Source organism: Raphanus sativus, chromosome 6 (genome assembly GCF_000801105.2).
Source record: "Raphanus sativus cultivar WK10039 chromosome 6, ASM80110v3, whole genome shotgun sequence".
Taxonomy (NCBI): domain Eukaryota; kingdom Viridiplantae; phylum Streptophyta; class Magnoliopsida; order Brassicales; family Brassicaceae; genus Raphanus; species Raphanus sativus.
The window spans coordinates 22,572,358-22,644,446 of NC_079516.1; the positions used below are offsets into that span (position 1 = coordinate 22,572,358).

At 35.2% G+C, this 72,089-nt stretch overlaps 3 protein-coding genes and 1 long non-coding RNA gene across 5 annotated transcripts; 1 reads left to right on the plus strand and 3 right to left on the minus strand.

Annotated features, from left to right (window-relative positions):
• Nucleotides 1-37,355: 37,355 nt before the first annotated feature.
• Nucleotides 37,356-39,114, minus strand: LOC108820947 (pentatricopeptide repeat-containing protein At5g42450, mitochondrial). The gene has a single exon (XM_018593982.2). The coding sequence runs from the start codon at nt 38,966-38,968 to the stop codon at nt 37,472-37,474; it is 1,497 nt and encodes a 498-aa protein (XP_018449484.1). The 5' UTR covers nt 38,969-39,114; the 3' UTR covers nt 37,356-37,471.
• A 564-nt stretch (nt 39,115-39,678) lies between these two features.
• On the minus strand, nt 39,679-41,604 carry LOC108823056 (probable polygalacturonase). Its single transcript, XM_018596284.2, is given in 4 exon segments — nt 39,679-39,780; nt 39,782-40,260; nt 40,328-40,659; nt 40,939-41,604. Coding segments are annotated over 4 exon segments (1,446 nt in total). The 5' UTR covers nt 41,550-41,604; the 3' UTR covers nt 39,679-39,756.
• A 546-nt stretch (nt 41,605-42,150) lies between these two features.
• Nucleotides 42,151-52,070, minus strand: LOC130496627 (uncharacterized). Of its 2 annotated transcripts, none has more exons than XR_008935781.1 (3): nt 51,904-52,070; nt 46,922-51,621; nt 42,151-42,330 (listed from the first exon to the last, which is right to left on the minus strand). It is a non-coding gene; the product is annotated as an uncharacterized LOC130496627 (long non-coding RNA). The 2 variants fall into 2 exon arrangements; XR_008935782.1 differs by lacking the exon at nt 42,151-42,330 and adding an exon at nt 42,585-43,187.
• A 5,424-nt stretch (nt 52,071-57,494) lies between these two features.
• On the plus strand, nt 57,495-59,282 carry LOC108819600 (uncharacterized). The gene is given in 7 exon segments (XM_018592657.2): nt 57,495-57,936; nt 58,024-58,074; nt 58,077-58,157; nt 58,237-58,315; nt 58,423-58,517; nt 58,713-58,880; nt 58,958-59,282. Coding segments are annotated over 7 exon segments (939 nt in total). The 5' UTR covers nt 57,495-57,632; the 3' UTR covers nt 59,119-59,282.
• The last annotated feature ends 12,807 nt before the right edge of the window (nt 59,283-72,089 follow it).

The following is a 72,089-nucleotide window of genomic DNA, read 5'->3' on the forward strand; positions in this document are numbered from 1 at the left end:
TTATTAAATTATAAAACCTCAAGCTCCATTTAAAACAACAAGCAACCACAACCTCAAACAAAAAATAGAGTTTTATAAATCTCAAAAGAATTCAAATTAGTATATTGAATATCGTAACTTCTCCTATTTTTCTACGTCCCTTTTCTACACAACCTCAAGCAAAAATAGAGTTTATAAATTTCATAAGAACTCAAAGTAATACATGTCCGGCTAACACTTTATTGGTCTCATATAGTTATTTTTTATTGTTTTACTTACTAAATGAATTCAGAGCAAATTTGATATTGTAACCCAAGTTTCATTGATAACTAAACCTTATATATAACTACTTTTTCATTAGTTTGCTTTCTTTTTTTGTCAAATTGGTGTGCACACTATAACCCACGTTACTATTATGTTATATTTACTAAACCTATCGTATTAAAAAAGAAGTAGAGTAAAATCTCTATAAACTAATATTCGGTAAGTTAATAATCTCTATAGATTAATAAACTTATTCGCTACAAATCGATAAAATAATAAGATAATTCTTTTTAAAAAAAATCTATGTATATATATGATCCTCTTAAAATTATAAATTAATAATATATTTGTATATCATTTCATATACGTACAAGCTAAACATTATATTTTCGTTTTATATTAACAATGAAAATACCTCTATTTTTCTTAACATTTTAATATATTTTGATAATATTTAGTAAAATTATATCGAAAACCACATATAAGTTATATGAAACATAAAAATATAAACCAAATAATATAATAAAACAATATGAAAGTCAAATTTCTAAAATTTTATTAATGTGTATCGGTAAATAAAAATATTCAAAAATAGAAAAAGTCTAAAAAAAGAAAGCCTTTTGTAAATTAATATCTATAAATTAATAAATTTTTAAAATCCCAACATTATTAATTTATAGAGGTTCCACTATATACTAATAAATTCACTTTAAAAACTATCACATATTTATAACTCAATGCCACTGAAATATTTAATAAACTTATTTGAAATCATTGTCTTTTCCTAATTAGATAAATTATTTCCTAATTTGATCAAAACTTAAAATCCGCAATTAATACATAAACTTTTTTTTACTAAATACTGTACACCCAATTAATTACATAGAATGTTCTTGCATATCAAATTATCAATACTATACATATATTTGGTTTTGCAACCTATACGATGTAAACTATATCAAAGACAAAAATGAGAGTTTGTATATTGATATGTTCATTGTCTTACTTAATAACACCGCAGTCGGTCGTCACTACATTCAGAGATAGAGATACTCATTTGGGTAATGGAATATATGAGAAATTTATAATAATTTGGTCTACAATTACGATTAAAAATGTCCGATCCAAAGTATAAATAATTATATAAAGAAAACATAATTGTATCTATATAAAAAAACCAAACACATATACATATTTTATTTGTCATATAATATATTTTCAATTTTAGTTATATAAACTCACCCTGCGCAAGGCGCATGTCTTATGCTAGTAATAATTAAACTCTCATGCTTAAACACATTAGTGAACTAACACAAATATTAATAAATTTGTTAACAAAAATATACCCGCCTTTTTCAAGGGCGGGTCAAAATCTAGTCTATATTATTAAAGTTGAAGTACACAATTGGATTGTTTGGAAACAAGGATAGTAGAATAAATGAGATTTGTTTGGAATCATGGATAGTAGAGATGTGTACTTTCTTTTATTTACACATTTAGCCATTATATTTTCAATAAATTAATAACAAATGAGAATTGTTTAAAAACATGAATAATATATTTAATATTTCTTTTTATTTACAATTCTTTATGGTGAAAACAAAAACACAAACTGAAATATAAATAGTATATTATATAAACCATTTTTATAAAAATTATTATTACCTTATTTAATTTAGTCAAATATAAAAATTTCAAGAGTTCAATTTTCAAAAAACAAATATCATAAAATTAATAATAATTCATAAAAAACTTAATGCAAAAAATTAAAATTTAAAAAACATAGATAAAATTATATCAGTTTTAAAATATACAAAATGGACTAATCTAATTACCCAAAAACATTGTTTTGTCTAAACTAATCATAAAATAAAATTTAAATTTTATATACATATTTCAAATCAAAATAATAATTTAAAGTTGATTTATATCAAAAATTGATTTAAAATATGCATATATTCAAAAATATATTTTTACTAAAATATTTTCCAATAACCATTATTAAAAAATATTTTCAATATATATAAGAAAAATACAACAAAAAGATTAATTTTATATGCCAACTTAAATTATGGTTTTTATATTTCACATTAAACTTTAAGAATATAATATATGTGATTATTTATAATATGGTACATATAAAATACTATTAATTATATGATTATTTATATGATGGACCAATATAATTAATTATATGATGACATATATATGATACATAATAGTGACTGGGGCTGGGCGTTCAGGTATCAATTCCGGTTTGTTTCGGATCTATTTGGGTTTCGGTTTTTTCTGGGTCAAAGGTTTCAGCCTCATTCATATATTTCTAAATTTCAGTTCGAATTATGACTAGGACTGGACATTCAGGTATCCATTCGGGTTCGTTTCGGATCTGTTTGGGTTTTGGGTTTCCGGGGGCAAAGATTTCAGCCCTATTCAGATATTTCTAAATTTCAGTTCGAATTATATTCGGATTTTTGCGGGTTCAGTTCAGGTTCGGATAACCCATTGAAATTATTATTTTAAATTCATTATTTATTTTTAATTTCTTAAAATCTATAAATAAAATAATATATTGTATATAAATCTGAATAACATATGTTAGAATACATAAACTTAATATATAAATTGGTTTGGTTTAAATTTTGGATCAAAAAATAATTATTTTAAATATTTTTGGTGTTTTGAGTGTAATTCCACTACGTTAGATATTTATATTTGACTATTTTTATATATTTTCAAGTATTTAAACCAAACCTAAAAGTATCATATTTATTATGGATGTTTATAAATACAATAAAACTAAAAAATAATTAATATGTAAATAAGTATATAAATCTTTTTGGGATACATTTTGATATCCAAAATACTTCAGTTCGAATTGTTTATGGTTTTGGTTGTCTAAATATCAAAATTTTGAATAATTGGATATTTAATCAATTTTGGTTTGGGTTTGGTATTACTCTTTCGGATCATTATATGTTCGGTTCTTCAGAATTGAGTTTTTTATCCAACTTTGATATTGACATGAAAAATAAATAGTAATATATTTTTAAAATATACACCCGCACGGGCGTGCGGTCAAAATCTAGTTTTAACTTAAAACAATACAATGTCAAAAAAAGATATCAGTTAAACAAAATGAGATCCGTGACTTTCTACGAAAACCGTAAATAAAATTTAAAACATATATTTATGCCATAAATCTCAATATATAGATAATTATATTTACAATCTTTTAGTACTATTGGTAACTATCAAAATCTTTGACAAAGAATAGGAAGCTGTTGTTGCAAAACATTCAGGCTGACTTAGGTTTCAATAAATTGTTTACCGTTGAGCGTCTTGGCCAATCGGGTGGTTTAGCTTTGTTTTTTATGGATGAATTTTAAGTTGATATTTTATTTTCGAATAATCGTATGATTGATGTTTCTGCAATCATTAATGGAATAAAGGTCTATATGACTTTCGTTTATGGAGACCCTGTGTTAGAGAGACGAGATCAAGTATGGGAACGTCTTACGCGTTTCTCAATGAATAAAAATGGTCTGTGGTTTATGATCGGTGATTTTAATGAAATCACAGGTCACCATAAAAAGAAGGTGGACGCACACGATCTGATACTTCATTTCTTTCATTTAATCAAATGATATTAGATTGTGGGATGCTAGAATTTCCATATACTGGAAACCATTTCTCCTGGGCTGGAAAAAGAGTGACTGGAAAAGTCAAATGTTGACTGGACCGGGCTTTAGGTAATGAGGACTGGCACGAGAAATTCCCACACTCAAATGTACAATACTTAAGGATGTGGGGATCAGATCATCGACCAGTACTAGCTGAAATTTTGTCCAAGCCAACCAGGAAAAAGAAATCGTTCAAATTTGATAAATGATGGCTGGAGAGTGAAGATATACAACAAGTGATATTGGATGGATGGAACTCTCTTGACCTTCCTCCAAATGCAGACATAATGGATCAAATCTCCAGCTGTAGGAGAGCTTTAGGAAACTGGAAAAGGGAGAGAGACCTAAACTCTGCAAAAATGATCGAGGATCTTAAGTCTAAGGTCGATAATCTTAATTCAGATGACACTGCCACAATAGAAGAAATATGAGAAGCTATTAAAGAACTGACTGCAGCTCTTAAAGCAGAAGAACAATTCTGGAAGCAAAAAAGCAGAGTCCTCTGGCTCCTGGAAGGCGATTTAAACACAAAATTCTTCATGCTGTTACAAAACAGAGGAGAGCCAGGAATAAGATTATAAGGCTGAAAGACCCTGCAGGAAATATTGTGGAGGAGGAAGAGAAACTTGTAGCCGTTGCAACAAGTTATTTCAGAGAGTTGTTTACATCTTCTAACCCTGAGCTAATCGAAGAGGTTTTGGCGAATGTGCGTACGACCATTACTGATCAGATAAACACAGATCTTACGTCACCCGTTACAGAATTCGAGGTAAAATTGGCACTCTTTGTGATGCACTCAGAAAAGGCCCCAGGACCAGATGGTTTCACTGCTCTGTTCTATCAAAAAATTTAGGACGTTGTTAAGACTTACTTAACCCGTATGGTTAATGAGTTTCTATTTGAAGGAAAATGGCCAATGGACTTAATGATGCAAATATATGTCTGATTCCTAAGAAAGAAAACCCCGATGAGATGTCCCATTTCAGACCGATTAGTCTATGTAATGTTAGTTACAAGATAATATCAAAGGTCCTATGCCAACGAATGAAGAAAATACTACCGTATAGGATATCTGAAACCCAGTCAGCCTTTGTTGCTGGAAGACATATAACCAATAATGTACTGATTGCACAAGAAATGTTTCATGCCCTGCGTACAAATCCTGGTAGTAGGGAGAAGAGAATGGCTATAAAAACGGACATGAGCAAGGCTTATGATAGGTTAGAATGGGATTTCATAAACGCGGTGATGAAGAAGATGGGCTTCGCTGACATCTTGATTGAGTGGATAATGAGATGCGTATCATCGGTGAAATACCATGTCCTATTCAATGGTCAACCAAGAGGTAACACAACCCCACAGAGGGGATTGAGACAAGGAGATCCTATGTCTCCTTTCATCTTCATTCTATGCACGGAAGCGCTCGTTAGCCTTCTTTATCATGCAGAGAGTCAAGGAAAGTTAACGGGGATGCCTGTTTCTCGCGCTAGCCCCTCGGTTTCCCACCTTCTCTTTGCAGATGATAGACTGTTCTTCTGTAAGGCGGAGCCCCGTGAATGTGATGAAGTAATGAAAGCACTAATAACATATGGAAAAGCCTCTGGACAGTGTATTAACTTTGAGAAATCATCCTTACTCTTTGGTAAGAGGGTACCTGGCCATGTGAAGGACGAGATAAAAGGAAGAACAGGGATCATAAACGAGGGTGGAATGGGAACATATCTTGGCATTCCTGAGGACATCAGTGGATCAAAAGTAAGGTTCTTTGCCTATTTGAGGGAACGCCTCCAGATTCGAGTCAATAGCTGGACAGGAAGAATGCTTTCTAGAGGTGGGAAAGAGGTGCTCATAAAATCGATATTGCTGGCACTGCCCACGTATGTGATGTCTACATTGCTACTACCATTAGAAACTTGCGAACACTGAGCTAGTGCCATTGCACAGTTCTGGTGGAGTTCAAACCCGCCTAAAAGGGGGATACACTGGGGGATACACTGGGTATGTAAACCTAGAGAAGAAGGAGGTATAGGATTCAGACTCATCCACGAATTCAACCTAGCATTACTTGGAAAGCAGCTATGGCGTCTAGTACAATTCTCGAATTCATTATTGGCCAAGATTTTGAGAAGAAGATACTTTAGATGTAGTATGCCTTTGCGTCTAAACAAAACGTCAAATCCCTCATACGGATGGACGAGTATAATGGCTGCTAAAGAGTTGACGCTGACGGGAATCAGACAGAAAGTCTACTCTGGAAATGAGATCAGAGCATGGGAGGATCCTTGGATTCCAACGATCCCCTCGAGGCCGGCCAGAACCTGTGCTCCAGTTGTACATCCATTGATGGCAGTAAGTGAGCTCATGACGGGTAATCCGAGGTGTTGGGATGCAGAGAAACTGGAACAATATGTTCAAAGGGAGGATATTGAGCTGATAACATGACTGGCCATAAGCCAAGAATTTTCTCGAGATGAATATTGCTGGAGTTATACGAAAAACAGAATGTACACGGTCAAATCAGGTTATTGGGTTGCAACTAACTTGCTTAGAGAAGATATCTCGGAGCCTGAGCCAAGTATTTTAAAACTCCAAGCCTTTGCTTGGAAGATAAAGGCTCCTCAGAAGATCAGACACTTCATATGGCAAGCTATATCTGGACAATTAGCAGTTACTAGTAACCTAACCCATCGTCATATGCGATGTGATAACCATTGTCCTAGATGTGGAGCTAAGTATAAAACCATAAATCATGCATTATTTGAATGCCCCCCAGCTATTCAAACTTGGGCACATGCTGCTACACCTACTTGATAGTGCTCAAATTACCCTATAGAGCTTACTCTCTCAAATAAGAGGTTCAGCTGTAGTACTTAGGGATCAAATCACGAGGAGCTAGGGAACCAATTAAATCTAATCAATTAATCAATCCTAGGTGAAGTTGGTTTTAATGATGAAATGTAAATGACAATCCTAAAATGAGCAAGGTAGTTGCTCTTACTAACAATATGGTGGTTGTTTAAATGATAATGAAGAGTGGTAGACTTAGGGCTTTTTTTCAGGAATGGAGATTATAATATCTATAAATTCCTAACAAGTTGCTTGCATGATACTATAGAACTCAGCCGCTTAACTCTCAGTGATGTCTCACTGGTTAAATGATCTAGATCTTTGGCCTCAACTGTCGTATGTTGACACAGAAAAAGAGTCGATCGATATCCTTTAGAGATATCGAGCGATACACCTTTCACAGCGCCGATCGATTCACCTGTCGGGATATCGATCGACGACTTCTAGATATGCCTAGGAGCGAGCCGATAATGAACACTAGATCTCAAGGAGGGCGGTTATCTCTTCTCCAAGGAGACACTAGTTCAAACAGATAATTCAAGATATTAAAGATCATAGTGATCTATGCTCTAGTTAGCTACTCTAGAACAAGCTTAGGGTGCAATCTATTTGATGAATATCACAACTTAGCAATTATAGTTTGGGGCTGATCCCACAAACCTATTTAAACCCTAGATCTAACAAGTAGACTACTCAGACATAGCTACGCAATTCATAATAATAGATAGATAAAAGAATTGCATAGATAGAGAATAGAAAACAAATGGAGTTCACGAATCTCTCAATGATTTCTCCAATCTCTGAAAACATATAAAACTCTAGTCTTTCTCTCACACTCTCTGCTTTGCCTCTCAAGATTTGTGCTTCTTAGACTTGTCAAAGCTTGCCGTCAAAAACACTTAGCAGGAATATTTAAGCATTTCCATTAGGTTAAAAACTCATCAGGGGCAATCTCGTAATTTGGTGAATTCTTGGTGAAGTTGTCGGCTAAACATTTCGTCATCGATATCGATCGACAACACAAGATGTGTATCGATAGATTATAATCTTCTAGTACGCGGATCTTCTCAGCTACATCGATCGACAACTCTGGATGAGTATCGATCGATTCTTATCACAATATTGACTTCCGACTTGGTCTTGAATTGTCAACTCGGGTGTATTATCTCTTGTACTCCAAAATGCTCCAAAAACATCACTTTATCATGAAACGCTCCTGAACCTGAAAACATACCTAACAGGCTAGAAAACACATCAGTTATATAATAAAATACTAGTATACCATGGTAGAAAATGGGTGAAATCCATGGTATATCAACTCCCCCAGACTTACTCATTTGCTTGTCCTTAAGCAAAAACCAGTAGTCTTTGGAAAAGGTTTGAAAACAGTAGGGACACAAAATTCAAAATATTGAATTCATCACTTTATGGGTTTGCAATTCATATCTAAACACCCTAATCACAGAAGTTCATTATGCATTATCCTATCTTAGCAACCAAATTCATCTAGTCCACAACTTAGCAAATCTTATCTGACATTCCCCTCTACTAACCTCATTTCTTAACATAAAATAAAAGTGCAGGCTTTACCTTGGGAGTATCGATCAAAAGACACATGGATTCAACTCAAACAAGTATCTAAACACACAGGTAGTCTTCTCTGATCCCTTTCTCTCCTCATCTCTCTTCTCTGAATCTCTTATTAGTTTCAATTTCAACAGGTTTCGATGCTACAAAGGTCATCTAGTCTATCTCATTGACATTTGCATTTGTAACTCATACATTTTGACAAAGTGTAGCGAATACTGGGGTCTCAGGTAATTTACCTATCCCTCGTTTCCACAATGTGTGATCATCCCTGAGATTTAGAATATTGGGGTCACAGGAGAAACTCATACCCCTCTGCCTCTCAAGAAATCATTTCAATCTTTTATAACATAAAACTTAGATCTTTGAGATGCCGAAGAGAGAGAAGGAAGGGAACCAGAAACACACATACTTTTTACCTTCCAGACTTGTAAGAGGATTCTGATCCAGTGATTTCCAAGCCCCAAGACAAGCAAATAAAGTCAGTATTAGTGTTGGAGGTCAGCTTTGGTTCCTTCAAATAATCTCAGCTAGTGTATATAGGTGATAGGTTGATCCACTTTAGGATCTTTAGTACTATCTGTAATCAGTAAATCAAGAATGGTGCTAAAGAGTGGTTAGATAATCAAATATAAATCTATATCAATGTCCCCATTTGGTACTTATGTGAAATTTTTTTTTGAAAACAAAAAAACCAAAATAAAAACACATATTAGTAAACTCCCCCAGACTTAAATTACACTGTCCCAGTGTAACACAGCCGGAGTGAAGTGAATAAATAAATCATAAAAACTGAATGTAACAAGATAGAACGACTAAACCTGACCGATATGGTGTCGATCGATACGTAAGGATGTACGTCGATCGTTAGTAATGGTCGTGTGGTGTCGAGCAATGTGAATGGAATGTGTCGGTCGACAGAATCATCATTCTACTTGGATCTTTTAAAAACTGAAAAAATCAAATGCGAAAAATAAAAGTAAAAATGTAAAAATAAATTAAAAGAAAATAAAAGAAAACCTAATAGTGGGTTGCCTCCCACTCAGCGCTTTGTTATAGTCATTTAGCTTGACTTTGGTGGGTGTGTGACTCAAATGGTGCAGAAACTGCTGCTTATCAGACAACAAGCATCAATTTCGTGTCTCCTCCTATCAAACCATGTGGCAATGAAGCTTCTTGTGGCATCATCACTTCTTAGCTGTTTCTTATCTATCTTGAGGACTGTATCCGTGAGTTTCCTCAGGGTATTTTCAATAGATTTGATGCTGCAAACATTCCTGTGGATGGTGTTGTAGGAGTATTCTGACAATTCCCTCAGTTCATTCTGCATTGCATCGATCTTGTCATGAATCAACTGATCTCGGTCTGCCAAGGACTCATTGTCGATCGATGCTACAACATGTGTGTCCGTCGTTTCGTCGGGGATAATGTCGGTCGATCCAGTATTAACTGTATCGATCGATTCTGAAAGCTGTCCTTGGTACTGTATAGCACGTATCTCGTTCTTCAGCTGACGAGTAGTTCTGCATAGGCTGTTCACTCGTTTGTTGACAGTGTCGTCAATTTCATCACTTCTTCCGTTGAGTCTCTCCTCCATAGCATCCATAGCTTTGTATAGCTCATGTTTGATCTGATCAACTTCTGCTGATGTGCATGCTCTCTTCGCTGGTGGTTGCTCGATGTCGATCGATATGGATCTAGGCCTGTCGATCGATGTCGCGTTTCTGTCATGAAGACCAATATGATCTTGAACTATGCCAATGTCTTGTTGCAACTCGTTCAACAGTTGTGACAGTGTATCCAGGTATCGCATGATAGGTGAACTGAAGTGATCGTGACTTTCCTCGTATGATTTCATCATATCCTCCATTGCTGCGAACCTTGTGTCGATCGATGGTGAAGAGTTTGTGTCGATCGACAGAACAGTAGCATTCTGAGCCTGACCTTTCTCGCGAATTGTTGCCAACTCTTTCTGTAGAAGATCAATCCTCTTGCTTAACCATTCGACATTGTTGTTGAGAGGGCTATAAACGTCTCCAATCGTGTATTGATGTAAGCAATCTCCCATTCATCTCGTTTAGGTGATGAACATTCTGGTTGGTCTGTCGATGTAGTCTTGCCGATGTCGATCGATGGTATAGGTTCTGTCGATCGATACTTGTGGCGTAGCTTCCTTCTCAAGCATGGTTCTAATGCTCTCAATCTCCATTCTTAGTACCGCCATGTCACTTTGGAGAGCTTCATAGCTGCTATCCAAAGGCTGGAAAGTATCTTCCACCAATGTGTGAAAATATGCCTCAAAGTGTGCCTGAGCTCTCCATACATCAGTCACCATATCATTTATCTCCTCTCTACTATAGGGTACTGGTGGTGCTCTGTATGCATGGTAAGGGCGTGTGTGTTCTGGAAGGCGTAAGCAATCTTTGTGAAAAAGAGATGCTCTCTCCAGTATTCTCCTTATGTGCTCCTTCGTGACAGGGATGATTTCACCATCAACTCCTCTAGCATGTCCAAACTCATCTCTGTGGACACCAAATTTGTCCTTCGCTTCCCATTTGAATCTTCTAGATCCGTTGGAAACAAAGGCACGTCGCCCAAACTCCAAACGCCTGTCGGGCGATCTGACTCTTGCTCTGTCGATCGATCTGGGTAACTCGCCGTCGATCGATGGTGATGAAACGATATCGATCGATGGTGAACTCCTAGGTTTACCGAAACTTTGAGGAGCTTTATCCTCTCTCGTGGTGACGTGGTGGTCGTCTTGGACGTGAGCTAGGATGTCTGGATGGCCACGTTGCTGTGTGAACAGGTTTTCTGGTTCTTTGGCAACTTGAACGATGTCTGCTATGTCTTCTCTGGTTATGTGCAGAACTCTTTCATCCATTTCTCTTGCAAAGCCATATGTGTCCTTGAAAATACCAAATTCATCAGGTGTTAGTGAAACATTCCTGATATCATATGGATCATGAAATTGAGATTGAACTCTGGTAAGGGCATCAATCGATGGTGCAGTGGTGGTGGCGATCGATGGTGATCGTCTAGCTGCAGGGTTGGATCGATTGTTCTTGATGTTGCAGTCCTCCATGGTTATGTTGCTAGTTGCTGGAAGATGCTGGGTATAAGTTGTTGAGGTTTGAATTTTCGTGGCTGGTGTTGACAACCTTATATACCCATCTGTTGTCCTAATCGGTGAAATTCTGATTTTGTCCTTTAAGTCGTCTAGGTCAATATCGATCGATGTGATGCTGACGATATCGATCGATGGACGATGTCGTTTTGTTGGGTGAAGTAGATAATCAATCGATGGTGGACGGTGGATGTCGATCGATTTGGGGAAACGATTTGCAAATCTATCATTCTCCATGTAGTTTTTCCAAGCTCTTTCTTCCCAATAATCTTCGTCAAATTCCTCAATGTAGTTTCCACTGTGAGAAGATCTTGCTATATCTACTGCAAAACTCTCATGAAATCCGCTATATGCCCAACTTCTTACTGAGTAATCATCTTCTTTGCTGTTGGATTGGATGGCGAAATTTAGGTAGCAATGATCTGGTAGATCGAGTTCATCATCTGGTGTGCCTCTGTCGATCGATAATCCATGGTTGGTGTCGATCTCTTATGACTCGCTGGTGTCGATCAATGATGTAGAGAGGTTGTCGATCGATCCCGAGTATTCTGTCTCATACTCTACCTCACAATGACAAACTGCAATGATACCAAGATCATCTTCTTTTTCCACGGTTTTGGCTGGTGGTTTGCCAAGTTTGACAGGGTCGTAGTGGATATCTGGATCTATCATAGTCAAGCACATCCTATTGGTGTTCATGTCACATATAGCTCCTACTGTAGCCATAAATGCTCTTCCAAGTAAAAGGGAAGAGTTCCAATTTAACTTGATGTCTAAGACATGAAAATCCACAGGGACAATTGCATTACCAATCTGCACTTCCAGGTCTCTGATCAAGCCTCCAGAATTTTTTGAGTGTAGTCCACAAATGTGAAGATCTCTGGTGAAGGCTCTACTTTCAGACCCAGATGGCTGCCATAACCTTTGGTAAGATGCTGACTGAAGAACCAGTGTCACATAGTGCATGAGGAAACTCAATCCCTTGTACTACACATGGTATTGCAAACTTCCGAGGACACTCTTCTTCTTCAATGTGATCATTTTCCTCATATATTCTCTGACATTGTCAAACATTCTCCTAATGTCATTTTCAGTTTTCCTTGTTTCTCTGAAGAATATCCACAATTTACTTGTGAAGTAAACCTCCTCAAAGGGTTTCTCTAGTGGGATTCTGATAACTCTCTTAGTGAAACCATCAATCTCCTTCTCATTAGCTTCCCTCTTAAGGTTCTTAGGAGTTTTCTCCTTCCTACTCCTTAACATTCTTCCTTCAGTTCCCTCTGATGTTGGTGTAGTGTCTGAAGGTTTACTAGTAGTCTTTGCAGGGTTAGCTTGTGGTTTCAGTGTGGGTCGGAGTGCATTGATTCGGTTGCTGTCAATCGATGGTAGTTGCACTCGGTATGTGAGAGGTGCGTGTCGATCGATAGGTGGAGAAAAGGGTCGATCGATGCGTGTCTCATCTTTGTGTCGATCGATGAGTGGCTCGTCTCGTCGGTCGATATCTTCGTAGGTGGGGGTGGGTGGATGAGGATGCGAAGCCGTGAATTCAGCATGTGTCAAGATCCTAACCGCGTTGCAATCTGCAGTCGTATCTGGAAATGACATCGTTGGTGTCGATCGATGTGGACTAGTTGGTGTCGATCGACACCATTGTGATCCTCCGAAACTTAGTGAACTTTTCACTTCAAAGTCTCCTTCTTGTAGCTTCTCATGCTTCACCACTTGCCAGAAATCATCATCTATAATGACATTCACGTGGTCTTTCATGCTTCCTTCTCCTACTTTCTTAGAAGTTCCAATTCTCCTGATAGAGTCTTCAGTTTGGACAATTTGTGTCTCAAGCTTCCTAACTTGAGTACAAATGGTGTATATCCTTGTGTTCAGATTGTTGAAGACATAGTCAATCTTTCCATTGAAATCCACTGTAAGCTTCTGCTGTCCTTCAAGAACTCTATCAATCATGGCATCAAACTTACTCTCCTGGGTGGGTGGTGGTGGGTTTTGGTAAGCTGGGTTGCCGTAGTTCCTGGTGTTGGTGAAGGGTTTCTGATACTGTGAACTCTGGTTGTAGTTACTCTTCTGACCAATGTTTTGAAAACCGACCTGGACACTGAACCGGACTACTTACCGGGTCACTGGGTCATTGGGTCGACCGCGGGTGAACCGCAGGTCAACCACGGGTTAAGAAATAAATTAACTTTATTATATAATAATATATTAGTTATGAAAATAAAATATAGAAACTAAAGTTAATATTTTCTAAATGTTTTTTTAAAACATAAAATAGTAATTTCGATATGTATATATTTTATGTTTAAAAATATTTAGAAAATACTTAACTTTACCTTTTTATATTTTTATTTTCATTTGATATAAAAACTATCAAAAAATAGCTTAGACTATTTAAGTTAGAAACATGTAAAACAAAAAAAAAATTGTTAATCGACAAAGAATAGAGTTGTAACTTAGAACTTAGAATAGATTTTACTACAGATTTATAATAAACAAAATAATCAAAAAGAAAAAAAGGAAGAAGAAACAGAAGATACAGAGTCGGTAGAGGCTAGCAAACGGAAAAGAACGATGGAAAAAAACCCGAAAGAAACCTAATTTTTAAAGAGAAATTTAGAATATAAAAGAGAATCTAAAAAATAATTAAAAGTTTTAGAAAATCTGAAAATGTAAATGTTATCTATTGGTTCAACCAGTGGTTCAACTGGTACCGGATTTCGGGGTTTAGTGGGTTTTTACGGGTTTTTGCGGGTTTTTAAATTTTGAGTTTTTCACAAAATCCGAACCGGATTTATCTCAGATCACCGGGTTTACCGGTTCAACCGCGGGTCCGGGTCGGGTTTCAAAACACTGCTTCTGACCATTGCCAAAAAAGTTTTTGTTTCCACTCTGGTTTCCATATTTCTGAAATCCAGTACCTCCAATGTAGTTCACATCTTCCTCTGTATCATCTTCTCTAGCCTCTCCTTCTTCAGCTGAGCAGACTGGCTGCTCCCAGAAATGCATGTAAAGCATCTATCTTAGCTCTGACTTCATTCATCTGGTTCTCCAGGATGGCTGATATCACTCAAATTACCCTAAGGAGTGAATTACTCTCATCAAAAGAGGTCAAGTTGTAATACTTAGGGTTCGAATCCACAAGGAGCTAAGGCACACACTAGATCTAATAGTTATGATTAAGGTAGGCTAACAGTAAATAAATTATAAAGCAGTAAATGAATATGGTAAAGCAGTAAATGAAATAATAAATATATTAAATAGCAAGGGCGAACAAGATAGTTGTTCTTATAAAACTAAGGTAGTTGATGGAAGGATGGTTGCTAGATCTAGGGCTTCCATTCAGGTATTGGGGATTATAATATCTATAAATGCCTAACAAGTTGCTTGCATGATACTATAGATCTCAGCCGCTTAACATATGTGATAAATCACTGGTTAAATTATCTAGATCTCTGGCCACACCTTTCGCATGATGACACAGAAAAAGAGTCGATCGATATCCTTTTGAGATATCGAGCGATACACCTTTCGCAGCGCCGATCGATTCACCTGTCGGGATATCGATCGACGGCTTCTAGATCTGCCTAGGCGCGAGCCGAATATGACCACAAGGTCTCAAGAAGGAACTGTCGTTCTTCTCAACGGGAGACAGGCAAGCTCAAATGGATAATTCAAGATAATCAAAGATCCTAGTGATCTATGTTCTAGTTAGCTAATCTAGAACAAGCATTGAGTTCAATCCATTTGATGAATATCACAACTTAGCAAGTATAGTTTGGGGCTAATCCCACAAACCTATCTGAACCATAGATCTAACAGGTGGATCTATTCAGACATGAAGTTTGTCACAGAAATCATAGATGAATAGATGAAAATGCAATAGATAAAATAAACCAAAAGCAAAGGAGTTCCAGGAGGACTCTCTAGGAGTTCCTCCCTTCTCTCCTAAGAGAAACAATGAAAGCGTAAAATAAAATCTGAAGCGTCTAAAGCGTAGCCGTCAACAATGGCTTAGAAATAACATAAATAGGGTTTCTGGTCGTCAGGGGTATTTTGGTAACTTTGTGATGACTCCTGGGCTCCAGTCGGTCATGAAATATACTCAGCCCACATTCTGATATCCCTGTCGATCGACATGCAGTGTGTTGCATCGATCGACATACAATCCTCTTCTCGACAGCCTTCTCTCGCGAGGCAGACTGACCACTCTTCAGTAAATCGGGCGTAACTTCCGCTACAGGATGTGGATTGACCTCAAACCGGTGGAATTGGAAAGCTAACTCAACGCTCTATCTTGTGTCAAAATATGGGCTAAATCAAACGGTGGGAAGATCTCCATCGAGAGCTAAACCTCTGAAGCGTCTGTGCAGTCTTGCACTGTGAAAGACTCCAAAAAACACCAAAATCACCATATATCTCCAAATCGTCCCTGAACATGTAAATACTCTAAATATACTCCAATACATAATAAATAGTATATAAAATACTTATATAACATGGATAAAAATGGGTAAAATCCATGGTATATCAATGGCTGCAACCGATTTCTTCTTGTCAGAGTCAGTGTTCTTAGTGCTGCTGCTGTTGGGTAGGTTCTCAATAAGTCTCACAGCCTCTATTGTATTCCTGGTGTTGAAGTTCTCCTTGCTATCAGTATCAAGAGCCATCTGATACATCAAGGCGATACCTCTGTAGAAAGTGCTTAGCAGCTGCACTTCATTGAATCCATGGTGTGGACAGTCTCGCTGGAAGAACTTAAATCTGATCCACGCGTCTTTAAAAGTCTCACCAGGCTTTTGCGTGAAAGTGGCGATTTTGCTCCTTAAGTCTTCAGCACGTGCCTCATCAAAGAAATTACGCAGGAAGGCGTTTTTGATGTCGGTCCAGGATGTCAGTGATCCTGTAGGTAGCTGCTTGAGCCAGTGTGAAGCTTCTCCAATCAGTGAGTATTTGAAGAGCTTGCAGAGTAGGTAGTCCTCAGGGACTCCATCCATACAAATAGCAGCTATAAGATCCTCAAACCTCTCCAGATGGTCCATAGGATGCTCGTGTGATAACCTAGAGTAAGGTATCTGTGACACGAGAGAGTAGTACTGAGGCTTGAGCTCGAAGTTCGGCTTCTGGATCTCTGGAAGTCGAATAGCTGATCTGTTGGTGTAGTACTCATCAGGACGATTGTAGTCTTCCCACGATCGTGTTTGAGCTTCTCCTGTAACCTCAGCTTCTGGCTCAGGGATTATGTTTTCTTGTGCATCTAGCTTCTGACCTGTTGCATTACGCAGATGACCATCTTGGTCATACAGGTTTCCATTATCGCCCTGCGTGAGAATAACAATTGCAACCATGCCTCGGGGTTAGTATCGATCGATGTATGGTGGGTAGTTTCGAATGATGTAGATCGGCGAACGGTATCGGTCGACGGTGCTGTCTGAGTGTCGGTCGACGGTTGAACGTGAATATCAGTCGACGGTACTGCGGTTCTGATGCGGCCATCAAACCAGTGGTTGAACCAGAGGTCAACCAAGCAGTCCAAACCGGCCACTTTGGAGATACCAGCGACATAGGTCCAGTCCACGGCGTATATCTCGACAACCAAAAGGAGTTTTGGAGTGAAACAAATTTTAATGGACTCTACACTCAAGAAGGAGTCCAGTCCAATTGGAAATTCCAGAAAATCGTACCGGACCAAGGAGTTATGGATTTTACAAACTGGAGGTTCTTCAGCCCATCCATCTGCGAGTACCCGACTTTTGAAGGAGATTCAAGCCCAATGAAGAAGCGGCCTGAACCAAAGCCAATCATTGGATTCAAGAGGGATCTCTCATATTTCCAGAAAGCCCAATATCAGGAGAAATGGCCACGGAAATTAGGAGTTATGCCCACTTTGCCAGAACCGGTCAAACCAGTTCTACACTTGCCTCAATTGGAAGCTAACCGATTCAATCAGCTTCAAACCAGACATTGGCGTCCAGGAGATCATTCCAACCAATCAGGAGGTATTCCAGGAGTCCTTAGCTACACCAGAACCCAGGAGATCAGTTGGTTCAATGAAGACTCACTTAAATCAAACCGGAGCTATTTATGGAAAGATTGGACAATCTTTCGGTTTGATCATTTCCAAGCCAATCAATTCCGACCAGAAGACAACCAGACTAAACCAAGGCATCCAGGAGATATTATGCACAAGCCAAAGGAGTTCTATGAGCTCATTCCATGCACCAGCCCCCATTGGATCAGGAGGATCCTCATTTACACCATTTTGCCTTATTTGGAGAAAACCGACATTAATGTCCAACAGCTCTTTTCTCTTCAGACCAGGCACGAAATCAGCACTTTACCAGCATCCAAGAAGGTCCCAAGAATGCTCTCTTATCCCCTCAAACCGTCCAGGTTCAAGCAAAGACACATCTCTTACTTGGAGCCAAAATCCCACAAAAGGCTCCAACGGCTAGTTTTTCAATTTATTGCTTTGTCTTTGATTTGTTTCCTTTCTTTTCTTCTTAGACCTTTATCACCATTGAATCTGAGCATTATATAAGCTCATAGACGTCCATTGTAGAAATCACCCTTGAATTTTATGAATGAAAATGAAGTTTTCTAGTTTTCTTAAAACTATTGTTTCAAGTCTTTAGAGTTTGTGAGAAGCAGCTCCAGAGCAACCAGGCTTATCAAAGTCTCCTTTCACAGAGCTTTGTGGTGTCTATTCAATCCATTTCGTCCATCATCCATCTGGTTGAGAGATTCAATCACACCTTCATCCGCAAATCCACTTCAATCCATCAACTAATTAGGCTGAGAGTGTCACACGACCAGCAGCTTAATTCCATCCTATCTATCCTTTTTCCCTTGCTTATTTATCTTATTTAGTTCATCACAGAATCCTCAATCCATTCATATTTCATTTGTTTCTGTTTTGCATCATGAAAACTCATAAAACTCATAAAAATCTATCTTCTTTGTTTTCAGGTTGAACCTCAGTTCATCAATTCATATAGTCTGATTTCCAGGCTGTATCATTTGGTATCAGAGCTCAAGCTCCTGACTAAGGTGATATATATCCTTGCATCATATCTTATTTGCTTGCATTTGTTTTCATCTTAAATCAAAAAAAAAAAAGTTTTTGCATTGTTTTGTTCTTAAGAAAAGAAAAATAAAAGAGAAGAAGTTTCTTGCATTTGATTCACGAAAATTTTGAAAAGAAATCTCATATTGTGTTTGCATTCATTGCCCAGCTCCATTTGCCATATTTATATTTTGTGCATTCATTTCAAAAAAAAAAAATCTGCATTTTAATTGTTGCATATCAAAGAAAATTCAAAAAAATCATTGTTAGTTTCTATTTCCATTTTGTTTTCTTTCATTGTGTTATTAGCATTCCATATTTGTTTTATTTCGAGATTGCATCCAGAAAACCAAAAGAAAAATAATTTTTGCATAGTTGATTTCATTTCGGTTCATATTTGCATATTTATCGGTTTTGTTTAAATTAGTTTGCATTGCTGCATTGTTATTTTGCTAAACCAGAACTTCCCTATTCTTCACTTGATCTTTGAGAGTGTTTTCAGGAAGCCATGGTAGGAGGAACACACGGACCAAGTCAGATGGCCAAGAAGAGCCAACATTTGACAGCTTTGCAAGAGGTTGAACAGCTTGCTCAGTTGAGGAAAAGAAGAAAGGCACAAGGCCAACGTCCACAGCCAGGAGAAAGAAGATTTGGAGATGCACCAGAGGCTGTCTATGTCGAGCCAAAGCCACCAGATCCTTCAAGGATCAATAAAAATCCAAATTCTAAAACCCCCAAACTTAATGTTGTTAATTCTCATTTTGATTATAACTCTTTTGCTAAGAAAGTTGAACTCTTTAAATTTTCAGGAAAAAAAGGTTATCTTAGATGGGAGAGGAACCTTGATGAATGGTTTCACTACAACAACATCTTGAAGGAAGAAAGGCTAGTTTATGCCATTGAACATCTAAAAGGAGATGCCTTTAAATGGTGGGTTCAAGAAGTAGATGATAGATGGTTTTACAAGGAGCCAACTATCAAAACGTGGGGAACACTCAAGAAAGCAATGAGGTATGAGTTTGCACCAGGTTATACAAGATCTCAGATCAAGGAGCAGTACCCAAGGAGGTATCCAACTCATGGTTCCCAAGAAGCAAGAGAAGCTGTCCACAAAGAGGATCAAAGAAGCTTACCTCAACAAACCAACTTTCAGCCAAACCAGGGGCACGCCATTGTCCATTGCTTAGGCCAGAAAAGTGACATCCTAAAGGTAATGGAGGTGAGTAAAAACGTCAGCCAAGACAGCTTGAACAGACCCAAAGAAGAGCTAAACAAACCAGTACTTCAAGCAAAGGCTATGGTAAGTCCTATACTTGATAAATTGGTTTATATATCATCTCCCACTGGTATGAGTCACTTGTCTTTGTCCAAGGATATTAAGACAGGTCTTGAGGTCCAGAAAGACATGACCCCCACACCCTTGTTGGAATCAAGAGTTGTCCATGATTTATTTCCAAGAAAAATGGAGATTCCAAACCAAAAGAAAGAAGAGGCATCAACCCAAGGTAAGTCTTCTAACTTTAAAAATTTAAAAGATCAGACATGTTATAGATGTCATAAAAGAGGACACTTTGCTGTGACTTGCCCCACTAAACAAGCATTGAAAGAAACATCACTAGAAACTGAAACTGAAATTTTTAAAATAAGTGATAGTTTTATTCAATCTGATTTGTTGGTTCCAAATTCTTGTATAATGCACTTGTCTTTGTCAAAGGGTATTGTATCAGGAATTAAGGAGCATGAACTTAGAAGAGAAGACATATTCTGCCAGCATGGTATTGCTAAAGAGGAGGAAGCCATAAGTGAGGCTGGAAGAAATGATTTGTTGCTTAAAGAAGCAAAACCAGTAATCAAAGTATCAAACCAAGGTAAGTGTTTAACAACACCTTTAGATACTGGTTTAAATTTTTATATTCTTGGTACAGGGATACCAGATGAGAGCTCGGTTCTTACTGAAGTGCCAAGGGCCGAGCCAGGCCATGAGCTCAATCAAAATCCACACCACAAGTGGAAACCAAAATCTGAACAAAGAATTGTTCAAGTGCCAAAACCTGAGGTAAATTTCACTATGGATCAGAATGCTATTATTATTTCCATGATAAGATTAATGCACTTGTCTTGTCCAAGGGAAAGTGAAATAGGTACAGGAGACCAAGGTGAGAGCAAGCCAAACAAAGAAATACAATTTCTTGCTGCCACAGATGAAAGTAAGGTTCTTTGTTCTTGGTTTTCAACAGTTTATAAATTCCAATACTTTGGTATAATACACTTGTCTTTGCCAAGATGTTTTGACCCAGGTATAAGCAAAGAAAAAGGCACTCTAAATCGTGGTAAAATCTTGCAAGAAGAAGCCTTAACCATGATGTCAATAGATGCTGTCCAGAAACTAGTTCAAAGAGATGTTGAAGAAATGCCATTCAAAGTCAGCATGGGTAAGGAAAGTATTCTCAATTTTAAAATGTCTTTATCACTTGATTTTCCAGATGTGATGCACTTGCTTTTGCCAAGAAATTTTGATCCAGGAATAAGAGAAGTAGAAGTTCACATCAGCCAAACACAAAAGGTGCAAAGAAGGCAGCAAGCCAACACATGTTGCCCAAAGAAGAAAATCGTTTTTCAACTTGTGGAAGCTATCAAAGTAAGTCTGGAAATTTCAAATTATTTTTATCAGTGTCCAAACACAGATATAATGCACTTGCTTTTTGTCCAGAAAGTTGAGAAATTTTCAGGTTGCAAAGAAGAAAGCTTCAAAGATATCCCACCAGATTATCTTGTGTTGCTAGGAAGATCAACTCCAAGAAGGACCAGAAACATGGCCCCTACTAATCTGAAGGACCATCCACTCCAGAAGAGATGCAATGACCAGAAACATAGCAGAGGCGTGATCCTTTCCTATCTGTCCAAAGAAGAGCCACCAGATGCATCATGCCACACCAAACCAAAATTGTATCATCAAGGTAAGGTTCTAAACTCCCAAATGAGAATGAAACCTGACTTGCTCTATTGTGGTGTATCAGGTTATCCAGTTTTGAGGTCAAAACCTTCACAAGGGGGAGGGAATGATGCGGCCATCAAACCAGTGGTTGAACCAGAGGTCAACCAAGCAGTCCAAACCGGCCACTTTGGAGATACCAGCGACATAGGTCCAGTCCACGGCGTATATCTCGACAACCAAAAGGAGTTTTGGAGTGAAACAAATTTTAATGGACTCTACACTCAAGAAGGAGTCCAGTCCAATTGGAAATTCCAGAAAATCGTACCGGACCAAGGAGTTATGGATTTTACAAACTGGAGGTTCTCCAGCCCATCCATCTGCGAGTACCCGAATTTTGAAGGAGATTCAAGCCCAATGAAGAAGCGGCCTGAACCAAAGCCAATCATTGGATTCAAGAGGGATCTCTCATCTTTCCAGAAAGCCCAATATCAGGAGAAATGGCCACGGAAATTAGGAGTTATGCCCACTTTGCCAGAACCGGTCAAACCAGTTCTACACTTGCCTCAATTGGAAGCTAACCGATTCAATCAGCTTCAAACCAGACATTGGCGTCCAGGAGATCATTCCAACCAATCAGGAGGTATTCCAGGAGTCCTTAGCTACACCAGAACCCAGGAGATCAGTTGGTTCAATGAAGACTCACTTAAATCAAACCGGAGCTATTTATGGAAAGATTGGACAATCTTTCGGTTTGATCATTTCCAAGCCAATCAATTCCGACCAGAAGACAACCAGACTAAACCAAGGCATCCAGGAGATATTATGCACAAGCCAAAGGAGTTCTATGAGCTCATTCCATGCACCAGCCCCCATTGGATCAGGAGGATCCTCATTTACACCATTTTGCCTTATTTGGAGAAAACCGACATTAATGTCCAACAGCTCTTTTCTCTTCAGACCAGGCACGAAATCAGCACTTTACCAGCATCCAAGAAGGTCCCAAGAATGCTCTCTTATCCCCTCAAACCGTCCAGGTTCAAGCAAAGACACATCTCTTACTTGGAGCCAAAATCCCACAAAAGGCTCCAACGGCTAGTTTTTCAATTTATTGCTTTGTCTTTGATTTGTTTCCTTTCTTTTCTTCTTAGACCTTTATCACCATTGAATCTGAGCATTATATAAGCTCATAGACGTCCATTGTAGAAATCACCCTTGAATTTTATGAATGAAAATGAAGTTTTCTAGTTTTCTTAAAACTATTGTTTCAAGTCTTTAGAGTTTGTGAGAAGCAGCTCCAGAGCAACCAGGCTTATCAAAGTCTCCTTTCACAGAGCTTTGTGGTGTCTATTCAATCCATTTCGTCCATCATCCATCTGGTTGAGAGATTCAATCACACCTTCATCCGCAAATCCACTTCAATCCATCAACTAATTAGGCTGAGAGTGTCACACGACCAGCAGCTTAATTCCATCCTATCTATCCTTTTTCCCTTGCTTATTTATCTTATTTAGTTCATCACAGAATCCTCAATCCATTCATATTTCATTTGTTTCTGTTTTGCATCATAAAAACTCATAAAACTCATAAAAATCTATCTTCTTTGTTTTCAGGTTGAACCTCAGTTCATCAATTCATATAGTCTGATTTCCAGGCTGTATCAGGTTCTGTCGATCGATGCAGAGCGTAGGTCTTTGCGGATTGAGCGTTCCAAGTGTGCAGGGTCTTCTGAGAATAGTAGTTGATTTCCCTTATTGCTTCTGGTACTGCTGGGCATGTACCTGAAAGACAAGAAAATTTTTAATCAGAAAAGAGGTAAAAAAAAACCTAAAATTGATAAAATCAAATCTAATGGCGATCAAAGCTCCTCGGCAACGGCGCCAAATTTGATAGTGCTCAAATTACCCTATAGAGCTTACTCTCTCAAATAATAGGTTCAGCTGTAGTACTTAGGGATCGAATCACGAGGAGCTAGGGAACCAATTAAATCTAACCAATTAATCAATCCTAGGTGAAGTTGGTTTTAATGATGAAATGTAAATGACAATCCTAAAATGAGCAAGGTAGTTGCTCTTACTATTAATATGGTGGTTTTTCAAATAATAATGAAGAGTGCTAGACTTAGGGTTTTTATTCAAGAATGGAGATTATAATATCTATAAATACCTAACAAGTTGCTTGCATGATACTATAGAACTCAGCCGCTTAACTCTCAGTGATGTCTCACTGGTTAAATGATCTAGATCTCTGGCCTCAACTGCCGTATGTTGACACAGAAAAAGAGTCGATCGATATCCTTTAGAGATATCGAGCGATACACCTTTCGCAGTGCCAATCGATTCACCTGTCGGGATATCGATCGACGGCTTCTAGATATGCCTAGGCGCGAGCCGATAATGAACACTAGATCTCAAGGAGGGCGGTTAGCTCTTCTCGAAGGAGACACTAGTTCAAACAGATAATTCAAGATATCAAAGATCCTAGTGATCTATGCTCTAGTTAGCTACTCTAGAACAAGCTTAGGGTGCAATCTATTTGATGAATATCACAACTTAGCAATTATAGTTTGGGGCTAATCCCACAAACCTATTTAAATCCTAGATCTAACAAGTAGACTACTCAGACATAGCTAAGCAATTCATAATAATAGTTAGATAAGAGAATTGCATAGATAGGGAATAGAAAACAAATAGAGTTCACGAATCTCTCAATGATCTCTCCAATCTCTCAAAACATATAAAACTCTAGTCTTTCTCTCACACTCTCTGCTTTGCCTCTCAAGACTTGTGCTTCTTAGACTTGTCAAAGTTTGCCGTCAAAAACACTTAGCAGGAATATTTAAGCATTTCCATTAGGTTAAAAACTTGCCAGGGGCAATCTCGTAATTTGGTGAAGTCTTGGTGAAGTAGTCGGCTAAACCATTTCGTCCTCGATATCGATCGACAACACAAGATGTGTATCGATCGATTATAATCTTCTAGTACACGGATCTTCTCAGCTACATCGATCGACAACTCTGGAGATCGATTCTTATCACAATGTTGACTTCTGACTTGGTCTTGAATGGTCAACTCGGGTGTATTATCTCTTGTACTCCAAAATGCTCCAAAAAATCACTTTATCATGAAACGCTCCTGAACCTGAAAACATACCTAACAGGCTAGAAAACACATTAGTTATATAATAAAATACTAGTATAGCATGGTAGAAAATGGGTGAAATCCATGGTATATCACTACTCCTCCAACTACTTTCCCCAGTGCTAGTCATTTCTCGAACATCGATTATCTATTTTGGAGAAAGAATGACATTGAAGACCCGGAACCAGATAAAAACCCATGCCCATGGATCTTATGGTTCATATGGAAAGGAAGAAATGAGAAGCTATTCAGAGGAATAGACAGGGACCCCTTAGAAACTGCTAGACATGCGGAATCTGAATGTCATGCTTGGTTTGCTGCAAACCGGAGGGAAGAGGCATTGATACCACCACAAAATACAATTCCCCCTATACAGGCAGAAATATGCTTGATTGATGGCTCCTGGACACATAATGCATTCTTTAGTGGTTATGGTTGGACATGGAAGAACAATGATGGAGGAATTCAGCTACTGGGTGCAAGGAATAAACCTCGAAGAATATCAGCTTTACATTCGGAACTTGAGGCATTAACATGGCCGACAGAATGTATGCTGCAATTATCGACATGTCAACTCTTTGGAACCGACTGCAAGGATTTAATATCAATGATCAAGGACCCTGGAGCATGGCAAAACTTCTCAACTGAACTGAAAGAGCTTCTCAAATTGAAGAGTAGATTCTCGGAGTTTTCGATAGTTTATATTCCATGCAGTGAGAATGTATCTTCTGATTCATTAGCTAAGATAGCAAGATCTTTCCATAGGAACTTGTATTACATTGGTTGTTCTATTCCGGTCTGGTTTCCCAGACCACCTCAAGCCTGAGTAATAGAACGGCCGTTTGAGAAAAAGAAAAAAAACTATCAAAATCTTTGAAACATAGACGACAGATACAACTGAAAACCCAAATACTAAAAACTCAATGTCTATTAGTTTTAAACTAAACCAATAATTGACTCCACAATTTCATTTATTTCTTTTCTTTAAAAAACCATTACACAATATAGTTGAAAATATAATAGTTCTAAAATAATAAAAGTTACATAATTATAGGTAATATAAAATTTTCACGGATCATACAAAAATGAAACCAAAACTGAATCAATATTCACAAATATCTGAACGATATCTATATCTACTAAACTTAAAAACCGAAACCAAACCAATAATTGAACGGACACTAAAATATCCAAAATATGATTCAATTACATACCTAAAATATTAATTATATTCTGTTTTGAAATTATCAAATATTTTAAATATATTATTTATAAACCCTTTTAGCAAAAAGATCCGGATTACCCAATTACTTTTTATCTAATATATTAAAAATTATCATAATTTCTCTATAGAAAAATCATCGTTATCTGAATTTAAAATCCCATATTTTATCCAGTAAATCCAAAATTTGATTTTAACCTAAACTATTCAAGATTATCCAAAAAATGGAAACCGACCAAAACAAAATTAACTCAAAATTTTATCAGGTTCTTAATATTGTTATCACAGAAAACCAAAAACTAAAATAATCAAACTGAAACCACACTCAAATTCATATACTTTTGATGTAACCGAACTGAAAAAAAAAAGGAAACAAACTAGAATCAAATCGATAGTCGAACGCCTATGCTTAAACATATTAGCGAAAAATTAGACGGATTAATAATTTTCTTAACCAAAATAGTCATGCGCTTTCAAAGCGCGGATCAAAATCTAGCATCTATCTTATTAAAGAAGAAGTACCTTTTGAAAATGTTTGGAAACAAGGATAGCAGTAAAAAAAATATAATGTTGTTTGGAAACATAGATATCACTATATTAAAGAAAAAAATAATGGGCTTATATTAAATCATAGATTATTATAGCCCAAAGTACAATTAATATTTATTTCTGGGTTTTGTATGATTGTTATTAATTTATTAAAAAAATTATTAAGATTATTTATAATTTCATTTTAAGGGGGTTTTTGAATAATTAAAGAACATAATACAATCTATATAATATATATATATTTCGTATTGTTACTTTCTGGTTTTGTATATTTTAAATACATTTCCCAAAATTTGTTGATATATAATTTAATAAATACAATATAACTATATAATGATCCACCTCATGAGTTATTGTGTGTATTTAAGAATGAGTTATTGTGTGTATTTAAGAATGATATTATTATTAAGTTACAAAATTATTAAACTACAAAAAGTATATACATATTTGTAAAATTCTTACAAAAAGTATATGTTTACGGTTCACAATATTTTATGGACGTCCCTATTACACGACACAGTAATGAAATACATGCATAGTTTAAACAATAAACAAAAGTAGTAAAGCTGGAATCGTAAAATTTTAACTTTCTAAAAGTTTGTATATATTGTAAAACATGCACCTGCACAGTTGTGCGGGTCAAGATCTAGTATCCTATTAAAAGTGAAGTACAAATGGGAAATTACCTTAATTTTTTCTCAATATTTACACTGCTCTACCACTGGTTTTAATTTAAAATATTTTGTTACTTGTCCAACTCATTTAAGCAAGCTTTACTTTTGCAAAGCCCATTGTATTTTTGTAATATCAAATCATGCAAACACAGATGCATCATCTATGTAACTAATTTGAACCATGTTTCAGAAACTGACAATAAGTAGCGACAAAGGAAAGATTCAATTTAAAAAAAATAAAGATACTGCCCATGTTCCACCTTACCTGATCATCTTAATCATATCTTTGATATATGATTATTGTATGTATAGATGTGCCGAATCGAGGCTTAACCGCTTTCTTCATCAGACAACATTTGTTCTTTTTGCTCCATCACAATCACTTTGTTCTTCATCTCCCATGGTTCTTGATATAACACAAACTCGTGGGTTAAGTGATTTAATTGGTACAGGAGTCAAATACAAGTAAAATAATAATTACAATGGCTAAACTATATGCTTGGACCGAAGTTAAGTAAACTAACATGAAATAATTCTAGGATGAAATATTTATGTTTTCTTTTTCTGAATGCAATACAAAATGATAAAACAAAAATATGATACAATATTCCTTCTTTTTTCTTTTGAAAATTTATCAATGGAAACACGATATAAACTAAAACAAGCAAATTAACTTTTTATTTTGGTTTTCAATTTAAAAGAAACATAATAAGGATTAGAAAAAACAGATTTTATGATTGATGCAAATAAACCAAAAAAGGAAAGTGGAGCTATGCAAATAAATGCAAACAAGGATGATTTTTTTTTAAAAAAATGCAGTTTTGAAATAAAATCTGAGAAGATATCCTAAATGCTTGGACTTACTGGAAAAAATGATTTAAACTATGATTTATATGAAGAATATTCGAAAATAGGAATGCAAGCAATATTGATGCTAGAAATATTTATTGGGTTTTCTTTTAGGAAATGAATGATGCAAAAATTCAAATATGGAAAGGGAGCTGGGGAATGAATGCAAACAACTACAGTATAACATCTTTAAATTAATATTCTATAAATTAATATATACTAAAAAATCTATAAACTAATATAATTTCATAGTCTCAAATAGAGTTTTTGATTCAGTTAGTATATCGATAAATTAATAATCTCTATAAATTAATAAAAATTATAGTTTTGGTGTAGTCCGAAAATTATTAATTTATAGAGGTTTCACTGTAGACTGATATTTCAAAAGAATTTTGTGGATCAAAACCACTTAACTCCTTCTCTTACTTTTTTTAATTTTTTTCTTTTGAAGAGCAAGAACACAAATCAGTAACAATGGCAGAAACTAAAAATCAAACAATTTACAAAAAAAATTATGGTTTTTATGAATGATAAACTAGATGCAACAGAAACAAATATGACTTTTTATGGGTTTTATATGATTGTGCAAAACAGAACTAAATGAAACAAATAACAAACGATTTTTATGGCTTTTTGATTTATGAAGGCAATAACAAATGAAACTAAAAATGATATGTATATATAAAGAAGAGTTGTTTCTCTCCTTACTGAGCCACATGTGCATCCACGTCAGAAATTCACCTCTTATCGTCGCGCCACGTGTCCGGGTCGGATGAAACCTATGAATCTCACGTGTTTGGGCTCATATGTGATAGAACCGTATTTTATAAACTACGGATTACTGAATATTGTAAAGAATAAAAATGATAAAACTATACCAAAGAGTAAGAAAATGATGATACAACTGCAAATGCGAGATATTATCTCTTTCCTTAACTCAAAATATGTCTCGTAGTGCGACGGTTCGATAATGTAATGAGTCCCAGGATACAACTGCAAAGAATCTTCTAAAAATTTGTGTCACTCTATCAGAAGCGTGACGAAACTAGTTTTGTTTTGTACTTTCAGACACAATATATAATAAAATAAAAACATCACTATGGAACATGAAATAATTGTATTTGTTGTTGGTTTTCAAGTGTGTCTCTCTGTTATATAATGGCAAGCACCTTTATATAGAAACAAAAGAATGAGAGTCATAAGTCACACAATATGACAAACCATTACGTTATGGTTCTACCAAGTCAAACGTAAGTGGTTTTATGGAGCATTAAGCCACATCTATTATCATTATGAAAAAACATATTTTCATTGACCTTTTGACCGTAACTTACTAGCAAATTTATTAATATCTTTGACCAATCAAAGCTAATTTATTTTGCTATGGGTTTACATTTTTATATTTAAACAAATATAAAAGATAACATGAATATGATTTAAACCATAAGTTATTAGACATAAGTCTATCTAACATATTTAAATCCAAACTTAAACCCAATATCCAATATGTACATTTAAGTCACACATTTTATTACTCAATTTCTCATTCAAATGAACTCCGTTTTTGACTTATGAATACACTATTTCATAGTGTGTGTCAACCGAACGTCTTCGTCCGGAAACTTAACGAAAATGGTGAAAAACCATCTCGTCAAAAACGAGTTCCAACAATATGTTCTTCTGGTGTAAGCGGCCCGACGGCCCGTTATCGCAAAACGTCTCTCCTCTTCTTTTTACGGCGACGCCTGCGCTTCTTCCAACCTAGGAGACTCCGCCTGTTTCTTTACATCTGCTCATCTCACTCGAGTTCTTAAAGTCGAGCCGTTACGGACTCAGGCTGAGCCCAAGCATCTTCTTAACCACAAGCAACTAGGTGTTTTCCTGCACCATGTGCAGTAAAAAATATTTAAAATATTTTTTAACAGATAAATATAAATTATATTTAATTTTTATTAATATTATAAATTTTATTTATCTTATCAATATTTTAATATAAATTTGATTTAACTGAACATTAAAATTAAGGTAAAAATAATTTTGTTTATTTTGAATTATTTTTAAAATGTGCATATATATATTTAAAATTATAATATTAGGTAGAATTTTCTATCTATTTATTTTAATTAAATAAATTAAATAAATATGTGAAATTGCATAATTGTCAAAAATTAAAATTAAACAATATTTATAAAATCTATAGATATATAACTAATGATTTTACGATTTAATTTGATTTTATGATTTAATTTTTATAATTTTCTAAAAATATGTATATATTTTTGAAATATATTTAATTTAAATGATATTTCGAAATTTGAAATGCCATAACTGAATATATTTATTTTAATGATGATTTATGAATTATTACCATATTTTAAAAAGTCCAAAAATATAATCGACAATAAAAATGTAATATATGAGTTATAACATATTTTAAAAAGTTTACCAAAAATATAAATTAACATTAAATATAATTTTCTATGTCATATTAATCTATAAAACATGTCATCAATTTTAGTAGCCATGTCATATTATTTTTGTGAAAATGATTGTAGAGAAGACATGTGGCAAAATCACTTCTCAAATATATTCTAGGGGATGTAAAATTTCATAATTGTCAAAATTAAAATTAAAAAATATTTATAAAATCTGTAGATATATATAAGAAATTAATGATTTTACGATTTAATTTGATTTTATGATTTAATTTTTTTAATTTTCTAAAAATATGTATATATTTTTGAAATATTTTTAATTTAAACGATATTTTAAAATTTGAATTGCCATAATTGAATATATTTATTTTAATGATGATTTATGAGTTATTACCATATTTTAAAAAATTCAAAAATATAAATCAAAAATAAATGTAATATATGAGTTATTACCATATTTTAAAAAGTTTACCCAAAATATAAACTAACATTAGATATAATTGTCCATGTCATATTAATCTATAAGATATGTCATCAATTTTAGTAGCCATATCATATTATTTTTGTGAGAATGATTGTAGAGAAGACATGTGGCAAAATCACTTCTCAAATATAGTCTAGGAGATTACTATTTCTCTCTACTCCTCACACGATTCCTCATTCGATACAACCCGTTACTTTTCTGCTCTGGATTTTCTGTGTTCTCTGTCGTCAAAATCATCACTTCAATCCTCTCAGTCATAATTTTAGCAACAAATCCAGCAAAAATAGCTAACACCAATGTTCTCTTTGCTGATTTGAAGGATGGCTGTTGTTCATAAGATTTTAAACATAAGTTTTTTTGTTGGTCAAAAACATAAGCTTTAAGTTAAACATATTTCAGAAATGAATTTGGAATCATTCGTTTATTCTTTTTTACAACTTTTCCGTTAATTTTTTTTTGTTATCCCTTTATACATAAACTCAAGTTCACATGTTCGAGAGCTGATTTTTTTATTTGTATGCAGCTCAATCAACATTTATATGTCTTTTTATAAAATTAATTTAGTTTAGTATTATGTAGTAAATATAATGTTTGGTAGACTCAAGTTCATATACTCACATGCTTTTATGTTCAGTTCATGTATTGAGAAAATGGATGAAGCAGCTCTACAGTTTGAGATCTATTGGAGGTTTTGTACGTGAATAATTCCCTCAAAAGATGTTTCTTGATGATATTGCATCCGCTGCTCAAGCCAAATCACAAAAACGACTCCCAGACACATTCAAAGCTAAATTTACTCAGGGGAAATAGACGAAGAATAAATAGATTCGGGTGAATAGTTTTATCTTCTCATTACCTTCATCAGTAAAGAGTTTATTCCTGGAAATAAAATGGCATTTACTTATAAAGAGAGTATTCAGATACGAAATGTTATAACATGTGTCATTTGAAAGACAAAACTGCTAAAAGAGCTGGCAGAGACTCCGTGGCTACGTTTGGAAGTTGGAACCAAAGAGAAGTCAGCTTTTGTTTTTGATTTTTCACCCTCTTCACTTGCGTAATATAATCAGACATGAAAGATTATAACTTTCTCTGTTCAGTGTTTATCTCTCTGGTGTGCGTTTTTTGATTCATCTCTTGGACTACTCCACTAATATCAACTTCTGGGAGTAATTTTAGATCCAACAAAGCCCTGAGTTTGAATTTTTTTTATGGTCCTTTAAAGTTTCATTCAAGTAATAACGTATAGTGTAAGACATTTTTACAAGAAAATGATAGTGGCTTTTACACCAATGGCCCATTTCCTCTTTATCACGTTATGTTCTGTTCTTATGTGAAATTTGTATTTTCTTTCTTCTATATTTTCTTTGTTTCTGTACTTTATATTATACTAGAATCGGCCCGCCCTACGGGCGGATTATTAATTTTGAAATAATTTTAACAGTTTTTGGTATTCTACTAAACATTGTATTGTAAAAAACTCCCACGCCATTGTCATATGAGTTGGTTTATAAGTGCTTCGGAAAATAAAATTGTACGTTGGGTCTCAACCCTCTCGGGTTTTTCTTATATTGTTTGCTTAAAATAAAAGTTATCATACTAAAGCAGGTGTTGAAATCATTAGATTATATAAGGAAATATTGCATTTGTGTGTTTCCTTTTAACTTCATAAGCTTATCAAGACTATCAAAAAGTCAGCAGAGCTTAAGATTTAAGTTCAAAAGCAGCTATGGAAGGTGGAATTGTTCAGTATCTTAGAAAATTTGATAAACAGAGAACATGATTCATGATTAGGTAAAAACTTTTACCATTAAATAATATTTCATTTTACCATTATTATCTGAATTAATGCAGCTGAAAATTTTAGGTCCAAAATTATAATCTAAAACCATTATTTTTATATTTTCATTTTTAGTAAAAAAATTTACTGTTTTGAATTAATATCACATTCAAATTTGATATAGCTTCATTGATTTATATTTCCGTTAAATTTCAGTCATTTGAAGGATTAGTTTTTTTTTTCTTACTTCTAATTAACTTTAATATTTATTGTTTTTGTTAAACTTACAAAGGATGGGTTGTTTTGTTTCACAGACTGGAGGAACATTAGATTTCTGGTGGAGTGAGGCAGTCAATATTGTCCCGGTGATCCCACAAGAGACATAATTGTTAAAATGATGTCAGCGTTCATTATAGAACACTCGATTAGTCAAAAATGAAAAAATGAGAACAGTTGATGATTAAGAGGGGTTCAAGTCATGGTTTAGTTGCAAATAGCTGCAATGGTCAAGTTCAAAAAAAGAAATGAATGCGCTGAACTGAATCTCAATCAATTAAGATCAATATGTAGAAATCACCAGTTCAGATAATGGTGACTATTTACATTAGACTTGTTTTTAATTTGAATACACTGATTTGAGAAGAACTTGATAAGTGCTGTACATAGAGTATACACTCACGCAAATATTTGTTGTCTCCTCACTCCATTTCAGGATCTCTATAGCTAAATTGAGAGGTGCTGTTCGAGTACACGCTCTTGCTCAAGAAACTTGAACTTAACTGGCATGTAATTGAGTGCAAGCTGACCCAAAGTGGAGTGACCACTGTTGAAACTTGAAACGGTAACGACTGACCACGTGATAAAAGGTCCTGGAACTCAAATGACTTCAGAAGTGTTACATCCCTTCCGCCATATGGAAACTTTTTGAATTCTGAGAATGATAGATTCTTATCACATAAGGTTTTCAATATGCTACTATATAAATAAAAAGAGAGTGGAATTTAAAACTGTAATAGGGAAAAATACTTATACCTTGGAGAAAGATTAAACTTGGGAAGCCTGACGATGGAACTATAGAGAACCTCTCAGACATTTAAAAGTTCAATTGCGATGAACCTTCAAATTAGCATATGCATTTGTGTGCTTAGAACTATATGAATTCTGTTTTAAATGGCAACATAATCCATATATCTATTTATACCTGAGAGCAGATTTTTTTCCTCCAGACACCAAAGAGCACAGTGTGGTACTTATAAAACAGGGAGCATATTCGATGGGTCTGACCTGTAGCGTAAGGCTTAATGATGATAACACTCAATGAAAACGTTAAGCTAGTCCCTCTCTTTTGGGGTAAACCAAAGTGATCATTCAGTTGAAACCTGCAGTGAGCATCAATTAGCCACCTGATCAAAAAGCATCAAATCTTAGCCACCTTATCATGGAAACAAAACAAACTAATGCCACGATGGAAGCATAACAGATAGGTGGAACATGTATGGCGTATCTCCTCGATAATGGGAACATCTATTTCACAACACATGACTAAACAAAGGAAGGGTTGGGCAGTAGTTATTTTCACATACATGGGCACAAAGGTTCATATTGTAACCAGTAGCAGTTAAATAAAGCCCCAGACTAATATGGAACACTAATCAAAGGGCTTGAGTGGAAGCGATAATTGTACTCACGGATAAGGCAGATAATATATATGCTATTTCCATTTCTCTCAGCTTCCTGAAGAGCTAGAATAAGCAACTTCTTTGGTGTCAGCATTTCTACCATCAGAGGAGGTCAACACAAAGGAGTTTAGATTAATCTAATCAGAGGAACATGGTAGAATCCTTTTCATACTTACCCGATGAGCGATGATGTAAATATCTGAAGGGTAATCAATATAAAGCCAACCGTCAATCTAGAGATCATCGTAGTGGCGTTTTCCAGCAATATTCCGTTCTGCCTTGCCCGCGCTTTCTCTAGTAAATTAAAATAAATAGATTCAGGAAATATAAAAACTCACCTCTACTGTATTTATTTCTGAATTCCTGAATTACTCCAAAGCTTATTAGCAATGTGAATACATGTTTGTATAAGCAAAAGTACTGCACTACTGTACAACGAAAGCTTACAATATCTAAAAGGTTATTCATTGCTCTATCACTCTTCTTTAATAAAAGAACATAAAATGAAATCAATAGATCATAAAACATAACAAATATAAATGTTACATTTACCTAATTAGAATGTCCAAATCACCTTATATGCCAATACATGATGCAAGTAAACATGTTGAGTCCAAGCACCGCGAGCACGAAGCCTAAGCATATGAGGTGGATCACAAAGATAGCTGACCCGAAGACGTCGTGCCAGTGACGGGACTCGCGGACGATGGTTCGGTTGGCATCTCCGATCTTTTGACTCCTCTGAAGAGACTACAAAATCATCAAAAAAAAAACACATTGGTTGCCACAAAACAGAGATAATAGGCTAATTTCTGATGACATGGAACAAAAGCTACAGAGAACTTTGGTTGATATTTGATTTCATTGACACATGGTCTAAGCAAGGGCTCTGGATCTTCTTAACAGTACAATGAAAACACTTTATACTGGTCAAACTCACAGAAAAGAGAGTTCTTTTTATAAAAAAGAAGTAATTTTGCAACTGAACCCGTGAACAACAAAATTTAAGTTAATAGGTCTTATAATGTGTGAAATAATATTAATACGTTGAGTTCAGGCAAGACTTAACTCAAGGAAAAAGACAAAGACTTTATGCAATGAAGTAGCGTAGAAAGCAAAGCCCAGAAAAGGGATTCTTCAATCATAGACAACTGATCAAATCAAAAGGGAAACAGATTTCCTCAGATCAAAGGGTGATAAAAAAGCGGGGAACCTGGTGGCTAGAGGAAAGGGAGGCGTAATCAGAGGAAGAGAGACGCTGTTGGTGGAGTAACTCATGAAGAAGTAGGAGAAGAAGTTTCAGTGACTGGAATCCAGTTAATTGGGAGCATCCTTGAATACTATGAGAGAGAGAAGAGGGAGAATAGTTAAAGATGAGTTCAAGGTGAGGGATCTCACATATATTTATACCGAAATCACACCGTCCCTCAGATCTAAACAACGCTTTGAAGACAGATATTGGAGCTGTGAATCAATGGGATTAAAGATAGCCATTAATCAGACAGTTTCACGTCGCAGGAAGAATCCCAAACGTCACCGCCTCCGTCGCACATAGAGAAGTGATGAACTCAAGACGGGCTCACGACATCTTAAGCCCGAACGGAGACCAAAATGAAAAGCCCATCACGCAGACCTTTAAGTGATACAGTGCGGTTTGGCGGAAATGGACACGTGTCGACGCGTGGATAAACGAATTTCCAGCCTGTCTGTCAACGTGTCAACAGGAGGGAAAGAAACCTTCTTTTATAGTAATAGATTAGTAGACTATAATGGATTATTAATTTCAAAGTAAAATAATTTAAAAAAATCCTGCTTAAATGAATGAGTGTTACTTAATCTAAAAATGTAGTATGACTTTGGCTTCATATGGTTTATTTGATAAAAGTTTGGATGATATGGTTTATTTGATAAAAGTTTTAATAAGATGTGTGTGTACTTAAATAATAATTTTTAGATTGTTATGTTATTTAACTAACTTTAGAAAACAAATTGTAAGTTGATTCATTTTCCACATTATCTAATCAACAGATTTAAAATAAAAAGGTACCAGCGCATTCAAAGACAAATATATAAGAAAAAAAATAGTTCAGAATTTACGTTTTGAATTTCATTTGTAATGTCAAGTATTTTTATCATACTTACTTTTATAATAAAAGTATAACAAACACTAAAAATGTGAAATAGTTACATTAATGAAAAATAAAAGCTTTTTATTAATTTATCAAACCTTTGATTTCTAATAAGAAGACCATAAACAATAGTAAAAATTGAAATTCTTTTTATTTTAGAGTAAATTGCATATTTTTACACGTATATAAAAATACAATATATCTTTTAATTGATCTTTACTGGCTTAATAAAGATTAATGTAGACAAAGATAAGTTAATAACAACATCAATTACAATAATTGATGTTAAAATAAATATTATGTATAATTTATTACTAAGCGTCTCGAATTGATACCATTTTTTTGATACTATATATGTGATGTAATATGATTTCTTTTTTAGTAGTGTAATACACATTGTTGTAAATGCAAACATAAAACACAAACTACAAAATCACATAAAAATAATAGCTTGGAACACAAGTAAAATATATATCGCAAGTAAAATATATACCGCCGGACCGGCCCTGGTTGCAAATAAAAGAGATAGGATAGATGCAACTTGATAGATAGGAGTTTTTGATGTAACCTGATACAAAATTTTCCGACAAAAAGCATTTAGTATCTCGACATTTCTGGCTCGTAAACTTTTAAAAACTGTTTTATCATTTACTCGTAATCTTGGATGTTGATCTCAATATGACGTATTTTGAACCCAACAATGATGTTGATAAGTTTCCAAAGAATATGCACACGAACAGAAGTTTAGCATTTGTAGCTTTTCAAAATAATAAAATGCTTTTGTCGGAAAATTTTGTATATAACTAACATTGGTGAATTTGTAGCTTCTCAAAGTATAAAAATGCTTTTTGTCTGAAAATTTTATATAACTAAGATTGGCGAATGTGAGTAGTAAACCTATTGTACTACATTGGAATTGGTTGCGGCAGTGCTAACAAAACATCAATTGCGAGATTGGTTAGGAGTCCCAAAGGGATTTTTATTCTACGTTACATTAAACATTAGACAGTTGAATTTTGAAGTCTTCACAAGTCTTCTATAAGATGTTGTGTAAAATAAGTGACAACACCCTATAGACTTCATCCTTCTGTTTGTTGTTTTTGTCAGCATTGACAAAGACATAATCTTGGCCTCTAACTTCAATCCAACTACATCCCGAGATACGCTTTAAACCCATTTCCTTAATCTTCCTCCGCATTTCCGAGACATTCTGCCACTTATCCACAGCAGAGTAAGCATTTGAAAGCATAACGTACGACGAAACATCTCTAGGTTCCATCTCCAAGATCTTAGACGCTGCTAATACAGCCAGACGCTTGTTTGAGTGAATCTTGCATCCCCCAAGCAAAGCCTTCCAGAACCCGATTCCCGGATCAAGAGGCAGACTTTTAATAAGCTTCTCTGCTTCTTCGAAATGACCCGACCTAGAGAGCATATCCACCATACATGCATAGTGCTCAGGTTGTAGCAGGTTTGGATTATCATAATCATTCACTGCTTTGTTGAAATATGAGTACCCTTCATGGATTAGGCCGGTGTGGTTACACGCAAATAACACTCCAAGGAGTGTCACACTGTTTGGTTTCAGGCTTGTGTCTTTGGTCATTTTCTCAAACATGGCTATAGCTTCTTCTCCTCTTCCGTTGTGCGCATAGCCCCATATCATAGAGTTCCAAGATACGATGTTCTTTTCTTGTTCACGGAGCTTGTTGAAAGCCAAAAGACTATCCTCCATGTTTCCACACTTGGAGTAAAAACTAATGAGAGAATTCCAAACAAAGACATTATATTGCTGCCCCAAGAACTTGATAGCGCAGGCGTGTATACTTTTACCAGAACCATGAGAAGCTATATTGGATACGGCTGTTATAGTACAAGGGAAGGTGGATTCATTAGGCATCACAACACCTTCCCTTAACATATCCACAAAAGTACGCACAGCTTCTTCATTCCGTCCCGTCTGGCTAAACCCACCAATTACTGCGTTCCAAGAAACAACACTTCTCTCCGGCATTGTTCTAAACAAGGAAAGGGCTTCCCCAAATTCATGCTTCTTTAGGTACCCACTTATCAAATTGGTAATAGAAACAACGTTTGGTTCTCTAGTATCATCAAAGCTTCTACGAGCATCCATCAAAGTGCTCAGCTTCACATAACAGTTCAAAACCGCACTACCAACAAACACATTCGACGCGAGCCCCATCTTTAACGCAAAACCATGTAGCTGCTTGCCTAATTTGACATCTCTCGAAGATGTAGAGGACCCAATGACTGTGCCGAAGGTGAACTCGTTTGGTCTGATTCCCAGATACAGCAGCCTTTTGAAAGCGTGGTTTGCCTCTACATATCTGTTCTGCTTCACAAAGCGGCCAATCACTGCTGTACCAGAAACGACATTCAAGTCGGTAATTCCGTCGAACGCTTGGTGTGCATTGCATATAGACTGTTGTGATTTATCAACAAGAGCACTTGCCAAAGAGTGAGATTTCCTTGTCACGATTCGGGAGATATATAGTCTTTGAGATGAAACCATATATGCAGGCTGTCAACTATCCTCCTGTCTTCCCCACGGAACAGAAAGAAGTAAACCAAACTGAAGAACCACACAACTCACTATAAGAGTTCAACTATCCTCCTGTCATTTATGTCGCAGGCATTAATCCTCTAATGGTTTGGTTTGGTTATTTTATAGAATTTGGTTTGGTTATTTTTATTTTCGGTTTGGCTCGGTTAGGGTAACAAAATTAAGAACCAGCTATTCTAGAAAAATCAGATCCAATTTGTTTTCAGTTGGGTTCTTTTTCTAATAATCTGGGCAAAAATATCAGATAATTTCGAGTTTTCAAGTTAAATATTTAGTATTTTAGATTGTTCAGAAAAGAATAACGAATAATTCACATAATTTTAAATATATTTTGATAGTTCGATTTATAAATAGTATTTTTTTAGTTATTTAGAAACAAAATACAATTAAATTTCGTAGATCTATAAATTGAATTAAAAGTTTTTGAGTATCCATTCCGTTTTCTGTTTGGTTGGGTCCGTCCGGATATTTATAAAATTTAATTCGATTTTAGTTTCGGTTGGGTTTTAGTTTCAGGTCTAAATGAATGTGTCCAATATGCTTACGTATACAGCTATACCTGTGCTAGTGCAATTGGTTTTCATTTTTGGTGGCCGTATCAGTTCGGTTCAGGAGAAATTTTATTTGCATTCGGTTTGGTTTCAATCTAGACTAAAAAGAAGTCAGAATCCAAGTCTCCTGTAAACCAGACATAAACGACTCAAGCAATGTTGTGTTCACCAACAAAGAAAAAAAACTCAAAACTCAAACAATTTCGTGTAAGAGACCAGAACTGAAACCATCAAAGGAGACATTATTCACGGTTGAAGGTCTAAATTCGAGAGGAACATTCCAATCATTCAGATTATCATCTGACCATTTCAAGTCAACATTCTCAACGCTGAACCCATTCACGTGTTCCATAGTGATCCCAGCTGTGGCGCTATGGTTCATTAGACCTTGACATCCCGGTCTATAATCCACAAGCCCTGAAGTGTAATTACTCCATCTTCTCAAAGTAATGTTCATGTTCTTGAACTTTATGTCCGTGAGTAATCCGTTCGGAGAGCCAGATAAAAAGACTCCGTTTTCAGAAACGATTGTTATGTTTACGAAAAGGAGACTCGAGATTGAGCCTTCCGTTGAAGATGAACTGCGCGGGCAAGTTGTTATATATATTGGTTCTGCTCTTCCCCACCAGGACGGATCGTAGTATCTTGTACTGATGTTCATGTTTGAAAATGTAATGCCATTCACATTTCCTGCAAAAAGTTCACTTACATGAGTAGTTTCCGAGAAATAACGCAGCCAGAGAAGGAAACTGTTTACCTCCATCACGTATTTGCATGCCAAGGCCTCTGTGAGATTCAAAAATGGTGATGTTATCAAAGACAAGACCTTTGAATTCAAACCAGCTCGCACTACCAAGTTTAATGGCGGAGGATTTGGTCCGGATCCAGCAGTCTGTAACGGTTAAGTTGTAAAGCGGAGCAGCATATGTCTTGGGACAGATTGCGTCATCTCCTGTGTCGATGTGACACCGAGTTATGAAAGTATTGTTTGAATCTTCTATGTCGATGCCATCGTTATTTGGTGTGTTGAAATCGCCAAAGATCGATACATCGTGGATTGAAGTGTTCTCGCACCTCACGATATGCAAACTGCAAAATCAAACAAGAGATCTACCTTTGCTAAGGGTTGTTGATATTGGCTAAACAATGAACAAGTAAAGATATTACTAAGAGGGCGAGGCTATGTAGGGAATGGATGGGGCAGCTGCCCACCAATATGTATAGAATTTTAGTTATGTTCTTGATGAAAATTTGAATTTGTAAATGTATTACTAGTGTTTTATAGTTTTGTCCCGGGTAAAAACTATAGCTAGCTTTGCCTTTAAAAAAAAAAAATAACTATAGGTAGATCCGCCTATTATAACTAACCACCAATACGCAGGCTCACGCAGAGTGATGTTCCAGATTTGAACATTGGTGGAGTCAACGAATCCAACAAGCCTAGGTCTACACTCATCACCCAAACAAGCCCCGGTTTGATTCCAGCTCACCATCACGTTCTTCCTCTCATCGAACCTCACCACGAATTTCGATCCCTGTCCGTCGATTGCTCCTCCGCCGGTGATTCCGACATCCGTCGCGTTGTTCGCCACCACCACGTACCACTCTGACGAAGTCTCCCCCGGATAATCTTCGATCCTCGGTCCACCGAGAAGTACGGCGTTCTCCGTCACATCGAGGAGGACGCCGGATCGGAGATGGAGCTTGGCGGTCAAATAGGTGCCGGGAGGAAACGTGACGTGGCAGATGGAGGAAGATGAGATGTATTGATGATTGCAGGCGTTTATGGCGGACTGTATCGCGGAGGTGTCGTAGTGGATACCATCGCCGGTGGCGCCGAAATCGGTGACGGAGAGGACCAAGGAATCGCCGGGAAGTTGGATCTTCTCTGATGACGTGTACAAACGTGATTGGACGACGGATAATGACAGGAACAAGGACAATAATATGCTTCGCATCAGTAGCGTGGAGGAGGCCATTGCGAAATTTTGGGTCTTGTGATCTTATCCAATGATGGACTTTATCACAAATAATAATAATAATATGATCTCACTAAAATAAAATAATAATCACAATTTCAACGTAATGAAGTAATAGAGAAAAAGAAAGCAAATAAAAAATGTTCAATCAATGAACAAAATAATATAAGTTAAGTTGTCCAAAATACTTGAAAATATATAAAAATAAAGTATATGTTTAAAATAGGTAAACGATACTCAAAATAATTAAAATGTCTATTTATTTTATCTAAATATTTAAGTTAAATCAATTTTGATGTTAAGTGTATGCATTTTGGCAGAAATTATTCAAATTTATATGTTATATCTTAATTTAAATTTTATATTTTTAGAAATTAAAAAGTATATATGAACTTTAATTTAAAAATAAATAAATGAGTTATTAGAATCTAAACCGAACCCGCAAATATCCGAATTGAACTGAATCCGCAAAGTTCCAAACTGAACTAAACCAAATCGAACCAAATGATACATGGATGCTCATTTTTAATCAAGTGTAAAAAAGTTATCGATAAAAATGAATATTGTTTATAATAGTTAAATACATCATAGTTGAGAAAAACTCACCACACGCAAGGCGCTGATTATCATCTAGTAATATATTACATTACAAGAGAAATGTCTAGTATGTAGAACCCAATACAAAACAATGAATACAATACACCCCTTCAGTAATCGTTGATTACCTTGTAGCCCACCAGTCTGGTCTCAAATGATTTACCTCTTTAATAAATCGTATCACCTATATATTATTTGAGAAACATTTCAGAAATTTAGAACCCTACTTTTGTATTAATTAAAAAAAGTCTCTCTCCTACGTGTCATTCAATTAGAATGTTTAATTGTCCTATGTGTCAAGCTTATGTTCAAATTGAAAAAATTGGAGGTTCATTACCTTATTTAACTTATAGTCGTGCGTCTCTAGAGAAATTAAAGGAGACTATATGATATCACATCGTTTGTATATAATTATTCATCGTCTAATTTTATCCTAAGTCAAGTGTGTTGTATCTTCATTATCAATCTTTATTTCATATTTATATAAACTTAAACTATCAATATAACAATCACGCCTATATTGACTAAAAGTGCATGACCATTGAAAATAATAAGATGATGCATGCAGTTTCTTTATTTCAATGATCAAGAATTCGAAATGACAACTCTATGAGACATTTTTTTAAAGCTGCATAGTTCCCATCACTTCTGTGTTTGATCCTTGCACAATTTTCTAATGTAAATAATTGTGTTTTCGTTTATATAACTTTCTCCTCCACTCTCTCATGCAAATACCTGAGAGAGATATTGAGAGAAAAATGCAGGGAAACAATGTCATCGTATAATTCATTTAACAATTTTCCTTCCCACGAGAGCCAAGATGAATATGTCGACGAAAATTCCTTGAACTCTGATCCCGCTGTCTATTTCCGAAACGTGAGTCTTGAATATTTTGTTGTGAATTCGATGGCCATGTTGAAGAATCATGCCAAGTTCAAGGCACTCTGTTTAGAGCATGGCAACGCGCAAGCACACTATATTGAAGGCTTCCTCAAATACTTCTTGCACCAAGAAAAACGAATCGGTCTGCGCCATCTACGCCTGTCATCGATTGGGGGCAATTAGAAAGATACGTATCTCTACGGTATTTTACTGATAGCACGGGGTTACTATCCAAAAGAAAAAAAAATATTTGGATAAACTTCAGTGGAAGTTAGATATATCAACGAGTGATCATTGCTGGACCGTCATCAAGAATTCACTAATCGACATCCCGCGCATTATGAGGCCTGAGTACTATGTAAATCTGATGAACATTAAGCCACAAGGCAATTGCAATCCGGATAACATGGTCAAATTATGCGATCATTGTTACTATTTCAAAAGGGTTAACCAATTTGTCCAATTCGCAAGAAACAAAGACTAGTGAGTAGAGAAGAGTTGTGTAATTTGTATTATCTACGTCGTTAGATGTTTCATTTTGTATTTGGAATGTTTGTCTTTTTATTTCGTCGTTTTAATCGAGTATGTGTAATCGAGTTCTGCATTTCTGTATGGATCTTATCAATGGAAAGGTGGCGCCTCTGTTATTTTTAAATATATTTGGTTAAAATCTATTGTTTGATACATATACAAACGATGCGATCATTGTTCGTTTGGTTTGAGCGTATGTTAAACCGAATTATTATAGTTGACGATTTTGTTGGTTTACTAACTATGTAATGGTCATGCGAGAAGATGGGGAAAAATGTAATGCACAAGGCGAGGTTATTTCCATTTAGTGGAGGAATTATAGATTTTACCTTGATACAGTTCGTGTAAGTATTTATTATGTGGCGACTCCATATAAAAATCGCTAAACTTATTCACCAAGGTAAAAAGTATAATATATATGACAATTAAGGTATATTTTAATGACTGTACATATTAGAAATAGATAATATTTAATAATTGCATCAAACGAGAACAGGAAAACGTGATGCCCAAGTCGAGTTATAGATTTATCCCGCATACAAGTCGTGTAAGCAATTGTTTTCGGGTAAGTCTATCTAAAATTGGAAAACTTATTGACCAAGGTAAAAGGTAAAATATTTATATGCAAATTAAGGTTAATTTTAATAAATGTTCATATTAGATTTAGGTAATATTTAATAAGTGTTCAGATCACATATTAGATTTAGGTAATATTTTAATGTCATATACTATCTATATAAAACGATCGTGAATAAGTTACGTGACCATTGCATTACAAATATGATACTAAGAAAAGCCAAACGTGCTTCACAGACAATGTTGTCTCTACATTCTATCGTTGATTTGATACCGTTCTCAAACAACTGGAAGATCCAGGTTAAGGTTATTCATTTGTGGAAACAAAAAACTGTGGGTGGTGGTGAAACCATTGAGATGATTCTGTTCGATGTTAAGGTATTTTTTGCACATATTTTTGTTTAACGTGGACGATTGTTTAGTGTAATATTCTTTTCAGCTAATGTTCAATGCGTTTTGCTTGACAGGGTAATAAATTTCAAGCTTCTGTGAAAACGGAATTGGTGCGTAACTTCGATCCCATCTTGCAAGAAGGCTGCTCTTATATTTTCACCAAATTCTCGCTGCTGCCTGCTGTTGGTATGTATAGAACTACAAAGCATCCGTACCAGATAAATTTCCTATCCAGGACCCGTGTTCTACCCAGTGAGCAACTTCCTGCGGATTTAAGCGGATTCCAACCAGTGAAGTTCAAAGAAGTGCTTGACGGCACACTAAATCCCGATTCTATGGAAAATTTTTTATTCTTTAGTTCACCAAATTCTACGGAAAAAAACAACAACTGAATCTTTTCTATGCAGATATTATCGGCCATATTGTTAAGATTTGTCACATTGAACATGTTAATGTGAATGGAAAGGAGACAGAGAAACTCTGTTTAGAGTTGCGAAACTCCGAGTAAGTTTTTTTTATTTTCTATGTTTGAGACTTATATTATTTGAACACAATGTATATGTATAAAGTTTTTTTTTATGTTTTTGTCTATTTTTCTACATGTCAGTGATGAGAAAATTCCATTGGTGCTATGGGGAAACGTTGCATGTGATGTTAATTATGCAGTCCAGGTGCGCAGCGACTACACAACCATCCGTGTAGTGCGTTTTGGAAAAATCACAGTGTGAAATGGTAAGAATAGAAAACAAAGTGTTACTTTTTTTGTGAACACAACACAATTATTTAAATTGATGCGTTTACTAACGTCTAAATATTTTTTCTTATAACATGAGAAATAAGTTTCAGTAATGCTTTCAATATCAGTGATATTGTATTGGATCCTCTGATGATTGAAGTAAAGAATTTCCTTGCTAGGTATAACTTGATTTGTTTTGGTCGTTTCTATAATTGTTTTTTTTCGTACTAATGCATATTACGGATCATGTTTCCTTTCAATATATGAGCTCAAATATATTTTTTTTGTTTTGAATTTAAATGATAGCTTGCCTGACGATGATCTCCCTTTAGCCATTGTGGATTCAAAGTATCAGGCGATGGTTCAAGCTGTCGCTGGAGATGTTATGTTCTGCCATACACCTAAAAAAACTATTGCGGAGGTTTTGGAAACGAAACAGGTTTGTTACACCAGTTTATTTGTCTATCTTCTTCTTAATAATACTAACCAATTTTCGTACATATTGGCTGTAAGTTTTAACTTGAACAAATTTTTATTACGTACGAAAATTGTATGGTGCTGTGCACAGTCGCTGCCATTGATTCTAACATGGGATGGTTTTACTTGGCCTACAAAGTTTGTTCTAAGAAAGTCTTAAGCAACGACCAAAGTTGTTATTGTCTGAAGTGCAACATTTACAATCCACAGACTATTCCTAGGTATTGGAAATTGTTTAATATACAATTCTTTGTACCTATTTGTTCGAAGTGGTGAAAGCAACAACTATGATATATGTAGGTATATGTTGCATTTGGTTGTCCTGGATAACACAAGCAACACTAAATTTGTGGTGTTTGATAACCATGTCACTCAACTGCTAAAGCAACCATTCTTAGCGGTGACAGGAGCATCGGACACGCCGGCGGTAGTATACTAACGAGTCCATCTTATTATTGTTTAATTTTGTGCAATTAGTTGTGATGTTGGGTTTGTTCGTTATTGTATATTAATGAAAAAGAGCTTCTCCCACAGTTGCTTAACACTATAGTCGGCAAAACTTTCCTGTTCAAGATAGGAATCAGACGTGAGAATATTCTCAACAGACATGAATCCTACCCTGTTTTGAAGATAGTCACCGACAGGAATGTGATTTATGAATGTGACCCGTGCTTGTGTTCGAATGTAAGCTGGGTTATCCGAAAAATTGTAAGGTTGACCATAGTAGTTTGTTTAAGTATCGATCGTTTTATGTATATATCTTTGCAGGAAACTGAAGACACATACTTTGGTATGACTCCCGCTAAACGCATTAGGGCGTTCAACGGAGATTTTGCAGAGCGTAACGATCAAAGTTCGGCCACTAGCAGTTTAAGTTCTGTGACGAACAAGCGGATGAAGTTAGACAAAAGTGGCTGAAGTTTGCTTTGTGTTCCAAGAAGTGCTGAGGCTTTTTTATTTGCTTTTTCGTTTATTTTTATTTATTTAGCTTATTTTGTTGGCTTTTTTAATTTTGCTTTTTCGTTTAGTTTTATTTCCCGCATCTAATATTATATAATCGAAAGTCTCTTTATCATAATCGACTTCCCTTTTATTATACTGGAATATATATTCTTTTAGTTATTGTATAATTAATCTTAGACATAATTCTATTAGAGTTTAGTTTGTTTGAAATCTTTACCTTTTATGCATACTACGTCAGATATCCCTTGCTCAGCACCATTTGTCTCTCCAAACGCCATACTTTCTATTCTGTGCATCTACATCGTTACGAAGAGACATTGTCATACGAGATGCTTATAATAAGAAAAAAACATTCACATAGTTGTACAACTTTAGCATATAACTTAATGTCAGGGCGATTAACTTTGAATTGAACGTTAGGATCATATTATCTGTATCATACTATGATAAGAAGACGCTAAATTTACGCAAAGAATTTGATTTAGAAAATTTATAATATAAATATTAAAATTTGACCCCATTTTTGTTTTCAACGTTATCAAGAATCGATTTAGAAAATGATATCATATAAATATGAAAATGAGACAAATGTATTTCTATAATATTACTATTAGGGTTGATCCTGCGAATTAGGGATTGCTATTGTTTGATAACCTTTAAATTTATTACCTATTTCGTAAGGAAACCTATATGGTATCATACTTTCCTACTTCTTTATCAAGGAAACATTCAATGAAATATATCTTTATTCTAGATTTTTCACAATGAATGTGTTCAATATGAGTATTACCTCTTTCTCAAGCAAACTTTTTATGCCGTCATACATTAATCGAAATATGTTTTTATTATACGATGTTTCACAAGGAATGTTATTAATATGAGTATATATGTTATTTTAATAATTCGCTTTCCTATTTCTTTATCAAGGAAACATTCAATGAAATAAATTTTTATGTTATGAGTTTTTTCACAACGAATGTGTTGAATATGAGTATTACCTCTTTCTCAACCAAACCTTTTATGGCGTCATACTTTCCTAAATCTTTATGAAGGACACATTAATGGAAATATGTTTTTATTATACGATGTTCCACAAGGAATGTGATTAATATGAGTATATATGTTGTCATTAATCATTTGCTTTGTCTTCAAGTTGAAGTCAAGGAGAGCCCTATATACTATGACTATATATATAGTCCTCGCCATTTCATGCTTCAATACACACATTCAAGTTCATCTCGAACGGAAAAAAAATGATGGCTACCAGTGCAATTTCTGAGCTTAAACCTTACAAGTCAATGTGGATGATTAAGGTTAAAGTGCTTAAATTATGGAAGCAATATTCGGCTGCAGGTGGAGAAACTATGGAGATGGTTCTCAATGATGCCATTGTATGATTTTTTTAGAAATTTGTAGTTCTTTTTTCTTTATACTATCGATTGGCTATATTTTACTTATTTTTTTACATTCCAAATAACTAACTTATTGTTTTATATTCTTTTATGTCTTAGGGTGATAAAATCCATGCATCAATGAAGAAAGAGTTGGTTTCACAGTTTGAACCTGCTCTTAAACAAGGGTACACGAAGATACTCTTAAATTTTGCACTAACCCAGTCTGTAGGTTCCTATCGAACTTCCATGCATCCTTATAAAATTCCTCTCGACGACCCGTGTTCGTTTCTGTGATAATTTTCCAGACAATGTCCCCAATTACACACCTATGAAATACAGAGATGTATTTCAAGGGGCTATGAATCCGGATTACTTGGTTGGTGAGTTGTGCTATGTTCCTTTACTCTACTCTTCTTTGGTATTTAAAATGTTTCTGCTATATCTTTAATAATAGTGTTCAAAACTAATTGTGTTATATGTTGCAGATGTAATTGGTCAGATTGTGGAGGTGAGTAATGTTGAAGTTGTTGCTGTCAATGGAAAGGATACAAATAAGATAGCTTTGCAACTTCGCGACTCAGAGTAAGTGTATTATACCGAGTTTTGTGTAGATTTAAGTTTAAGAAAATATTTGATCATGTCTGAATTTATTATGATTGTATTCTGTTTCAGGGATGATCGTCTTATAGTTGTCTTGTGGGGAAAATTTGCCAATGATGTTGATGATGCAGTCTAGGGAAGTAATGGACAGTCGGTTCTTTTTGTGTTACGGTTTGGGAAAATTAAAGTGTGGAAAGATAAAATTTTGTATTTTTTCTGATTCATTTATTGTGGTTGTTCAAAAATTATTTTCACGGTCTTTTGTTCGGGGCAGATGAGTATAGCATTTCAAATGCGTACAATGTTTCTGACATCTTTGTCAATCCAACGAACGCACAAGGTAAGGCTTTTATTGAAATGTATGTTTTATAAGCATTATTGTAGATAGAAACATTTGTTATTTCTGACTATAATTGTATTATGCTCATGTGTTCTTAGGTTGCCAAAAGAATAGTATGTCTTTATCCATTGTTGAGGCTAATCCTAACAAATCAATTTCTGGTGTCTCTGATAAGGAATATTTCTTTGTGAACACACAGAGAAAGAATATCGCTGAGCTTTTGGATACAAAACAAGTAACTGTTATTACACTGTTTCAACATTTTTTTTTGAGGAACGAGTCATACGATACCGCATCTTTTAACTTTTGTAAGCGGAGAGGTGCGTTCTCTTGAGCATGATTGTTTCAATTGATGGTGATATGGGTTGGTTCTATCTCAGCTGCAAAGTGTGTTCAAAGAAAGTTTTAGCTGTTCCAAATGATACCATTGAAGATGGTACTAGCGAGGATGTGATGGGGCATATATACTTTTGTGTCAAATGTAACACCTATAATCCTTCGATTATCCCAAGGTGAGGAACACATGGTTTTATGATTTTTTAGATATTTTGTATTACTTGCATCAATTTTGTATGTACACATATATGAATTAACTTTATTGTCAGTTAGGTACAAGTTGCATTTGGTTGTTGTTGATGAGACAAAAGTGACAACAAAGTTACTTCTGTTTGATAACCATGATGTGCAACTTCTTCGTCAACAATGCATTGAGCTGGCAGGACCGTTGCTAAAAGATAAGGTATATCGTGAAACTATATATTTGAATATCGTCTTACATAATTTAGTGTTAATATTTATATATATTTTGTGCATTGTAGATAAAGGAGACTAATGTTATGCCTCCTCTGAGTAGTATTGTTGGGAAAAAGTTTCTCTTTAAACTAAGTGTTGAGAAGGAGAATTTTCAATACAAACATGATACGTACAAGGTTATGAAGATCATCACAAACAAAGATTTGATTGAGGAGTTCGAGCAATTCGGGTCGCCTAATGTATAGACCTGACGGAAACTTTACTCTCCATTACGATTTATGTGTACAATTTATTAACCTGTATGTAAATGTTTCTTTCAGGGGAGTGAAGACACGATGGTGCCATATAACTCAGCCCAATCCGAAGCTCCTGAGGTATGTATATTGTATTATGCCTAGAGAGAGTTAATATGTCTATATTATATTGACTTTTTGTTTTTTTTTAATATGGAGATCACTTATACATATCTTATATTTGTAGGGCAATTTAACGCTACCCGGATCGTCATCACCCAGATCAGTTTCATGTGATCAGATGACACCAGCAAAGCGCCAACGTGGTCCCGTAAAGAATTTAGAGGAAGCATTTGACCAGAGTTCGGTGAGAAGAGTGCAGTTCTAATCAAAATCAAGGAAGAGAAGGTTGAAAAAAGTGGCTGAAGATCGAACAAGATGATCTATCATGGAGGCTTTCTATAGAATTTTAATATCAAAGTTTTTTTTTTCCTTTCAGTTGTTTTTTAATTGCGGTTTATGTGAAGCCAGTTTCAGACTTCAATTGGTTTTGGTGCGTTTTTAATATATAATAGAAAGCCTCATTCAATTTATATATTCTTCACATTTTATATTCTTCACATTTTCTGTGATTTATTTTTCTAGCATGTTCTACCGTGCATCTTAATATGCATAAAAATCCGTAGAGTTGATAGTGATTACCTTTTTCGGCTGCTCCTTTTAAGACCCAAATATTGTATTTGCTGGCTTTTTCTTCTCTTTTTTTTTCCACACAATAATAGTTATCCGTATTCGAGAAAATGTATAATTGTTATGTATAAAAACACTTCTTATAAAACACTTCTTATAAAATGTATAACATGCACCATGAAAGACAATATGAGAAGAAGATTTGTTTTTAAAAAAAAAAAAATTGTGCAGCTTTTGTTCAACTTTTGGAAATTAGTTGTTTCTTTTCCTTCTATATTGTGGTTTTCTTTTAAATTATGTTTATGTGCTTTGCTACCTATCGTTGCTATATTTAATCATTTTATTTTGGGTTTCTAATAAAATTTAAGTTATGATTATGCTTGCTATCCTGTTCTACTTTCAAAAACTATATAAACAGAGTGATTGATAGTTAGATTCCTATGCTCATAATTGTAATTTTTATAAATGCGTGTCACTTTGCTAACCCACCTAACTAATCATCTAAAGTGTTTTGGTCAGACGTTGAGGTATAACATTATCAATATTTGGTCTGTCAAAAGAAATTCACAAACATGAATGTTTTTGGAAATTTATCTTATATCAAGTTGACCAGCGGTTGTTCTCAATGGACGGACTTCTGTGAGGCAAAATTTCGTCGGTTGAAATTCTAGGTGCCTGCCTTTGTTACCTGCGTCAGATTTGACTGCATCACATTAGTTTCGATTCAGAACAACCGTTGAGGTATAACATTATCAAGATTTGGCCTGTGAAAACAAAATCACAAACATGAATGTTTTTGGAAACTTATCTTAGGAACTATCAAGTTGACCAGCGGTTGTTCTCAATGGACGGACTGTTGTGAGGCTAAATTTCGTCGGTTGGAATTCTTTGTCCCTGCCTTTGTTACCTGCGTCAGATTTGACTGCATCACATTAGTTTTGATTCAGATCTTCCACATATGGTTAAATTAAACCTTCATATAATAAAATCAGATAACGAAATTCAATTTATATAGCCGAATATGATTTTGCGTTGTTTCAAAACCTCGATCTAATCATTGTATGGGTTATCTACATCTTTCAAGGACAGTTTTGAATCACTCAATATGAAATATAAAAGAATCAACTAATTTCTATTTCAGATCCGAACAGTATAATTGCTAATTTGTTTATTGGAAGACGAGACTAACCTGACCGCGATCTATCTTGATCTTTACATGCAAGATCCCGATGTGTTTAGAGGTAGCCGGAACGAAAAACTGTCCTGAAATGTTCGATTGATTGATATTTGATCGGTAATGAAGAGTTCTTGCGAAGGAATGCGAGAGAAGAAATATTTTTTTTGGTCAAAGAGAAGAAATATCAACCGACAAAATGAGAGAGCAAATGATACATCATAGCTGGAATCACTTTACAGAACATGTTTCAGAATTTTCGGTTTTGGGCTTAATATATTAAATGAATGCATATTATTTGGCCCATAATCTCATAAAAGGCATTTGAGATCGTATCAAACCAGGTTCAGCTACATAGGGGATTACACATCCCCCCCATTCCACTCAGTCACTACAATATATATGATATGATGTTATCCTTAAATCAAAGTGATTGTAAAGAATTAATGCTAATTAACATCAGATCTCATTAATTGGGAGTTCTCTTCAATTACGATTTATAAATAAGGAAATATCAATTTAATTAGACGATTTATAAATTAGTCATTATCATACGAATTTGTCCTAATTGCTTCAACATTTATATTACCATTTATTCTATTCAAGGTACTCAAAACTCGTGATATTTTTGTTTGCTAAATATATATATAAAACCTGCTTAAAGTTTAACCACATTTATATCACCTCATAATAAACAATTTCAACATCAACTCATCTGGCATTTTTCAAATTACTGCTGGACACATTTATATACTCATAGAAAGAAATAATATATAATTACGTGATATTCATTTCCGTGTTAGTATACGCAAAAGAAAAAATGCAGCATTATACGTATATAACCTATTATATCTTAATTTGTAGACAAAATCACATATCATCTAGAATCTACGCTTTTGAAGTTGCATAGAATCCCATCTATATTATTTTGTGTTCTATTTTTAATATATTTGAGTTCCTGATTTCGATTAAAATTCATCATGATTCTTTTTGATGAATGATTAAGTTGCTGGTTTAATTTAAAATATGTGTCCTACTACTAATCTTAATCTATCGATATCTACACACAATTTTTATAATAACTAAACTAAGGTGACCCACTCAATATTGAGAATTGAAAAGAACAAAGCATGCCAAAATGCACTATGACCGAGATTACCTGATTTGATTAAGCATGCAAAAAAGCAATAATTTGGAGAATTGAAATGAATTTATATGACTTCGACATCAGCCTTTTTAAAGCTGCTTACTCCCTTCATCCTATGCGTTTTTTCATATCACTCTGAAGAAAGCTTTATTAAAGCTGGTAGTTTATATTCCTTGTTCATGCCTTATTTAAGCTTTTGTTCATAGTTCTTCTTCTTGCACTTTCAAATCGTAAACAACAGAGAGAGAGAGAGTACAAACGAATTGAGAAAAATAAAAAAGCACGCAAAGAAGCTTTGTATCAGCACGATGGGTTCCGATAGAACCGTTAACAACTACACCACGCTCGAAATCATTATCTTATCTGAAGACAACGACAATACACCTAATGATGATACCAACAGCTATTTCCAAAACATCAGTCTCCGGTACTTTGTAGACGAACCACTCCAAATGAAGACTCAACACGAAAAGTTCAAGGAACTCTGCATGATGAACGGCAATCCAGAGGCACACTACATTGAGGGCATACTCCAGTACTTTGAACACAAAAACAAAGTCACAGGTATGTATCATCTTCGCCAATCAGCCTGGTTAAACTATTCAAACGGAATTCATCTCTACGGCTTATTAATGCTTGCCCGAGGTCACTATCCAACCGGAAAAAAATATAAGGATAAACTTCAATGGAAACTAAGTATATCAACCTCCGATTTATGCTGGGAAAGTATCAAGAATTCACTTAGTCCAATCTATGTCGAAATGAAGAGGCGTTATCTTGTTAATATGGTAAACCTGGCGCCAAGGGCACAACATTTGTGTCATGATAGCATGGCGGAAGTGTGCGAGCATTGTTATTACTACAAAAGGCTGAACCAATTTTATGTCTTCGCAACTAATAAAGTATAAACTTGGAGGGGAGAGTTGTAATAACATTTTCTATGGGAGATGTATGGAAACTTTTATTATCAATGTCTATTTTCTTATTTTGTCTTTCATTGTTTAGTTTTATATGATGAATTGAGAAATATTCATTGTGTATGTTTATCATTGTTAAGTTTTATTTGATGGATTTTAATATTTTTCTAAATGGTATCGCATCTTTATATTATAGTTCCCGAATATAATTAGAAATTTAATACATTATTATCGCTTAGTTGAAGATGAATGTTATCGGAAAATTAAGAAAAGAAAGGTTGAAATACAATCATTTCACATCCATATATACGATATAATTGATACATTTTTTTGTATGGAAATAATAAAAAATATTTCCATTTCGGATAGGTATATCATTTTCAACGTAAAACACTTTTCTATCATATATATCCGAGAAGTATACAATGTATTTTAATTTGGATATGTTAATTAATTATCATTTATTGATGATTTTGAAAAGAAGACAAAACCAATATGGTATTTTTGATCTTATACAAGCATGACACATTCAAAGTCAACAAGATAATGACCAATCTTGATATCATCTCTGAGTTTGTGTCACCAAATCCCCTAAAGGTAAGTGTCTTTTATATTTATTTCGTTTCTCATCCATTTACCATTTAATAGTTTGAACAATGAGATTATATGTGAGTTTGGCTTCTCCCTTTTCCAAAAAATAAATATTTAATATTTATTTGGGTTATAATGTTTTGCAAATCAGGAATCCTTGATTCTAATGAGTGAAGGTTCGTCGCAGGAACGTTATCCAAGTGATCTAACCCCAGCTAAACATAGAGGAGGACCTGTCGTGAATTTGGATGAAGAACCCTATTTGAACTCTGTTACGAAATCAGGCATCACTACTCGGATCAAGAAGGAAAAGCATGACAAAAGTGGGTAGGTGGAGACACATTTGAAACTATATAAAAGATGCATTCACTTTCACATTATTTTTAATAAGTTTCAACTATTTATGCTTTGGTTTTCTATTATTCTTCATTTTAACTAAAATATAAAAACATCGACATTAAATCAACTGCAGCATTCTATGTATATATCATATTATTTCTTAATTTAAAATTTTACAATTTCTAATCTCCTTCTATATTATTACAAAATCAACTATTGTTGTAACAGAACCTCACTCCGCGCAGGGCGCGGATTATCACCTAGTATATCCTATTAAAATTAAAGTACAAATGAGAAATAACTCTTATTTCTTTTCATTATTTACACTTTTTGCCACTGGTTTAGATTAAAAAGATTTTGCTAATTTATCCAAATCATTTCACACAAAGTCATTAGCAAAGCCCATTACGATTTTTTAATTAACATTTTAATGGGTTTGCGTTTTGTCTAATTGTCTTATATCTAATCATCTCTAATCTTTAACCATTTGATTGGGCCTTTGTTATTCACCATTTTCTTTTAACACGTATAAACCAGCAATTAAAAAGCCTATTTAGTAATACTATATATTGCTTTATACATATATATATATATATATTATATATATTATATATATATATATATTATATATATATATATATATATATATATATATATATATATATATATATATATATATCTAATTACATAATAAACATTAAATAATTTTTAAAAATTAAAATTTGAATTTACTGATATACATAAATCTTGTCAATTTATATTTGATATACAATAATATTTGAACATAAACTTATGCATTTCTAAATATTTAAACCAAATATTTTACTCCATGCAAGTGAACGAGTATAAAAATATACCAAATATTTATTTTACTGACCATAAAATTAACAAACTACCACAGACACAATATATGATTAACAAAAATCAGTTTCAACTATTTAGATACAAATAACTAATGTAATTCATCATTCAAACAAACATTGCACCATATAATATAAGATATTTAATATCACAATTTTATAACCTATAATAAATATCACAACATTTCAAACCGAAAAAAACAAATGTACGGATGCGCAGATCAAAGTCTAGTGATTTTTAAATGTTCATAAAAAAACTAGGTGTCTTCCTGCACCATGTGCAGTAAAAGAATTTTAAAATATTTTTTAAAAGATAAATATAAATTATATTTTTTTATTAATATTATTAATTTTCTTTTTTTATCAATATTTTAATATAAATTTGATTTAACTGAACATTAAAATTAAGATAAAACCAATTTTTTTTATTTTGAATTATATTTAAGAATGTGCATGTATATATTTAAAATTATAATCTTATGTAGATTTTTCTATCTATTTATTTTAATTAAATATATTAAATAAATATGTAAAATTTCAGAATTGTCAAAAATTAAAATTAAACGATATTTATAAAATCAGTAAATATATATAAGAAACTAGTGATTTTACGATTTAATTTGATTTTATGATTTAATTTTATAATTTTCTAAAAATATGTATATAATTTTGAAATATTTTTAATTTAAATGATATTTCAAATTTTAAAAAGCCATAATTAAATATATATTTATTTTAATGATGATTTATCCGTTATTGCCATATTTTTAAAAAGTCCAAAAATATAAATCGATAATAAATATAATATATGAGTTATTACCATATTTTAAATTTTTTATCAAAAATATAAATTAACATTAAATATAATTGTCCATGTCATATTAATCTATAAGACATGTCATCAATTTTAGTAGCTATGTCACAATTATTAATCTAGGTGTTTTCAGTAACCATGTGTAGTGATGGATTTTTTAAAAGTTAAATTTTATATTTTAAAATGTAATTTATTAATATTATATATTTTATTATTTTGACTAATAATTAATATAAATATCATTAATTAAGCATAAAATTAAGAGAAAATATTTTTTTTTATTTTAAATTATATTTAAGAATATATATGTATATATATAAAGTTAAAATCTTAGATAAAAAATTATTTATTTCATTTGGTTAAATTATTAAATCAACTTGTACAAAATTACTAAAAATCATATAAAATTGTATAGTTATCAAAATTTAAAACTAAATAATATTTATATAATTTGTAGATATCTAAAAGAAACTAATGATATTACGATTTATTTTTTTAATTCAGAAAATTTAGAAAATTATAGATAATAAAAAATTTATTATTATAAAAGTAAAATTATATAATATTTTGAAATTCAAAATATCATATTTGAATATATTTATTTTAGTGATGATTTATGAGTTATTACCATATTCTACAAAGTTTACAAAAAAATATAAATCAATATTAAATGTAATATATGAGTTATTTCCATATTCTAAAAATATTTTCAAAAATATATATTAGCATTAAATATAATTGTCCATGTCATATTTAACCATATGACATGTCATCAATCTTAATAGCCACGTTACAATTTTTTTGTGAAAACGATTGTAGAGAAGACATGTGGCAAATCACTTCTCAAATATAGACTATGAGATGAGATATTCTTAAATTGTGAAATCTTTTTTTAAGGGTATATAGGATATTTCTCTATTTTAAAATGTATATTTGCAAAGCATAGTAGAAAAGGAACGAAAAATCTGAAAAGCTGGATCGTGGATACATCTAAAACCCTAAAAACCCCAATTGGTTGAATAAACCGCCACCAAAGCGAACAATCAAAGATCTCATCTCATTTTCCCCCAGCAGCTATGAGGAGAGTTACCGGACTCGCTGCGCGCACTATCTCATCCTCCGTCGCTGTCCTTCCACGGCTCGGTCATACCACAGCGATGATGACCACGATTCCTTCTTCCGAGCCTCCGTCCCCGAGATTTGGTGGTCTACCCACGCCCACTTTTGCCGGCGGAGTCGCTGGGATTGTTTTCTTTTCCGCCGCCGCCGCATCGTCCCTTGGTCAAGAAGTCCACGCCAAGGACATGTCCCATAAATTCAACCCTAAAGAGGTGGTTCTGTATCAGTACGAGGCTTGCCCTTTCTGCAATAAGGTCAAAGGTAATGTTTTAGATCCGATCCAGTTTCATTTGGTTTCTTGTCTTTTTACGGATTCATTAAATGATCGTGTATATCTTCTCTCTATAGCCTTCTTGGATTTCAACAAGATTCCATACAAGATTGTTGAAGTGAATCCCTGTTTAAGAAAGAAATTAAATGGTCTGATTACAAGAAGGTGCCCATCCTTACTGTTGATGGTGAACAATTAGTTGATTCGTCAGGTTTGTGCCTAAACCTGTATTCTTCTTTCCAGGACTACACATGCTTTGTTTAGTAGTCTTTTTTATGTCTATGGTGCAGTGATAATCGATAGCTTATTCCAAAGGATGCACCCTGAAATTTCAAAGTCTGAAGATGATGAAGAGATGAAATGGCGCAAGTATGATTCTCTTTTTCTTTCTTATTTTGGTGACCTATACTGGTTTCTTGTTCTAGGGTATGTGACACTACAGAACCTGCAGCTGATAACGAATCTACGTTTGATAGGTGGGTTGACAATCACCTTGTGCATATTTTGTCACCAAACATATACAGGAGTACTTCAGAGGCTCTGGAGTCCTTTGACTACATCACCACCCATGGTATTGTTGCAGTCTTGTTTGCTTCTTCTTTGTATGCTCTTTTTGTATTTATATCCTTTTGGATTATAGATATTGGTCAGTATTTTATAACCGGATGAGTTCTTGGGATTCCTATTTTTATATAATCATAAAGCTTGTGTAGGTAGGAGTGTAAATCTTGTTTAAGACCTAATATATTGCCCTGGATAATTATAGGAAATTTCGGTTTCACGGAAAGATTAGTGGCAAAGTATGCAGGAGCAACGGCAATGTACTTTGTATCGAAGAAACTGAAGAAGAAATATAACATAACTGATGAACGTGCAGCTCTTTATGATGCTGCTGAGACATGGGTCGATGCCCTGAATGGGCGTCCATTCCTCGGTATATCCAACTTCACTATCCAAATTCATTGTCCTCACTTTCTTTGATTGGTCCATAATTGTAGCATTTATTTACAGGTGGGTCAAGACCAAACTTAGCCGATCTCGCTGTATTTGGTGTTTTGAGGCCTATAAGGTACCTTAGATCGGGTAAGGATATGGTTGACAACACGCGCATAGGTGAATGGTATTCTCGAATGGAGAACACGGTCGGAGAGCCTTCTGGGATCAAAGAGTAAAGGAGTTTGCTTTGCTTTGCTTTGCTTTATATCTTTAATAAGACTATGAATTACATAATATTTCGCTGATTTCATGGCGTAATAATGTCTTCAGTTTTAGAACTAGAGAAAGAAACCAAAGTAAAAAACTTCTCTTCTGAATGAGGATTTAAAGTACTGTGACATGCATGGTTTGTCATTCATGCTTTTGCTAAAAAGTCGCTTGTTTGATTCTTTTATTGTAACTATTGAATCAGTTCTACAACATATAGGGGATGATCGATTAGGATGTTTGAGGTGATTTTAGCTTTAACTACCTACCGCATTTAAACCAATCATGATTTATATTGATTTTTAAAGATACATCCAAAAGAAAACAGTTTTTCTTTTTTTGTTCCATCTAATTATATTAAAGAAAATGGACCAAGCCAAACAACATACAAAAAGTTGTAGTCCACAAAGCAACCCGGTCCAACAAATCCATACAAACACAATACGCCCAAAGGCCCCAATGACCCACGGCCCAAATACAAGAAATCCTAAGATCGAAAGGATGCTGCCGCCGCATGCATCTCACATCCGGGATCCTGACCACCCTGCCAGAATTCACCGGAGACCGACCGCTCCACTACCTCTTCACCGCAAATGCCTTGACTCCAGTGTTTCCTTCATAGGAGAGAAACCATCGCTCCTGCGAGATCTCCTTCTTCACTAATCTTTGCTAACACCGAGAACACCGAGAAAAGGAAGTCGCGTGAAAACAACTTCATTCACCGTCGGAGATCTTCAGAATTCTCCCGACTACCAAACCAACACTCACACCCTAGACCCTTGCTCTCTGCGCCTCTCACCCCATCGGAACCAAACCGTTCAAGGCTAAAGCGCAGATCAAACTACCAAACTAAAAACCTAAAGAAAAAAAGAAACCAGATCCGCCGTCAACCGAAAGGAATGGTGACGCGGTAACTTAAGCCGACCGTCCTCCTTTGTAGAAACAGAAGCGACGGCGGAGACTAGAGCCGACCGGCCACCGAGAGGGCAATGCACCGAAGGAAACAAAAGAGATACAACCAGAATAACTCTCACCAAAACTCAACAAATCCCGGCCGACGACATCTCTGAGAAAGCCCATCGTCGTCGGCCAGAAGCAAAACCCCCGATCTACTTTCTCTCTCCTCTCTAACTTCTCTCTTGGTTTGATAATCTAATATGACAAAAAACATCCAAAAGAAAACAGTTTACAACTTTATTTTTTAAAGGAAATTCGGCCAAAAAAATCTCAACTTTGCAAGAATTGCCAAAAAATACATGAATTTCTCGGCTGACCAAAAAACACTAAACTTTCATTGACTTTACAATTAATGAACAATGTTTTCGTTGACTTGCCAATTTAACACGCCGTCAGTTAATTTAACAAAAAAGTTTAACGTCGTTTATTGTTGGCGTTAAAGTGAAACGACGTCGTTTTCAAATGAGATGAAACGACGTCGTTTTACATAATTTGAAAAATAAAAACAATTAGACCCCTAGAATCGAACTAAGGTTGGTTGGATCATATGGCAAGGTATTTTACCACTAGGCTAGTGGCATTTTCAATTTAATTACTAACATATTGAATGTTATTTGGTACTGATTGAATATTAAAAAATTCTCTAAAAACTTAAAAATATCTTTAAAATTTCAAAAAATTGGAAAATAAATAATTTTTTTTATAAAATTAATTTTGAAATTACAATGAAAAATAAGATTATTTTTTCTTTAAAAAATAAAAATCTTCTAAAATTTTCAATTATTATTTTTTTTTCCAAAATCTAGTTAAAAATTCGATTTTCTTAAAAAAAATCGAATTTTGTTGAAGATTTTATTTTTTAAAGAAAAAATAAAATAAAATTTTATTTTTTCTTTAAAAAAAAATTCCCAAAAATTTCATTTTTTTAAATTTTTTTTCAAAATCTTGCTTAAAAAATCGAAATTTAAAAAAAAAAAAAGTTAAATTTTGGAAGATTTAAATCGAAACTTATAAAAAAAAATTGAAAATTTTGAAAGATTTCTTAAAAAATAAATTTATTTTTCATTTTAATTTCAAAATTAATGTTATAAAAAATTCTTTATTTTTTCAATTTTTTAGAATTTTAAAGATTTTTTAAAGTTTTTAGAGAATTTTTTTTATATTCAACCACTACCAAATAACATTAAATATGTTAGTAACATACATTGAAAATGCCACTAGCCCAGTGGTAAAATACCTTACCATATGATTCAACCAACTCGAGTTCTATTCTAGAGGTCTACTTGTTTTTATTTTTCAAATCATGTAAAACGACGTCGTTTCATCAGCGTGTTAAATTGGCAAGTCAACGAAAACATTATTAATTAATGTAAAGTCAATGAAAGTTTAGTATTTTTTTGGTCAACCCAAAAGTTCATGTATTGTTTGGCAATTCGTGCAAAGTTAAGGTTTTTTTTTGCCGAATTCCCATTTTTTGAAGTTCCATCTTTTTTTTTTAACGCTGTTTATTATTTATTATGATATTACAATTATTAAGAAGATTACAAAGACGATTCGACAACCGACAATACTACTTTCCTTATGAAGATCTACGCCTAACTGCATCATCTGAGCCGTCCTATGAAGATCCACGCCTGACTAGATTTACTTGCACCATGTTGAAGATCCCTTGTAAATCTTCCTTCTATAATTTGCACATTCCTTCATAAGCTGCATAGCTGCCTAATAAATCACGATCTCTCCGGGACTTGAAACCTGAATATGAGATAATATGCAATAAATTGCATAGTCTGGGATTCGAATCCCAGACTTAGGTGTAGAAGCCTTTAACCTTAACCATTAGGCTAAGGTGCTTCCAAAAAGTTCCATCTTTTTAGTTTTAGGAAATTTGAAAACTACATCCTTTAAAACAAAATCAAAAAATTTATAACCTAAATCTATACTATTAAGAGAGAATCAATCCAAAAAAATCTACTTAAATAAAGTTGTTGCATCTTTTCATTTTTTAGTTCTAACTATAACATATGACCAAATATTACAATTAGCCTTTATTATAATAACTAAACAAAATCCTAGGATTATTAGTATCATACAAATCGATCTTTCTCTAATATTTTAGGTAATATATTAATTTTGTAACTGTTAGATATTTGTTTATTTTGTAGAAACTTTGTGAGACATATATCTATATTATTAAAAAAAGAAATACCATTTTAAAATTTCCCTTTATTTTCACACTTATTTACACTACCATGCCACTGAAAATTAAATAATGTTTTTTTTAATTTTAATGTGTTTTTCTAAATTAAATTTGAATTAAAAACACTTCATTAACTTCTCCACTAAATCAATGTCAAAGATATTTATTTTTATCAGCTTCAAAAAAATATTTTTTTATTGAACAAACAATTCATGGAAATTATAATATCAACTCTTCATTTAACAAATTTGAACGAAAAAGGTATTACCAAATTTGAACCGAAACTAAGTAAATATCCAAACGGATTTACCATTTTGGTATCTAGAGAACCATAACCAAACTTGATCCGAACGAAATATTTTGGATATTCTAACTTATTTAAATCATATTTATATACTTAAATATGTTAGCTATTTATAAAGTTAATATCCAAGATATAAACTATTTAAAGTTGTCTAAAATATTTGAAATATAAAAAATAGTCAAAATTAAACATCTAAAGTAGATAAAAATAATCAAAACACCAAAAATTATTAAAATATATATTTCTTCTCCATCCAAATATTCAACTTAAACTATTTTTAATTTTAATTTAGGTACTTTGGCTTACATATTACTCAAATTTACATGTTATATTATTTTCAGATTTAGGAAAATTTAAAGTATATATAAATATAAAAATTTAAAAATAGTTAACGGGTTATCCGAACCCGCAAAATTCGAATCAAACCGGAACCAAAATTTATAAATACCCAAATAGAGTTAGAATCTTTAAATTCAAAAAATTTCAAAACCGAATAGATTTTAACCGAATTCGAATGGGTACTCAAATACCCATCCTAGCTTAGTCAATTTAAAACAATCAAATATTGCAAATACATTATTTAGTATAGAAAATAAAAATTAAAACTGAAAAGTAATATCCGTGCGGTCGCACAGGCCAGGATCTAGTGGTCTATTAAAAATATCTCTCTAGATATGACGGATACCAAATTACATTTGAAAAGAGGTTTTTGTATATACGTTGATATGTAACTTTTTCATGAAAAAAATACTCTCTCACAGTTTTTACTGATTACGTTAGATGTCACATTCCACTTAAAACATATATTATAGTGTATGAAAGACATAAATATCCTTTAACTAAAGGAAGAATCATTTTCCATCATTTTCTTAGTTGAGTAACCAAAACAACACGTGGCCCCTCTCTTCTCTATCTTTTCACTTCACCAATTGGGGACTCTAACTCCATTTGCCCTTATTAAAAAAAATTTCATTTTCTTTATCCCCTCTCTTTTCCCTTTACCCTTTTATGTTTGCATTCTCCTTATTAACCTTTCTTTATTTAATATATTTCTTCTCCACCTCATTAATTCATTTAATTTTTCACATAAATTCACCCAACCAAACACAACAACCAAATGAGGTCCACATACAATCTTAACCAATCAAAATTGAGCATGCCCCATATGTCTTCATGTTTCTTCTCCTCTCTCTCCTCCTCTCCACGTGAAATCCTTCTTCCCAATCTCCATTGGTGATTTTGAAGCTCTAAGATCAGGTAATTCTTGTCCGTTTTTCATGAAATTTTTGTGTAAAATATCTTTTAAATGTTTGTGTATACCATGGGTAACCTAAAAAAGTAAGAATTATTGAAAATGTGAGAGAAAAAATGATTTGTAAATCTGTGTATATGGATTTCGAGTATAAAGACAGACTTATTAATTATAATGGCTGGCTTATTTATACCGTTACGGCTGACTTACATGTAGGAGTTTCTCTACACCACGCGTAAACGTGGTTTCCTTCGATCTAGCATCATTTCTCCGTTTAGCGAACCATCTTGTCATCATAACGCGTATCGATTCTAATATTCGAATAATGCTAAGTCCTCTAGGATTCGAGAGTGCTCTGTTCATTGATTCCACTATGTTCGTAGTCATCAAATTGTATCTCTCCCCCGGAAAATGAACACGCGCCCACAGTCGGACATCAGCTCTTTGGAGGTACCCATTGCAGTTAAAGATTAATCTCTTCAATCTCTTCGAACATAGCAGTAAATTCAGACATCCTAAAATAGCTTGCCGCTTTCTTCACAAGACGAAATACTTCTTTTACTTTGTACCCCCAAAATGTTCTTGTATAAATGGTAGGTGCAAATCCCCCGAGAAGCTAACGGATACACATTTCCAATTGCTTTCCCTATCGAGTTATGCCTATCCGAGATTATTGCAAGACCCTCATCGTCGAAATCAAAAGTTTTAGATGCGTAAAAAACCAATGCCACGAATCATCATTTTCAGTGTCTACCACTGCAAAGGCTATTGGAAAAATCTGAAAATTACCATCTTGAGCTAGTGCTGTGAGAAGCGTCCCTTTGTATTTACCATTAAGAAGCGTACCGTCGACAACCACGACTTTGCGCCTGAAAGGAAACCCATTTACGCTCGCACCAAATGCAAGAAACACATACATGAATCTTCCAAACTCATCGATTTTGAAGACGCGTAACTGTATCCGAATTTTTCCTTCTTATCATGTATAAGTAAGAAGGCAAGTTCTCAAACTCACTCTCAGGTGTTCCCTCCTCGATTTCCCTTGAAAATTTCAGCGTCCGATGTGATTTCTAATAATCCATCTGTCCACATGAAAAACGATACAAATAAACTCAGCCACATCATAATAATAACTCAGCCACATCATAATAATAACTCAGCCGCAACATAACAATAACTCAGCCGAAGAATAAATAATAACTCAACCACAACGGAACAATAACTCAGCCGAAACAAGTAATTACCTTTACACCAAACTACTTAGTAATAGCTATTCCGACACTCGTAGGACGAACAGACGGACCAACGTCGCCGAGGAAGTCCTTGTACAACTCTCCTAAAATATCCGGTGTTGCTTGTCTAGATCGATTAGAACGCACAGTTGTAGAACATGAATGTTTCGAATCGTAAATACGAACATAAAATGCTGGGGATTTCCCTTGTGTAGAAGCACGAACTCTCCAGATACATCCATCAACCCAACACTTAACGATGATTAATGTCAGAGTGGATATGTGTACATCAAAAATCAAATCCATCCCTCACTGTAAGAAGTTTTAGTCGTCTTCCAATATTTTTTTTACTCTTGTATCGTTGCCCTACAACAAGGTTTAGCGACGACATCTCCAACCTTAGAACCTCCAGATTTCCTTTAGGTCCACTCGTGGAAAAGTTCTGAATATCTCTTCTTTTGGAGGTAGCGTTGGTGAATCTTCGTCTTCTGTTAGAGACTCACCGTATGAGCTGAAGTATCATCTTCGGATGACACATCGTTCGAGTCGTCGAACATATCAAATCGGCTATCAAATTCATCATCTTCTCCGTCTTTTTCGCCATCTTCATTTTCTCCGCTTACATTGTGTTTTTCTCCTTCCACTTTATTACAACAGTCATTTTCATTGTCCTCGTGTTCCTTCTCCAACTGCAACCCATCGTTACACTGACTGTAATTTTCGTCTCTTCTGGATTCAACTTCTGAAACTTCTGAGCTAATATTGACAAACATTTAACTCTTCTCTCTTTCTCTGTAATTCCGATTCATTTCACCATTCTTGTTCTCCGTAATCTCCACACAGAGACGTAGCTGTTCGTTTTTCTTTAGGTTTAGAAAAACCTTGCAATTGTCTAGTATTAAAGACGAAAACTGGGGAGTGTCGAGCTTCATTGTTTTCAAAGTTTTATTCGAGATCATGTAGCTAGGCTGAATATGATGCCGGAATTCAACTTTGCGAATTCTTCAAGAGTTTGTTTTCTCATCTAAAGGCAGAACTTTAGACCCTCTACTGTCGACGTTGAATTTATATATGTTTTCTTAATCCAGTTACCAGAAACAATAATAACGGGATCCATAATTCTAAGAAAGATGAAGATTAAGTAATGGCATTATTGTAAATACGTTTTTTTCTCACGTGAAAAATGGCACGCTTGGGATTTAAAAAAAACCAGTAATAAAAAAAATTGTCTTAGTCTATTTCATTATAAAATATGTAATAGTTGAGTAAACTTCCTTAATCAATGACTCAGATCTTCTCAAACCTCTCACATCTCATCCATCTCACCATTCACGTGCTCTCTCTTCTCTCTCTCTCTTCTCTCTCTCTCTCTCTCTCTCTCTCTCTCTCTCTCTCTCTCTCTCTCTCTCTCTCTCTCTCTCTCTCTCTCTCTCTCTCTCTCTCTCTCTCTCTCTCTCTCTCTCTCTCTCTCTCTTATCACTTCTTCCCAAATCTCAGATCTGTTCAGATGACGACGATGGTGTATCCAGACGAAGCGGAAGAGAGGGAGATTGGAAGAAGCTGGGGGAGAGGACGATGACGATGGCGTGGAGTGGACGATGGCGTGGAGAGGACGACGGCATGAGAGGACGATGCCAGGACGACGACGGCGTGAGAGGACAATGCCAGGACGACGACGGTATGAGAGGACGATGTCGGGACGACGACAGAGTTGACAGAACGAAGATGAAGACGGCGTGAAGAGGACGCCTCCGTCTCAGATATCTGTACCTCTATCCCACCACCAGCACTACCCACACCACCATGGTTCGACTTCTCTCTCTCTCATCTCTTCAACTTTAATTGAATCTAAATATCGTTTCTGATCCGAGGATTCTGTTCCGATGGCGATCAAAGATGTCACGGAGGAAAGTTGCGGAAGCAGAGCCGTTGTCGCTGCTGCATATGTTACTAAGGACAACCCTAGGCAGCACCGCAGGAAACTCTACAGCGAATCCATGAGTCTAATCTAGGAGTTGCGGATGCAAAGCCGTCGTGGCTGTTGGTGCTCTCGTTGTTCCAGATACTTCTCCAAGTAAGCCACAATCTTTAGTGTTTAAAGTGCTAAAAAATGCTAGTAAAAAAGGTTCAGTGTTTAAAGTGCTAAAGGTTAAAGTGCTAGTAAAATAGGTTCAGTGTTTAAAGTGCTAAAAATGACATTTTCAGTGTTTAAAATGCGATTTCCCCTTTGTTTACTTGCAACTCTATTTAATTTAAAGTATTATTAAGACCATCAGAACCATGTTTCTTATGAATATGTCTGAGTAGTTCTATTGTTATATTTAAAGTTGTTCAAAAGGGTGATCTATGTGTTGCTAATCTTGAAATTGTGTTAGGGTGCTTAAAATAGTTCTTCATCTAGGTGTGCTTATTGCTAAGCCTTAAGATTAATCACCTTAATTATGCTATATCATAGGATTGATTTGCGCAAGCGGAAGCTTGGTTTGTCACCTGGAAATTGAACTAGGATGATCTAATTAACTAGATACACACAGAAGTTGGTCTAGGAGAATATACATGAATCTAATTTATTCCTAATACATTTGAAAACCTAAACTCAATCATCTGAACAACTGCATTGTTCACCTGCTATTTACTGTTAAAATCAATTAATCTAGCTTTAATTTCGAAAACTACAAATATATTGTGTAATCCTAGAGTCTCTGTGGATTCGATCCCTAAGTGCTACAACTGAACCTCTTATTTGAGAGAGTAATTCACTCCATAGGGTAATTTAAGTGATATCACCATTCAAGTTTAAATTGAAGAAGAGGGTTCACAAGTGTTGATGTTTAAAGAATAAGCATATTCAGCCATTCATGAGTGTGGATTTGGAAATACAAATACATTGCCAAAACGGACAAAGATGATGCAAGCAGACATGTCAGGGATGATGTTCAAAGGACGATGAGATGGGGTTCAAGAAGTACAACTTTGTAATGAGTTGAATCTTATGTGACGAGTTTGTTATTCCAAAAGAGGATGTAGCAGTGACATAATATTTTCCAGTGTCAGTCACCATATTTGGTCAGCTTTACTAGTTTCGTCTTATGTGAGAAACTACTAGAACATGTTACTGTGGTGTGGTTGAAGAAGATGAAGGATGAGTTACGACAGTGATATTTATATACATCAACTATTTGGTCCTGTTGCAACATCATAATAGCAGTAATAGAAGAAATAAGAGGAAATTTTGTAAATCTTGGCACTTCAAATTTAAAAGCAAAGCAGTCTCAGTGCATATGCTTTGGGATTTGGGTAAGTGATAGTGCTCAAATTACCCAGTAGAGCTTACTCTCTCAAATAAGAGGTACAGCTGTTGTATTTAGGGATCGAATCACGAGGAGCTAGAGAACCAATTAAATAAAATCTACTAATCAATCCTAGGCAAGGTTGGTTTATATGATGAAAGTAAAAAGTAACAATTCCTAAAATGAACAAGGTAGTTGCTCTAACTAACAATATGATGGGTTGTTTAAATGTGAAAAAGAGTGCTAGACATAGGACTTTTATTCAGGAATGGAGATTATAATCTCTATAAATGCTTTAATAAGTTGCTTGCATGGTACTATAGATCTCAGCCGCTTATCTCAAGTGAAGTATCACTGGTTAAATACTCTAGATCTCTGGCCTCAACTGTCGTAATGTTGGCCGCAGAAAAAGAGTCGATCGATATCCTTTTGAGATATCGAGCGATACACCTTTCGCAGCGCCGATCGATTCACCTGTCGGGATATCGATCGACGGCTTCTAGATCTGCTTAGGCGCGGGCCGAATATGAACACAAGGTCTCAAGAGGGAGCTGTCGCTCTTCTCAACGGAAGACAGGCAAGTTCAAATGGATAATTCAAGATAATCAAAGATCCTAGTGATCTATGTTCTAGTTAGCTAATTTAAAACAAGCATAGGGTGCAATCCATTTGATGAGTACCACAACTTAGCAGTTATAGTTTGGGGCTAATCCCCACAAACCTATTTAAACCCTAGATCTAACAAGTAGACTACTCAGACATAGCTAAGCAATTCATGACAATAGATAGATGAAAGAATTGCATAGATAGAAATAAGTAGAAATACAAAAGGAGATGAGAAATCTCTCCAATCTCTCAAACAATATAAAACTCTAGTCTCTCTCTCACACCTCTCTGCTTTTCTCTTGAAGGTTGTTTAAAGCTTTGCCGTCAAAAAACACTTAGCAGGAATATTTAAGCATTTTCCATTAGGTTAAAAACTCGTCAAGAGCAAATCTCGTAATTTGGTGAAGTCTTGGTGAAGTCTTGGTGAAGTAGTCGGCTAAACCATTTCGTCCTCGATATCGATCGACAACACTGGATGTGTATCGATCGATTATAATCTTCTAGTACGCGGATCTTCTCAGCTACATCGATCGACAACTCTGGATGAGTATCGATCGATTATAATCACAATGTTGACTTCCGACTTGGTCTTGAATAGTCAACTCGGTATATCATCTCTTGTACTCAAAAATGCTCCAAAAACATCACTTTCTCACAAAATTCTCCTGAACCTGAAAACATACCTAACAGGCTAGAAAACGGATTAAATATATAATAAAATACTAGTATGTTGGGGTCAAAATCGGTCAAGACGAAATCGATGTCCGAAAATCTCGGAAAAATATGAAAAAGATGTAAGAGCAACCTCGAGAGACCAATTGTTAATCGAGAAACCTCGCGGGAAAACATTAAAGTTCGAGATTAATCATCTCGAAATCAACAGCTAGATACATTCTCACACAAGGAAAAACCTACGGAAAAACTAAAAACGCAAGAAAAATGCACAAACCGAAGAAACGAACAGCCGACCCCGGTCGTGGCCGTGGCCGCCGGGCGGCTAGCCCCGTGCTGGCCGTGGCCGCCGGCGGCTAGCGCTCGTGCTGGCCGTGGCCGCCGGGCTGCTAGCCCCGTGCTGGCCGTGGCCGCCGGCGGCTAGCGCCTGTGCTGGCCGTGGCCGCCGGGCTGCTAGCCCCGTGCTGGCCGTGGCCGCCGGCGGCTAGCGCCCGTGCTGGCCGTGGCCGCCGGGGCGGCTATCCCCGTGCTGGCCGTGGCCACCGGCGGCTAGCGCCCGTGCTGGCGCGCGTGGCCGCCGGGCGGCTAGCCCCGTGCTGGCCGTGGCCGCCGGCGGCTAGCGCCCGTGCTGGCCGTGGTCGCCGGGCGGCTAGCCCCGCGCTGGCTCGGGTCGTCGGACGGCTAGTCTTCGTGCGTAAAACTCCGGGCCTCCGGGTCGCCAGAAATCTGTGCTTTGCGATTTTCCGAGTCCCCGCAAACAAAACTCCTTCTTCTGTTCCAGGATTTCAAAGAACCCCTAAGACGTCAACGGATAGGAAGACTTCGTATAAAAAACGGTGATGGTTATCTTTAAAACACCCATTCACCACGGAAATTGATCGAAGATCTTCCGAAAGACTCGACATCTAAGTAGGAGCATCCTTTCAAAGAAATCGTAGAAAAAACAGCGGAAGTCCGGAAGACGGCCCGAAAGGGACCAAACCTGATCGGACGACCCATTTACGATTTTCTAAAAGAATAGATGCGACAGTTTACAATTATCTTCGCGAGACAAGATAAATGTTTAAACTTCCGAAAAGATAAATGTCAACTTTCCGAAAGATAAATGTCAACTTTCCCGATAAACGCGAAAGCCAACGAAAATGGAAAAGGTCCAGCCCGCGGCAGACTCAGCCCATCAAGGATAGACCGTCATATGGGAGTATATAAGCAAAGCTAGGAGCAGAGGAAGGGGGATCCGAAATCAGAAGAAAGAAACCACTCCAGAGCAATTTAGAACTTAGGCGCTTATTTCCTTTTTTAGCGAGCTGCGACTCAACTAGGTTAGATCTAGGTTTCGAGACTAGCGAGGATCGACAGCTCTTACAGCCGAGATCTCGACCTGTTGTCCAAACGCTCTCCGCAGATTCGGAAATAAGATTCTTTCTTTTTGCTCTATTTATTTTACGCATTTATTCTCGAATCAGACTTGTTTTAACTTTGTCGTGCGTGGCCCAGCAGATAGCCGGGATCCTCGGGGAAAACTAGGTCAACTTAGTTTTCCTACGTTTTAACTTAACTAAAATCGACAGTGCGAATTTCGGTTCCCACAGTTTGGCGCTAGAAGGAGGGGGATTCACGGCTTATCTTTCTCGCAACTACGCACGCCCGGTTAAAGCATGTCTGTTGACGCGGAAAAAGACAAGCAAACACACGACGGACCAGCCGTAGATGTCAACGCTGAGAAGACTCCTGACGGAAACGTATCGACGGTCACTGCCGAGGCAAACACCGCGATGCTGGACCAGATGAAGGAACTGTTCGCCACCGCCCAAAAACGGTCGGAAGAACAGGAGAAACTAATAACTTCACTCGCTAAACAGGTCAATACCTTAACAGCGAAAAGCAAAACTCCCGCGCGGATCCACCAAGGTGAGGCGTGTCAGGAGGCTGGACTTCGGGAACTTCCGAAGACCAAGAAAAAGATGCCCCGAGAAAATCCCCGGAACTCGTCCCTGACGATACCACTCCGACGGGGCAGAAGAAAACGACGGGCAACCTTCCACCTCCCGCAAGGGACAACGAAGGAGACGACGTCGAAAGAATCAATCTGGATGTCAGCGATCAATCGGATCCGTCCGACGAAGACGCGACATCCACCACCGAAGGACCCGAAGTCAGTCAGCTCGACTGGCGGCAGCCTTCGAAAACCCATGACAGAAGAGGAAGAAGACCTCTACTGGTCAGAGCAAGAAAGGTTGGCTGAAGACCAGACTCGGGCCTATCGCCTTCAGCGTAGACAGAAGAGCGCAAACGGCGCCAGCGAGATTCACGATCTGCGCGAGTACATCGCCAAAACTGCAGCCGAGGTGAAAGCGGTAAAATCGCAGATTCACCACGCGACCAGAACTGCCCCGAGATCGACCTGCTCCTCGAGGAGTCGAGAAA

Excerpts from the sequence above, each read along its gene's own strand:
- LOC108820947 (XM_018593982.2), bottom strand. The coding sequence starts at position 38,968 with ATGGTTTCATCTCAAAGACTATATATCTCCCGAATCGTGACAAGGAAA.